This window comes from Tenrec ecaudatus, chromosome X (genome assembly GCF_050624435.1).
Source record: "Tenrec ecaudatus isolate mTenEca1 chromosome X, mTenEca1.hap1, whole genome shotgun sequence".
Taxonomy (NCBI): domain Eukaryota; kingdom Metazoa; phylum Chordata; class Mammalia; order Afrosoricida; family Tenrecidae; genus Tenrec; species Tenrec ecaudatus.
The window spans coordinates 21,280,042-21,352,130 of NC_134548.1; the positions used below are offsets into that span (position 1 = coordinate 21,280,042).

General features: G+C 42.1%; 2 protein-coding genes and 1 non-coding gene across 9 annotated transcripts in view; 2 read left to right on the forward strand and 1 right to left on the reverse strand.

Moving 5' to 3' along the window:
- Nucleotides 1–853: 853 nt before the first annotated feature.
- Nucleotides 854–34,771, reverse strand: KLHL15 (kelch like family member 15). 7 transcript variants are annotated; one of them, XM_075539265.1, is made up of 6 exons: nt 34,653–34,771; nt 33,874–34,070; nt 33,595–33,647; nt 29,253–29,324; nt 19,571–20,282; nt 854–3,582 (listed from the first exon to the last, which is right to left on the reverse strand). In XM_075539265.1, exons 5-6 carry the CDS (start codon nt 20,273–20,275, stop codon nt 2,473–2,475), a joined length of 1,815 nt encoding a protein of 604 aa, XP_075395380.1. In that variant the 5' UTR covers nt 20,276–20,282; nt 29,253–29,324; nt 33,595–33,647; nt 33,874–34,070; nt 34,653–34,771; the 3' UTR covers nt 854–2,472. The 7 variants fall into 7 exon arrangements, with proteins under 7 accessions (XP_075395380.1, XP_075395381.1, XP_075395384.1 ...); XM_075539266.1 differs by lacking the exon at nt 34,653–34,771 and adding an exon at nt 28,186–28,244 and having other exon boundaries at nt 33,874–34,315; XM_075539269.1 differs by lacking the exons at nt 33,595–33,647; nt 34,653–34,771 and adding an exon at nt 28,186–28,244 and having other exon boundaries at nt 33,874–34,315.
- Nucleotides 34,772–63,195: 28,424 nt separating this feature from the next.
- Nucleotides 63,196–63,316, forward strand: LOC142435432 (small nucleolar RNA SNORA61). The gene has a single exon (XR_012781490.1). It is a non-coding gene; the product is annotated as a small nucleolar RNA SNORA61 (small nucleolar RNA).
- A 6,374-nt stretch (nt 63,317–69,690) lies between these two features.
- The window catches only part of EIF2S3 (eukaryotic translation initiation factor 2 subunit gamma), an 18,107-nt gene continuing 15,708 nt past the window's right edge, over nt 69,691–72,089 (forward strand). Inside the window, exons 1-2 of the mRNA XM_075538599.1 lie at nt 69,691–69,844; nt 70,317–70,380. Of these exons, the coding sequence (XP_075394714.1) occupies nt 69,767–69,844; nt 70,317–70,380 (142 nt within the window). The 5' untranslated portion in view covers nt 69,691–69,766. The remainder of the gene's footprint in view (nt 69,845–70,316; nt 70,381–72,089) is intronic.

Below are 72,089 nucleotides of genomic sequence, written 5' to 3' on the forward strand. Positions count from 1 at the left end.
TATAACAAAAATAAATCTCTTTCAACAGTTAAACCATATTTGTGAAGGGGAATGTAAGTTACTCGTGGATTTCAAATAACCTAGATTAGAGCTACGTATAAACAAGAAGCATTTTCTCATACATTCGGGACCTAAGCAAAGAGCAACCATGCTTAAAGCTCAAAAACTGATTACAGCTAACATCAGGTCAGACAAGACTGTACGTGAAGCTGAACCCGGAAGTTAGTTCAAGTTAAGATTTCACAAACATTTACCAAAAGTGAATGTTGACCTTGTTCTTGGGTCTTTAAAATGGAACTCCAAGCATTATCCAACTCTTTGCCCAGATCTGCCTAATGAGGGCTATGAAGCCAGAGTTAAGCAGTAAAGTGAACCCCCACCCAAACGGCCAAGCCTCGGATATGCATACCCTGCCTGACAGCTCTTTCCCGTCCTTTAGGGCAAAAGACATCTACGCAGAAAATCATGAAGATGTTCTTTTCTTGAAAGTAAGATGGCATACATACAAGAACCCAAACCAACTAGGAGAAACAAAACTGTTAACCTAATTCCTAGTTTTCAAACTTGTATGAACACAGCAAACTAACACATTTTGCTTTTAGAAATTAAGAGAACCACTAAATGATGCTTTAAGTTTGTTATACAAAAGAACAGTGACTTGATTTCTAAAAATCAATGTTTTTTGTGTTTTTGCTATTTTTGTATTTTTTTAACCTCTTCTTAAAATAAACATGTATACCTGATTTCTTAAACTCAAACGCCTCCTATTCTGGAGTTTTGAAATCTGGTTTTCTAGTGTGTTTAACTGAATTGAAAATCAAAAGTCTTCACATTTCAATTTTTATGTTCAGTGATGGCAGCAGCAAAACCAAACCAAAAAAAAGAGAGAGAGAAAGATTAGAATTATACAACAGCCACATAGAAGGCATTGCAATATTGCACCAATATCCGAAGGGTTGGCAAGGGTTGCCAGTGTAGGTCTCGTCTGTATCAGATAAGACTCTACTCTTAAGAAAATGGTATCAATTCGAATGATCCACTCCCTGGGTATTCTTTCTTAATTGAATCAACCATATGTATTTTCCCCCCTTGGCATTTAAAGAGGGGAAAGGTGCAGCTAATCCTAAAACCCTCTAACTGCTTTTCAACCTTTCTTTTTTATCCATTTTCAACTTGGGGTTACTATCCTTCATGCTAGTAGCTTTCATTTAAATAAAACAAAAGCTGAGAGCGCACATCTCCACTGCTGCTGTTTGGTATTATTAGACAAGCAAGTAAATATACCCAGTAGGATTCTAACTCTATTACTTACTTCTAAGTGACAACTGAGCACAAACAATTTTATGGTTGCTACCTTCCAGTCAGTAACAGCTGCAGCAGCCTCATTTACCATGTAGAATAGGAGTTGCACTTACATTTAGGGGGTCCTTTAGGCATTTGAGGTACCTAAATTCTCTTTCAAAGTGCTTGCACACTGCAGGGTCAGAACTCTTGTTACATACCACTCCAATTCTCTCTAAAAACAGGGCAACATTAAACAATCTGCAAAGAACATTTTTTAAAAGGAAAAGACAACACATAATACAGAACACTAATGCTTACGTGTGAAAATAAAATATAAAGTGTTTTCATAAGTCCATACATGTGTCAGAATATAAAGGGTTCAAATATGACTGCGTCAGTATGGACTGAAGAAGATAGGCTACTTGGATACGAAATGAGGACTCCAGTTATTGTAACTTTCTAAAAATATTAATACATGAAAAGATGTTACATCAAAAATTCAACAAGTATGGCAAACTGTGTGCGCGAGTGCACTAGCTTAAAAATATAGAATCCTAACCATACATAAAATGGGATGTGCCTTAGATATTTATAAGATGAATGCAAGGATGGATATGCGTTCACTAACACAATGCTGATTAAGAGAAGGCAGCTTAGAAATAGTGTTTTGAATATAAAAAGTTAACTTTGTAGAAAATTTATAATTTTGCATTTTCAGCAAAAAAAGCCATGCAAAAAGGTCGAGTTTTAAACTTTTAGGTAACAAAACAAAAAAGTTTAACAGACTGAAATACACTGAAATAGATGTTCAAAAAGATTTCAGATAGAGCTAGAAACTGAAATCACATCCGGTGACACGTATCAGGTCCCTCTTGCTCTGTCTCCCGGAAGATTCATGAATCCTACCTGTGCTGACATCTTAAGGAGTACAGCTCAACTTCGCCATGAGTGGATCGTCCTAGTCAACTGCTGCTTCAAGAGCTAGCGCTTAGAAGTAACTTATTGCATGAATTTGAGGCCACTAAAAAGAAAGGACGCTAGCACAAAATAAAAACATCTTATGATATTCGACCAATGGCTTCGATAGTAAAACTGGTGAGGTTTTTATGTTTGTGGTGTTGTTGTTGTTGTTACATATCACAAATAAATGCTTTGTTTGTCATCTTCTCAGGGAGGCCACAGATGTCATCAGTTGCAACGTCTAACCTCATCCAGCACGTATTCAGGGAAATGCAGGTTGCACACTTGTAAACCGTCCAGCTTGCAGGGCATTCGAGGGTACTCATCTTCCTTCCATTTATTTTCGTCGGGATCGAAAGTGAGAATGGAATCGCTGTAATGACCATTATAGCAAAGGCCGCCAAGAACCATTATTTGTTTGTCCAGCACAGTCACACCGTGGCCACTTCTCCCGATCGGCATGGAGGCTAAGATGGTCCACTGATCAGTCTCTGGGTTGTAGACTTCTGTAGAAGGGCATCCCTGAGATTCAAAAGAGGCCCTCAAGATCACACATACACCACCAAAGACATACAGCTTGCCGTTGTAAGAGATCATCTTGTGAAAGCATCTCGCGTAATTCATCTTGCTCTTGTTCTCCCAGCAGTTGGTAACCACTTGCGTTCTCCTGGTGCGTTGCTCGATGGTCCCTTCTTTGCTTGGGTCAAACACGCATACTTGTTTCGAGGTGGAAGATGATGTGATCCCACCGGTGATGAACAGCTGGTTATTGAGCACAGTCCCTTCGTGGCCGTACTTGTTGACTGGATAGGGGTCGACAAATTCCCACTTATCATTGGTGATGTCGTATCTCTCTGTTGAATAGAAGGTCTCATCCCTGGTTCTTCCGGCTACTGCATAGATGAATTTTCCAATCACGCCAACTGCAAATTCTGAACGTGGGACAGACATGTCTGCCATCCGTAGCCAACAATTCTGCCTGGGGTCATATCTGAACACTTTCGAAGAAGCGTGGAATTCGCCGTCAGGCCCCAGCTCTTCCCCGCCTAGCAAGAACACAAAGTTATTGACAATGGCAAGGCAGTCCGGTCGCAGGGGTACTTGTGGGCCTTCCAGCTCCCACCAGACTCTTGGCTTCTTTAAGAGTAGTATTTTGCTGTTCACCATGCTGTGTCCAATCATTCCTCGGAATACTGTAGTTTGGGGTTTGGCAGAACGTATGCGACTGGATTTTGTTTCGATCAGAGGCTGCTGATGAACGTTCTGAAAGTAATTCAATGCTTGGTCGACTTCATACCGCAGCTGTCGGGAGTATCTATAAAATTCTGATGTTTTAACCTAAGAATACAAGTAAGAGAATTTAACCAAAAGAAATAGCATAAAGTGCAAACAAAATATCATAGATCACACTAAGCTGACTCGGTGTATTATTCCCGACACTTTACTAAAACCGCTTTTCCTGTTAAGATTACGTATTTAAAAAAACTAACAAAGGCTGTATATTTACATTATAACATATGTGCTTGAGACAGTGTATGTATGTATGGATTGTGAGGAGAGCTGTAAGAACCCCCAATAAAATTATTTCTTAAAAAGAAAAGAAAATTCATCTACCAAAATGAAGTCAGCACCTAGTATAGGTGAGGATCAGGGCTACAGCAGAGGAAACCAGGTCCATAATTTTCGTAACCACAAGTAACACTATAAAAATGACCATGACCAACTAACTGAGAGGAAGCTTAGTAAAAATTTAAATATGTATAATATCCCCAATAAGTTTTTTGACAGAGACACTTAGTCTGACATCCATTCCAACAATAATACTGTACATACTCAAGTATAAGCCAACCCAAATATCAGCCAAGGCACCTAATTTTACCACAAAACCTGCATTAAAAAGGTGCTGAAAACCTTGGCTTATACAAGAGTATGTATGGTAATTCAGTTCGCCAAGTGTAGGCTAAATTGTTCCCGTTTCCCTTTTGCTGCCAGAACTACCAAATCATGATGATTCTATTACCAAGAGCTTATGAAGTGTGGTGGTTACACGACACAATCGGTGTACCTGGTATCTCTATATGGAAGGGCACACCTGAAAAATGTGGTATGGGCACCGGTAAAAATGGAAGAGCTTCCGAAGCCCGTTCGAACATGTTCCTAAGTGTTGTAAGGAGACATACAACAAGCATGAGAAGCGGGCCATTCCCTCACAGAATTTACAACCTATTTGGTGAACTGAAAGCAAATGGAAGTTTACCACTAAGTCAGCAAATCCAGCGGATAGACAATTAGACAAGAAACTGAACAGCCCCAAACAGGAAGTAGGCGACCATACAGAGAAGGCCTGGATAATATCACACTCTGGCAAGGCTAAGATAAGGTGGCCTTCCATTTGGACAGCAGAAACCCAGAAAGAGAACGCCACATAACTCTGGGATGATGTGAAGTAGGGATAGGGTGAAAAAGCGAGGACCTGAAGGGGATTTCAGGATTTAGCCTCTGGCGGCAGACAGGGAGAGAGAGTGGTGCTACCATGAAGATGATCATTTTGGGGGGAAGTTCTCAACGTCAGTGGATGGGAGTTGTCAGTGGGATGGTAAGTTGGAAACCTCTAGGATGGAGCCTGTTGAAAATCTGGGAGGACAGCTTGGGAGAGAGGCAAGTCCAGGCACATACAATTAAGAGCTTTCTTTCCTCCTTTGGATCGCTCTCTTTAATAGACTACTCCTCTAAGTCCCAAAAGGTTTTTTAAACAGAAAGCCCCACAAAATTTGGTTTTTTAACAGCTAAGAGTCAGGAGCTTAACCTGGAATCAGGACACGTTTACTCCAAACTTCATGAAACTTCTAGTTGGCTACAGTACAACCTCCCTATTTCTTCAGAAAAAGTTTTCCACAAGAAACGCAGCATGCTCGGTGAATGAGTCTAGTGCCTCTCAAAGCAGAGCTAGGATAGCTGTTCCATCAGTCACATGAATCACCGAGATGGCACACAACCATTGGGTAATCCAGTAAAATGACAGCCGGGGAAGAGATCCCAGCAAATAATGACTCATGGAGACAAGTCATTTCAACCAAGAGAGGGATATAAGAATAAAGTGGGGGTGGGGTGAAATAAAGTGAAAACCTGATGAAGATCCAGTGGACGTTTCCTGTGTGACATTTACTTCCTTACTTTTGAGCTTCCATCTTTTGTGAGAAACAATGGAATACTAAACAGCCATTAAGGATCCTATTGCTAAATACTTGTTAACATGGAACAAATACTGACATGTTTTTAGAAAACCAACTCTGCATCTTGTGTGAAACCTCATGGCGGTGCGGAGGACAAAGCCTTACACTATTTCCAGGAAAGGTAGATATTAGAAAGGGACACTGGTTGTTCCAGAATACTCTTCAAGATGGACAAGAATGGCACAATTAGACATTTTCATCAAGAGTGCCCTTCAAGAACATGTCTGATCAGAGCACAAGGGAGCAAATGAAGGGGGAGGAAGAATGAAGCACATCCTGGCCCACCCAGCCTGAAGGACGAAATCCCTGCTCAGAATAGACCATATGGCTGATCCCACTATGAGACACTATGTCCCTTGCTGACCCCATGGCCCTACAGGGGACAACACCGGAGACCCGGTGTCAGAATCAGCCTGGTCTGACCCGACCATAAGGAGGTAAAACACTAAGAGAAAAGTGGCAGAGCAGGGGTGGGAGCAGAACAGACAGCTCCCAAAGGAGTGCAAAGGATAGACTTTAGGGCCAGAGCATGGCACCCAATCGACTCGACGGGAGGACACTCCTAGAGGTCAACAAACAGACCTTGATCTATTTACGTTTTTTTAATGGTTAAATGTATATATTTTTGGTGTTGGATTTCTTTGTTGTTATGGTTATGTTCTCTTGTCTTGCTATGCCTTGTTTTTTGTGTATGCATATTATCTCTGTAGGTCTATTTAGATAAGATAGCTGGATGAACAGTCTGGAGGAGAAAACAACAGGACCAATGGTTGGCGGGGGGGGGGGGGGGGGGGAGAGAAGGACATGGGAACAAAGGATTCAAATTAGTGGCAAGGAGGTTGTGAGAGGACTGCTAGGGATTGATCAAGGGCAATGTAACCGAGAAGAATGACTGAAGCCCAAATCAAGGCTGAGCATTAAAGTGGGATAAGAGGAAAGTAAAACTAAGTAGAGGAAAGGACTAGGAGGCAAAGGGTCTTTATAGAGGTCTAAATACAAGCACGTACATATGTAAATACATTTTATATAGGATGATGGGGAAATAGATCTATGTGCATATATTTATAGATTTAGTATCAAGGCAGCAGATGTACATTGAACCTCCACTCACGTACTCCCTCAACACAAGAACACTGTTCTAAATAATCTGGCATTCTGTGATGCTCACCTTCCCGACAGGATCGCTAAAGGCAATATGGGTGCATAAGCAAACGTGGTGAAGAAAGCTGATGGAGCCTGGCTATCAAAAGTTATAGCATCTGGGGTCTTTTAAAGATAAACAAGCGGTCATCTAACTGAGAAGCAACAATGCCCACATGGAAGCACACAAACCTTTGTAGCCAAGAGGTGTTGAAAGGATCAGGTATCAGGCATCGAAGAACAAAAATATTGCAAATGAGGGGCAGTTCAGAGTGGAGACCCAAAGCCCATCTGTAGGCAATTGGACATCCCCTTATGGAAGGGTCGTGGGGAGGAGACCAGCCAGTCAGCCTGCAGTGTAGCAACAATGAAACATACATGTTCCTCAAATTCTTACATGCCCCCCCTCCACTACCATGATCCCAATTCTACCTTACAAATCTGGCTAGACCAGAAGATGTATACAGGTACAGACAGGAACCAGAAACACAGGGAATCCAGGACAGATGATCCCTTCAGGACCAGTGGTGAGTGTGGCAGTACCAGAAGGGTGGAAGGAAGGTGGCGTAGAAAGAGGGAACCTATTACAAGGATCTACATATAACATCCTCCCTGGGGGATGGACAACAGAAGTGGGTGAAGTATAAGACATGACAAAATAATAATTTATAAATTATCAAGGGTTCATGAGGGAACGTGGAGGGAGGGGTGAAAATGAGGATCTGATACCAAGGGCTTAAGTGGAGAACAACTATTTTCAGAATGACGAGGGCAACGAATGTACAAATGTGCTTGACAAAATGGATGTATGGATTGTGATATGAGTTGTATGAGCCCCCAAAAAATGATTTAAAAAAACCTTAAAATCTGATTCATTTAAGAGTTAGTTTGGAACAACATCCAGGGACAACACAACAAGAGTGCCCTTCAAATGAATATGGTGGTGGTGGGGGGGTTGATTTGTTGTTCTAATGACCACGCCACAGGAGATCGACATCGCTGTGGCAAGGGTTGTCTGACCAACAAGGCAGAAGACCACTGTGTATGTGGTCAATAAAAGACAGGAACTTGTAGCAACAGAAAAGCAACATCCGTCTGGGATCACCCCAATCAGTTTGCATATGCTTGTTACTAGGGCTGATCCCTGGAATTGGACCAGCATTTTTACTCTATCTTCTGAGCATTGTATTTATAAGAGAAAACAAGAGTTCTTGCCATTAAAAAAAAAAACCTCTCGAAATCCAGTCTAGTTGATAAGTGAAAATTAGCATCTTTTCATCTCCCAACAGTGTCCCCGGTGGCTGCCTAGTGCGCAGTCCTGTTCTGCTCTATGGGACTCGTAGGAGATAAGCAGCAACAGTCTAGCGATCAATGAGAAACGGAAGCTTCAAATTATATATTTCAATGCCGACTGTGCACAGCCAGTCATCTGAGAGCAACCCAGGTTTGGAAGAAATCGCAACTTGTCCAATCTCCTAATTACACACCACGGCAAGCAGCCTGACCGGGTGATTAAGACTCCGCCTTAAGAAAGTAACTGCCTGCTGCTCACAAACCACAAGGCAATCTTAGGTGTCAGTCTCCTCACCTGGGAGAGAGGGCTTCAGAAAGTTCAGGGAAAGACTAAATTAAAAAGGGAACGGAGGTTTTCCATGAACTTTCTGAAGTCCCTTTGTTCTTACTGGGACAGGAAAAGCACCTACATAACACAACCTTCTGGGATTCTGGGAGGACTCAGGATCATCTTGGGGAGGGCCTGTGTCACGTGTGTGTAGGGGGATGGGTGGGAAGAAGCGTGGGACCGTCGCTGTTATTAGCTATTTTTACTGACTGGGGGATATCTACGCAAACATCACCCTGCTAACATCAATGTGTCTAATGTCTGCGAGGAGAAGGGTAAAGAAAGCAGCCATGTAATTTGGAAATCATGGAAGGGGGATGTGGCACATTATGGCTGGGCAGATTTTGAGTTTTTCAAAGGAAGATTAGGATCAATTCCCAGATGAGAAACAAGGAGGTCTGGAGGCTCACAGAAGCATAATACTATACAGACTGCAAAATTGACAAAGGCCCGATGAGGGGAGACAAGTATCTCAAAAATCTGATAAGGCTGCATAGAAAGCTTTCTGGAACTCAGATGTTAAAAACAACACAACAGATGGCCAACTAGGGAGCATAAAACAAGCATTGCCCAGAGTGAGACAGAGCTATAAGAACACAGCACGCACGGCTTTAGGGCTCAGGGCAATAGGGATTTCCAGGTGCAAGCCCATGAAGGCATGGCACTTTCTAGGTTAAAGGGGAAAGAGCAGCAGAGGAAAAAGTGAAAGGCCCCCCCTTGCCCTACCCTGGATGGTGGGGAGGACCACCTTCCTAGAAAATAGTAGCACATGGTAAAGAGAAGCAGACTCACTCCTGTTTTATTTCCATCCTCAGGGGAAAATATTTTCTTCTTGTCAACTTGAAGATCAAATACATTAGGAAGGAATTTAAATCCAAAATGGCTGCGAAAAGAGGCCCATCTAGCTATTCTAACCCAGTTCAAGTCATTCAATCTCACAGTCACGTCCTGGGATACTCAAAGGCTTGGCAGGTAAGCCTGCTTAATTGCTTTCTTCAATCTTGTGAGGAACAGCCAAGAATGGGAGAGGGCCAGAAACCAGAGACTTCTGAACTACAAACGCGTTCGCTTGCCATTGATCACGGTTTGGTAAAAATAAATGCTAGTTAGTGAGCGCTCTAAGACAAGTGCTAAACGCTAGGAGGCAGCATGGGTCCAACATGTAATGCCAAAAGGCCCCATTTCTGGTTTAGTTTTGGACAATGTTAACAGCACCAGTAGAGTGCAGCGAAGCCATCAACAAAGGTTGACCACAGGGGACTTGGGAGCCACTTTAAATCTCCAATTCTATGTGGCTGCATTTAGGGGTATGGGAAATGGAGTGGCAGGGAGTTCTAGCTTTGTCAGATGCTCAAGGAATCCTGGAACACCAAATGTACAGCTGCAAAGGATTATATCCTCAACAGGAAGGAACATTGTGATATGACAGCCTTCGAAGTTAATACAACTGTGACGTGGGTTAGAGGAGCAGGCTGTTTCTCTCTTCGTCCAGGTGAAACCACAACTAAGCCAGGGCGCTCAGTAAGTCCCAAAAGCCAGGTAATGGGGCCTCAGCTCAAATGAAAAAGTACAAAGTCTCAACCCAAGAGCAAGATGGCAAACGGTTTCGCATGCCAATCCCGGGCAGTGAGGAAGATTACTCAAGGCCTGTCAAGAAAATGGATGTTCACGGCATCATTATTTGAAATCACACAAAAACCGGGAGCAACTCAAATATCTATCAATAAAACATTGGTTGGATAAACTCAGAGAGATACCATATGGAGTCATAAAAAAGAATGAGGTTAATCCATATGCAGTAACACAGATGTTCAAAATGTTAAATGAGAAAACTGCAGTAGAGTATAAATAATTTCTCGAAAAATAAAGTGTTTCCGTCGGCAGTCGATGCAGGGGCGGGGCATCTGTACAGATGTGCCGTATACAGTTAGTTATCAGTGAGCTTTGGGGGGGACTTGCCCTTTTTCAGGCTCTACAAAGTCTGAGGTTTTGATGGCAGGGATCACGGCTCTTTTGTAATCAGTAAAGGGGCAGTGAGCATTCTGCCATTAGAAGTCCTCCAGGCAGGTGACCACCTCTCAGGAGTGCTGGAGCTTGCCAGCAACATTCGGAAGAATAGGCCAGGCTGGCCACAACAAAGTCTTCCACCCTCCAAGTTCCATAACAGAGGTTGTGCCTTTTGAGACACTTGATTCTTTTAAATAAGCTCTCCTAACCCAAGGAATGTAGCTATTTCTCTTTGCCAAGGCTTTACAGTCTACATCAGTTTTGTCCTCTTTCTAGGGCTATTTACTGCTGCATCACCTCTAAGACTAACACAGCACCAGGGAACATGAGTAGTTGCTTCATTCATTTTAGGAAAGAGGGATTGATGCCTCTCTGAGAATCCTGGATAAGGAGATGGGAACTCTGCTTTCAAACAGAGTGGGGCTAAAACTGTCCATGTGAATGGAAATGAGTGAAAGGTGCTAATAACCAAATGTGTGGCTCATCTTTTCAACGAGGAAGCAATTCTCCCATCACTCATTGTTCGTGTAACAGCTTAACTATGTGTGTGTCAGGTCCTCTCCAGAGAGAAATGGAAAGAATGAATTCCTTTTCTTACCCTTTTGGAGGATTAAAAAACCCTGTCTTGTATTAAACCTTGGAAAATAATGTATTTACTACTGCTTTTCTTGCTTTGACATTTGGGGAAAAAGGTTGTGAAAAGCATTTTGTCCTCATTCTGAATGCAAATGCCACTAAGTAGAGCCATCACCTCTTAAAAAAACAGTGGTAAGAACATTTAAATTGGCCTTTAATTCTCTAATCTTCTTTTAGTTTAATGTGACATGCACATGCATGTAGTTAAAAGGGAGAAAAATTGAAAGATGATTCATTTTAAATGAGGTTTCTGTAAATAAAAAGTCGAAGAAATAATAGCTAGCCATTAAGAACTGTGCAAGTATTCCATCTATTAATTTTTTAAAGTTACATGTACTTATTATGCCAAATTGAGAAAGCTCTAAAGTAATGTCACGAGATTAAAATTGGTATTTTCAGAGAATGCCTCTACCTGGTTAAATATCTGGAATTTAAAACAATCCACTATCACCAACTTTGCAGTCTAAAATTATATTAGGCTTTCATGCGGGAAATTATCAGTTTTTAAAAATTACTTTGTAATCACCCTATCTGCATGCTTTTATTAAACCAAAGAAAGAAAATGCTTTTTATAAGCTCACCACTCCAGCAGGGTTGTGGAGAACATTCTCCCCAAGTCTTGGGTCTAATACTAACCCCAAGTCAACTGTGTGACCGACCTTAGACAAGCCTCCCGTTAGGATCATTTCCCGTTTTAGCAAAGGAGTTGTATGAGCAGACACCTTTCTAGCCGCCTTCTGTCCACCAACAGCAAATCAAATTCACAGGACACTGAGTGTAAGGCATCACGTGGGAGAGGCTGGGTCTTGGTTATCAGTTCATCAATCCTTCTCCACCATGATCCAATCTTCTCAAAAAGAAACCTCCAGGAAATAAGAGCATTTAGTGCCATAAGGCTTAACTTAAATGCTGGTTCTAAAACGAATGATCTCTTTGGAAACCAGAGTTGCAGCTGAGATTTCAGCGGTCAGTAAAATGTAGCCCAGTCTTTATTATTATTACACGTTGCACTGTCAAAGCAGCTGGCCTGGTATGAGATGTTTTTATTTGTAAAACAAAGCAAAGAACTAAAACTTTCACTAATTGATGTGGAAAAGAAATCACCACCACCTTAAAAAAAAAGAGCTGGGTACAAAATGCCTTTAATTAATCCCTTTGTCCCGAAAAACTGAGTTAATGACCAGCCTTTGAAAACTCAGCTCATGCTAAGCACAAATCCTTTGGTAATACTATAATCTGTCAAGTACCAAATGGTAAAGATAAATTGTAATAAGGATTTACCCATCCTCTCTTCTTCAAGAAGGCAAAGAGGCTAAAGTATGGGGCGGAACTTCAAAAAGTAAAGTAACCAAGGTAGGAGGCCCCTCAAGACAACATGCTAATGAGTTTCAGCATAATTTGGTTATCCCCTTTATCCCTTCAACTTTTCTAAAAAAGGGAAAGTAATTCCATTCAAAAACCAGTTTGAAAATCAAATTTCCTCTTAATTTCAATGCAATAGCAATAGAGTACTATTAGAAATTGCGAGTGGAGACTTTAAAAGGTAAAGGGGGGGGGTGGCAGACATGATTTTCAAAAAGATTCATGAACATCTACAACTGAGGCCCTGGTAGGGTAATGGGTTACACATTGAGCTGCTTTTTGGCCAGCAGTTTGAAACCACCATTTGCTCTGTGGGAAAAAGATGAGGCTTTCTACTCCCATAAAGGTTTTGACTCAGACACGCAAAGGAGATCCACTCCATCCTATAGGGTCACTATGAGTCAGTTAAGAGCAAACTTTGAGTCGGTTACAGAATTCACAATTTCTAGAGAGAATTTTCCCCTAGTGCTGGAAATCATCTCAATTCTGTAAATATCTTAATTTTTTTATAGGGAGAGCCAAAGGGAGGTCCAATAGAAGGTTTAATCACTTTTGAATGCTCTTTGAGCAATAACCTATAATGTAAGTGGTATCATAGGATACAATAAATTTGAGTTGGGCAAATTAAAAGCCTAAAAATCTCAGTATTTTCCCTGTTCCTTTCCTGCTGCTGACCTGCCCTCCACTTCTGGACTTTTTAGACCTTTCCTACTTTCTGCTCTATCATTTGGTTCCCTCCCCGCTTTTCCAATGGACTGAGGTGCTCTCTAAAGTGTCAGCATAGTCAGTCAGTCTCCTTTCTGCGACTTCCTTTCCTTTTACACCATAGTTAAACTATTTCCCAATTCTCCTACACTCTTATTTTCATCTTTCTTTTTTATAGGAAAGGCAGTGCACACGGCAAGTAGGATTGGATTTTTAAACTCCTTGTTTTCAATGAATTCTCATCTATTCAATATATCCTCTAAGATAGTATCTTACCCAGGGGATGGAGCAGCAGTCAACACCCAAGATTACTGGTACTCTTCAGGAACCTGGGGTGAATGCAAGTCAAAGGCAGAAAATAAGAGCATTCTACATCCATAAGTCAAAGGCAAACACTTCTGAGCAGAAAAACACCTTGGGTGATTTTGAAAGAACTATGCATGTGTTAATTAGTCACCCAAGTTCATGGATGGGGCTGGGAAGAGGCTAATGGGACACCTCCACAAGAAAAGTCACTCAGTGAGCAATGTGTTTTAACTTGAACTATTTTCTATCTTGGGAATATCTGTTCTTTCACTCTAATTATGACCACCTCCCCCCACCAAAAAAATTGGGTTTATCAATAGTTCACTATGAGTTGGAATGAACTCAATAAAGCAAAAAGGTCACAACTCTGAAGTAAATTCCAGAGCATAGAAATCCTACAGAACAGAGTAGAACTGCCCTTGTAGGTTTCCAAAACTGTCAACTCTATGGGAGCAAGAAAGCCTCATCTTTCGCCCTCAGAGTGGCTAGGGGGTTCAAACTGCTGACCTCGTGGGTTAACAGCCCAACTTGGAACCCATTACTACAAGGCTCAGAACATTTAAATAGGGGAGCCCCCACAGCGCATTGGAGTTAGTAGGTAAGGCAATAAGTAAGCATGAGTATACTTAAAGCAGAATACATCTAGATAATCTGCATCCTTAAATAGCCAATGGAAACTCAACTATCAAATTTTAACCATAAAGCTCATTGAACGTTTTTTCTTAAATATGTATAAGGCTTCAAAAGATTTTTATAATTTGAAGATAGTTTACAGAATATAATTTCCAAAGGAATCACTTATATGCTGAGACTTACCTTATGCATACTTATGATATGGAAGATTCCCTGGGTTAAAAAATATTGACATGTCGTTGTACTAAAAGAATCAACATGTGGGTATTTTAATGAATTGAACAATTTTTCCTATAAAAGATCTTTTCCATATCAAAAAATTCAAGTATAATATGCACTTTGCCAAATAGACATTTACTTCAAGAAACGTTTTTTAATAAAGCAGTAATTGTCTTTACAGCTACCTGACCAGAGAGAGCAAAGTTTGAACTATTTAGATCTTCACATCACTGAGATTCAGAATGACAAATGCCACGCCTTACCTCTGCTAACAGATGCAAAGACTATCAGCTCACATAAAAGTACCTGCCAGAGACATCTGTGTAAGTCAGAACCAACATTGTGGTCTAGATGTAAAACTGGGAATCTACTGTCAACAGAATGAATGATAGAAAGTCTTTAAAAACCATGTCAAAAGACAAGATTCTGAAATGTATTTTCGGGTATCTTGGATTATACAGTGAAGACCTCAGAATCACACTTTACAATCTTTGAAAGTTCTCCATATCGATAGTTTTGTTTTGTTTTCTAACATGGTTCCATTTCTCAGGCTACAAGGGCTCCCTTCATGCCAACAGGTGAAAATTGTCACAATTCTTTACCAACTTCCCAATGGCAAAGGCTGGCTGCTTCCTGCACCTCAGGGGGCCTTCTCCCCACTCTAACAGAGACAAGACAAAGCAAGGTCACCTGAGTTCCAGTCTGGATGGTGTCAGTGACTCTGGACTACAACCTTCCACTTTTCTGAGCCCCGTTTTCTACAGGGAGGAACTCAGTGAGCGAATTTAGAAGGCCTGGTCTCTTTGGCGATGATCCCAGACACAGAGTATAGAGTCCCAAAGTTAAGACAGTCTGTCTTCAGTTGGGGAGAAACCCCAGTAACGGACTAAGGGGAAAGATACGGCAAAGAACAAATCCAACGGCTTCAGCCCGGCTAGAAAACATGCTGGAATTGGTGGGGGCCCTTCCTTTCCTTTACAATGCAGCTTAACTGCTCTGATCAAGAACCACAACCTCCATGGCCGCTTTCAAGCTTTGTACAGAAATGTCTTATTTCCCTAAGAGATGTTCCACACTGGTAAGTTACCTTCATAAGCAACTCAAGAGTTAAGTACCTTTAACACTACCTTCATAACATCTCTAAAGGCTGGGACCCCAGGAGCTGGGCTAAACCTTGAAGAAAGGCTGTTTACTTACTATAAGCCCATTCAAAGAGTTTCTGATATCCTGAACTTTTAGAGGACTGCTATACAATAAAAATATAATGAGCCACAAATTGAACCAAAGATGGAATTCTCAATATTCTATCAACCAAAATTTTCAAAAAAGACAAGATGGTTTTACACATTGGCCCATTATCTACTTTACCATGTCGTCAACATAATCATATCCTTTTGGTGACTTTAGTCTAAAATCTCTATTCAGAGTTACCATGTCAAGTGTTCAGTGGCCTAACAAGTGACAACTGTTGTGCACAGTAATGTTTTAGTGTCACAGAGGGACACTTTTACTAAGGGGTCATCTTTCAGTTTTGACACTTTAGCTAGCTTTAACCCCAATAAACTGAAATGGAGGGGCTCTAACTCCCAAAAGGGAAGGAAACTGAATAACTTTTAGCCATGGTTGGGCTATTTACCTGCATAATAATTGAAAAAGGAATCATGGTTGCTAGTTGGGTGAAAGAACTAAGTGGTTTTCCTCTGGCATTAAAATACTTTTCCTCTAACTGTTCCCAACTCCTTAATTGATCTCATAGCAATAAGGCATGGGGAACCGAAGCACTTATTGGTGGCGATCAAAGACTACATACACCTTTAAGCATGGATTACACTTCAGTATAAACTAATATACAACTGGAACCAATAACCCAAGAAAGGATTGAATTGGTCAAGGATTTCATTTGACTTGGTTCCACAATGTCCAAGGAGTAGGAGAAAAAAAATCAAATAATATATTGCCTTGGGGAAATCTGCTGCCCCAAACCAAAGATGTCACTTTGAGGACTAAGATGTGTCTAATCCAAACCATGGTATTTTCAATTGCCTCATATGCACAAGAAAGCTGCACACTGAATAAAAAGACTGAAGAAAAATGAATGCCTTTAAATTATGGTGGTGGCAAAAAATATCGAATATACCATGGACAAAGGTATCCTGGAAGAATTATAGCTAGAATACTTCTTAGAAACAAGGGTGGTGAGATTTCTGTCTCATGTACTTTAAAAATGATTTTATTTGGAGTTTTTAGTTTATCTCATGTACTTTGGACATGTTTTCTTAAGGAGGCCAGTGTCTGAAGATAGACGCTCATATTCGGTAGAGGATCAGTGGGGAAAAAAAGCCTCTCAACGAGACAGTGGCTCCAATGTGGCTCCAATCAGGGGTTCATGTCCAGTGCCGATTGTGAGGATGACACGGAACCAGGCAGTACTCACTTGTTCCGTTGTATACAGGGTCACTATGGAGTGGGAACCAACTGGAGGCACCAAGCAACATTATATTAGGATCTGTGTTAATTTTCCTATGTGGAATGGTATTATAATTAGGCTTTAAGAAAGTACGTATTTAAAGGTGAGGTGTTATGGTGTTTACAAAGGTTCAGCAAAGATAAAAAAAATCTATACAAGCAAACACAGCAAAACGTTACCAGCTTTTGAATCAAAGTGCTAACTACATAGGATTCTATTATACTACTCTTGACTTCTTTTCATGTTTAAACTACCTCAATACAACTGGGGGGAAGGAAAGTGAATTCTAGGTTGAAACAGAGCCAGTAACTAAAAGTGCTGTGTGAACTTTGATTAAATACTGGCTCATAAAAAACAGAAGTTTTTTATAACAATTGAGAAAATGAACTGGGTATAACAGGACATTGAGAATTGTGAATATTCTTAGAGGTACCAATAGAATTATGGTTACATAGGTGAATCCTTTATCTTAGATTAGATGCTTGCTGACATACCTAGGAGGGAACTGTCTTCATGTCTACAACTTTCTGCTAAACAGTTTAAATTTGTAAAATTGATATGCCTAGGTATAACTACCCTGTTTGCTAACTCAAATAAATATGGCCAAATGTTAATAGTTATTAACCCACATGGAAGATGTATGGGTCAGTCTGCTATTCTTTCAGCCTTTCTTCTATACTTACAATATTTCATAAAAGAAATTTAAAAGCTAAAAATAAAGGAGCATTATCTTCACTTTTCGATAACCCAAAAAGCAAACCGACGTCGATTCTCTGAAGCAGGGGCCAGCACTGCACCTAAGCAATGAATGCTAACAGGTCCTTGTTTTGAGACCTGTGGGATGGGGGAAAGGGACCCTATTTTCACGGAGCTCAAAACAATCTCCTGTGAAAGCGTCTAGATTCTGTATAAAGTTTTGGCAATGTGAAGATAATGTACAAGGGGGTCCTCCTTCCAAAAACGCCTGGGAAAATGAAATCCGTAAACATTCTGTCCCCCTACCCCATCTCATAAAAGTGAAGTCTCAAATCTGTCAGATTTAGAAAACTGTTTCCAATGGCCAAACTCTTATTGAGTTTTCCTACGGAATTAACTTAAGGAAGGAAGGCTTGGCAGTATTTATATTTTCCTAAAACTCCCACACAATACCTAGGCATTGGGGAAAAATCCCCTCTGATGATGTATATGCAAAAGGTATGATTTACAAAATTGCTCGAGTATTAGCTTCCAGCCACTGTCACTATCATTATCTAATAATTAGCCTCTACAGGGTCTCTGCAGATCAGCACTTACAAATCATTTGCTGCTATCAATGACCCAGCGTACTGCCCCTTAAGAGGGGAAATGTTATTTTCTAGGCCACAAGTACTTCATTCAGACTGATGATGCAGATGTTTCATTTGTTTTAGTAATGGAGAACACATGCATTTAATGTATAAAGAAAAAACAGGTTTCCCCAGGGAAAGAGACCAATACAAAACAATAGGCGGAGTGGGGGGATGCGGATCAAAAGACAGACACAAATGATTTACAAAGTTGATGTGGGGACGATTATCACTGAACAGTAATTATTAGTTAAGTATTCTTTTGTTTTAATTAGTTCTGCCATTATCAATAGTCAAGAGAATAAAGATAAAAATCCCATGAAATTGAGTTCTCGATTAAAAGCAAGTTCAGGACATTTTTCAGGATTTCAGGGGGAAGCAAACCAAACCAAACCAAAGGAAACCACACCAAACTTGCAAAGCTGCTGAGGGTTGTTCAAAGGCGCAAATTTGTTTTTCAAGTGTTAACTACTCGCCTTTGCAGATCACTCTACCATGAGATCTGGTGGCTAAAGCAGAAGGCTTGTTTAACAGGAAGGGTTGTCACAAAAAGCGTGCTTTCTAGAAAGAAGATGCAAGAAGTAAACAGAGCCCCAGAGGTAACCATGTGATTAAAAACCAATTAAGTCCAGCAATTACTGAAACTGCTTTCTCTCCTTTGGGCAAGAAAAGATCACAAGTGAGACTGTGATATAAAAATGAAATGACTTAGATGCAAAAGAGAGAGAAAAAAGGGCCCAGGCCACTTTGAAGGAAGACCATTTCAAAGAGAGCAAAACTAAGAAAATGGTAGAATGTGCCCAGGGATGTCTCATCCATGTAGATAGAAGGGTTACAGCCCATTTGTTAGAAAGGTCAAAATGCAGCTTTCAGACAGAGAGAACATTTCCGTGCTGATTTCGTATTCGCAGTGAAACGGAAAGGGGGGGGGGGCAGGACAATGTGAGAGGGTAAAGAAAAACACCACTGGTGCCCATTGGTTCTCAAGAGCCATTTTATGTCTCCTTACTGGATTTCAGAGGAAGAATATACGATTAATACGTCACTCAGAAGGATGAAACTCCTTAACTCCAATTGCAGCATGTATTATTTAATTTTTAAGCAGCGAGCTGGCCTAACCCAGTTCAGACTTACCGTATATATCCGTGTATAAGCCGAGTGTTTCAGCACATTTTTTCTGTTAAACAAAACTAAATTATAGTGCTTCAAATGGCACAAGAATGTTTTTTTTAATTAAATACTTGTATTGGGGACTCATATCTCTTAGCATAATCCATACATTCATCCAGCGTTCAGCACATTTTTAATGCAGTTTTTGAGGTAAAATTAAGTGCTTCGCTGATATTCAGGTCAGCTTATACTGGAGTATATACGGTAATTACTCTGTGAAAAGACAGCAAAGCTGAAGCAACTTGTAATACTTCAGATTAGTCTTCGACTTTTAAAGTACATTGAAAATGAAATTGCTTTACTACCTACCTGGTCCAGCTTTCACCCACAAAATGTGCATGAACACCCCTACATTGCACACACTACAACAAAGTAAGCTTCTCATCATGGATAAACTATTTATTCCCTGTATGGCTTTTGACCAGTCTGGGCATCATATCCATAAAGACATTCGGTCCTAACTAAACAATAAGTCCTATCTATTGCTTTCACATGCACTAACCTTCTCAAAAACACTGGATGGGGTCATCAAACAAAACCTGATGTTCTGAATGATGGTATCGGTATGTCTCCAGCGTCTTCTATCATGTCGCAGCCAAGACTGCACAGCCTCGTAGAGCTCTATCTCGGGGAACCTGCTCAGGTGATCATTATCCAGGTATGCCATGAGCTTCTCAAAGCTTAAATAAGACAGGAAGTCGGGCCTAGACATGAGTGGCACAAAGTTGTCTAGAAGGAAGGCATCCAGCTTCTCCCTGACTCCCTCGATGTTTACACCGAAATCATCTAAGAGTCTCATAATTTCGGCACAATTTTCTAAGCAGATTTTCGCTAGTAAGAATGAGCAGCAGAACTTCACCACTTCTATAAGTTGCACATACATGGCAGCCTGCAGGATCTCATGAACAGTATTCATACTCAATTCTATAGTTCCATAGTACATAAATTGCAGGACGTGGCTGAAACCAGTGGCTGTTAGACCTTTTAAGTGAATTTTGTCCTGATCTCGTTCCCTCATATCGGCAGTAAACATGATCCTGAAGTAATCGCTCTGGGTGGCCAGGAGTGCTTTATGGGCCTGGAACTGATGATCTTCGATGACCAGTGTGACATCAAGAAGCAAGCCCTCCTCATACAGTGCTCTGAACCCAGCAGAGACACTGGTGTCATGGATGGAGGAACAGAATCCTTCCACGTCCCCTGCCATGAATCACCTGGAAAAAAAGTAATCCAAGAAAAATGGTGTTAAGCATGTCCATGCATTCTGAAGGCATTAATAACTTATGAGCTTCAGCAATTTTTATAATGATCTCATTTCCACAGCCAAATTCCTGAATGCACAAGCCTTTTGGGAGAAGACAGCACGATGGTTTGCAGACTACTGTTTCTGGCTTCCTTACCTGGGGACAAGTCCATCCAAGCAATGGTAAATGGTGAACTCACACACAGCACATGCCTTTTTCACTGAATGTACACGGTTCATAGAATATACGTCAACATGTCCTCAAAACCAAAACTAGCAACACACAAAGGGTTTCCTGGTTAAAGACTAACTGATGATCCCAAAAGGAAATTAAAAGTTCACTCTTGGTTTGGAAACGCCTAGAAATCTATCTTAAAGAAATAATTGGATAAAAAGGCAGTTATACATACAACACTGTCTTTATAGTCTTATTTACAATAAAAAATTGGAAAGCATTCAAAAACCCAATAGCAGCTTATTCAATATTATACAGTCCTACAATGGATTACTAGAATGATGAAAAATGATTGCAATTACCTACCTAGTCTGACAAAAGGTATTTATTAGATGGCTGTGAGAAAAAGTCAGGTGCCAAACACAGTAAATGTGTTTTTCAAAGTTAAATGTACACACATGTGTTTGTATCAGAAAGAGTCAATATACCAATACAAAGGGTCTTCAAAAAGTTTGTGGAGAACTGGAATTGAGAAATCAATTTTTTCATGAACTTTCCGAAGCTCCCTCATATAGACATCAAAATGATGTCCCTAGGTAACAGGATTTCAGGAAATTTGGAGGCTTTCTCCGTTTACCTGCTTCATTAATCGTATCTTTAAAAACAATGATCACTTGGTATCTATATATTTAAAATGTAAAATGTATTTTTGAAGGTAGAGTCCACATCTGTGCATGGCAACAAAATGAAGCTAATATAGTAGAATCACAATTAGATCTCTTAAGCAAAGCAGAATCATCTAATCCAGTCTATTAACCTGTTTTTGAAGCAAGTTCCCCCTTTTCAAACACCCTCCCCCTTCTTAGGCTCTAAGAGTCCTCACATGGCCTAGAGCTCCCTCCCCAATGGCCCACCCTCCCATTCCCTAATTCCCTCAGCCTTCTCCTCCCTCTGCCCTACAGAGGCTACTTAAACTCCTGTTAGGCAGAACGGTCCTCTACTCCCTTATTTAAATACAATCTCCCTTAAAGGCACAAGACTTTGGCCTCCTACTTTCTCCCCACTCCTCTGAGGAAAAAGCCCTCTTCCAGAGCTTACAGATCTATTTTCTAAGCCTTCTTTTAGCTTTCTATTGCCCTATGAGATAACACATCAACTGTGAAGTCCTTGATGTCTACATAGCCAAGAAAAAGAGGATCAATCATCAACATGTGGTTCTTCCACGAACATCATGTCCTTCCGATCGGAGCCACACATGTCAGCACATGGAAAGTAGCTGATTATTTACAAAAAAGGAAGCAGCATAACAAGAGGCTAGTGGGGCCCCACGGCTCAAATGCTGACCAGGCAAAGCTGGAAAATATCTCCATGGGCCCTGCTAGGCACTCTAGATGAGGAATTCAAAAGGGACAGTTACACGGCCTGCCCCCTTGCCTTCTGGAAGCTATCCTGGTGGAGGCAGAGAACCCGTCCCCGTGTGCCTTTCACCTGGCTTTGGGGCTAGAAAACCAAAAATCATGCTGTCATTGAGTCAACACCTATTCAAAAAAAAGGGGGGGGGGGGGCTTCAGCTACCATACGAATGTTTTGACCGAAGATTCTATAGCAGATTCCTGAACAAGAGGGAAAAACTAAGGGGTCAACATTTCTAATTCTCATCGAAGCCAAGCTTTCTTGGTGCCACTGAGGCTGGACAAACCCCAAATTTACTGACTACCCTGTGAGAAGTGTTAAATCTTCAAACCTTAAACCACATATATCTCCCTGATGTCTCACCACACACTAGCTTAGCTGAATTACCGGTAGTAAAGAATGTCTGCTCTGAGAACTGTGTTCTCTTAGCTCAACTCATGGCCATTGAGTCACTTCTGACTCATGGCGACCCTACAAGACAGGGTAGCACTGCCCCTGTGGGTTTCTGCGACCCCTTCTTTCCAGGAGCAGACAGCCTCATCTTTCTCCCTCAGAACAGCTGGTGGTTTCCAATGGCTGGTCTTGCAGTTAGCAACCTCATGTGGTAACCACATGGCCACTAGGGTTCCCACAATCTACCTAAACGGGACCAAAGTGACAACAACAGCTCCAAAGGGCAGATAGGCAGCTCAGAGGGCTGTACGTTTAAGTGGAGGTGAGAATGCAGTGTCATATATACGTGAACGCAGAGGAACAGCTGAAGGGCTGCACGATCTGCTATGGGGGTTCTTACAGACAAAACAAAGGTGAGAATACTCGCAAAAATGGAAGAATGTCTATCAGTGGCCCTGAACTGTGCGTGTATAAATTGGTGCATTGGTCTAGGTAGGTGAGTGGTGTTGTGTGTGCTTCCACCTGGCACTTAAGCCCACTGCTGTCAATTTGAACTCAGTGACCCTATATAGAACAGAGTAGATCTGCCCTGTGGTTTCCCAAGACTATGAGTCTTTACAGGAGTAGAAATCTTCGTACTCTAATTCTTTACAGGAGTAGACAGCCTCATCTTTCTCCCCCACCAATCATTTTTATACTCCCATGTCCCCACGACACACTACATGGACGAACATCAGGGCTGGGGTGGAGGACAGAGGCCTCATCGTGGCTCCCTCCTTTATGAGCCCTCCCAGCTCATTTGCACATGTCTAAGTGGTGTCCAGCTGTTCATAATACTTTCACTGCTCCAGCTATTTTCAGAAACCTTTTTCTGTCCCATGCCCTTTTCTAAAACTTGACCTTTCACTCAAGAAAAAAAAACACACAACACCAGAAAATAAAACCCTCATCTTTTATGTCTCCTTATCACTTATCAGCTACACCCTTCACAGCTAACTTTGGCATCCTGGCTAAGAGTCTTCTGCTTTAGCTGATCCATTTCCAGGAGACTGCCCTCCAGGGTCAAAGCCCCTGACCACCTCAACGCCCCCCCCCCTTAACTCAATTTCAAAACCCACTCCCCAAACCCTCAGACCTGGTTACAATCTAGAACTGGTCTACACCTGAAACTTTAACTGCATTTCCCCCTCTGGCTTAACCTCCTTCTCTTTCACTTGCTCAATCATCTCCTAACTCCACCACAGTCCCTCTACAGCTAGATTTTCTCGCATATCAGAGGCATTTCTCTCCCCAGGTGTTTTGTTCCCTTACCCCTTTATCTGTCCTCCATACTTATCCTATTATCCTAGAAACTCTGATGACAGTATTGTCAACTTAAAAACCCTTTATTTATACAACTGATGTATGTATATGTATGAACTGTGATAAGAGTTGTATGAGCCCCAATAAATTGTTTAAAAAAAAGAACAAAGAATTCCCGTTATAAATAAAGTCTGTAAAAAATGTCCAAAAAAAACCCCTTTAATCATGGTTAGGCCTTCTGTACCTTTGCGCTTCCATCTAGCCCTCAAACTCAATGCCATCAAATTGAATCCGACTCATGGCGTCTCTACAAGACAGGGTAGAACTGCCCCTGTGGGTTTCCGAGACTAGGAATCTTTACAGTAGAAAGCCTCATCTTTCTCCTGCACCTAGCACTAGGCACTCATTCTTTTTTTACCTCAGTTGTGAAAGCATTTCCTGCTAATGTATACTAAATATACAGGGAGAGCTCGGAATAACAGATATGGACAAATCTCTATGATATTACAACCATTTTTCAAGTATTATCGAGGAACACAGTGAGCCCCATGGTTTGGAACTATGTGTTGGAGTCATTTAGTGACACACTATCTACAGACTAACTCAGCTTAGAAGAGGACAACCCAAGTAGGTGGTGGCAAATATTTAAGCTATAGACTCCCCTGTAGATGGGAATGCTAAAACTCAATCAAAGTTTTGGGTTTGGGTTTTCCCCCTTTCCTGGCCGGGACTTTAGGTAGACCATGAGTTCCGCAGTGAAGAATCTCCTTACTCAAGAGAGGTCATCACTGCCAACCTTCCCCATCTAATTACACAATCATGTGTGCCAGGCACTGCATGCATTTCAGATATCCCTCTAGAGTAGTGGTTCTCAACCTGGGGGTCGAATGACCCTTTCACAGGGGTCACCTAAGACCATTGGAAAACACCTCTTTCCTATGGTTGGGGGTCACCGCAACATGGGGAACTGTCTTAAAGGGTTGAGAACCTGAAGTTGGTTGAGTCTTCAGTGGCAGCGCTACTCTGCCACCCTTCTGACCAGGCGAACAGATCTTATTACTTTCGTTCAGTCTATGATACCATAATATTTAACTTTTGACATACGAGCTTATTTAGTCAACAGTTATGCCAATCAGATCATTTCAAAAAAATTTTTTTTAATTTAAGCAAATTTGTTAAGGACTAAGAAAAAAAAGTCTGAAAGGTTAATACACCAAAATGTTGGAAATAGCTATCTTTGAATGCTACCATTACCCAGTGATTTTACTCCCCCCCCCCTTTCCTTTTGCTAATCTGTTTTCGAATTTATCTGCGATGGGAAAAAAATGCATGACTGAGGGGCATGGGGAGTTCATTGAAAAACATGTCAAGAGCTCCTACTTGCCAAATCCAATGGTTACATCCAAGGCTCCGTTTCTCTGGACTCTGCTGCACCAGGGCACCACTCCCAATTCTCTTCCTAGTCTCCGGCTGCTTACTTATCGATGGCCGGCCAGTGTGTCGTTTCCTTGATTTAGCCCTAGCATTCTGCTCTTCCCTTTTCTTTTCTGCTTAACACTAAAGCTCTCACTAAATTATCTTATCTAGACTCATGATTTTATGACGATTTCCAACCCAAACTCACTGCCATTGAGTTGATTCCTACTCAGAAAACCCTATAAACCAAGGCAAACTGCCCCTGTAAGTTTCCAAGACTGTAAACCCTTTACGAAAGTAGAAATGCTCTTTCTCCTGAAGAATGGCTGGTGGTTCGTAGACCAAAACATAACCCACTAAGCCACCAGACTAAGGCTTATTTCTACCAATACTTTGAAAACTTTTATCAAAGTTTCTCTCCTAGTCTAGTCCTGTATTGCTATTATTAGAAAGTTCTTCTCGATGCCCCACAGGGATGTCAATATTATCATGAATCATAATTCTCCTCTCTGTCATCTAGTTCTCACTTTCATATGCTCCATCCCATCAAGAGGAAATCTAATTTCCTAGGTGTTTCATTCGTTCGATTTGTCCCTAACCTGCCTTTAAGTCCTATTGATTATGGTACACAATATGTTCACTTATCAAAAAGTACACCCAAGATTAAAATTAATACCAAATGTGTTAGTACTCATTAGTCAAACACTCTATACTTTCATTTTGGAAAGGGAGAACAAAAATAGGCTGCCTATAATTTGGGAAATAAGTCTAAAATCTATTGTAGACATGAAAACCCATGCTGAGCAAAATTATTTTACGGATCCGTTCAAGATTAAACTAAACTCAGTCCTGTCCTATTTATCTTGATTATTTTTAAAGGTACCCTTAACAAACTTAAAATTTTCTAAGTGATATTCACAAATACATCCTGGGAATAAAAGGAAGGTCACACCGCATGGTCTTCTAAGTAATCAAGCCTCCTTTTTAAGAGAAGACATCAATAGACTAATTACCAATTTTGAAAACAATTAGAATTTTAAAACACAGCAAATCAAACTGAATCAACAATTTATTCCATTACCTTTCTCAGGGTCATCATGGATACAAATGATCGCTCTGTCAAGATGTACTGGTCACACTTAATGGTGATTAACAGAAGACTGGGTATCAGCATTCGGAGGCTTGCGAGTAGGCTGCTGTTTTGTACTTCATTAATGTTATTTTTACAGTGCCTCAGACATTCTATTTTTCACTTCCTGTCAAACTAACCCTCTCTATTCAAGTTATCAATTTCTTAAAAGCTAATCATCACCTTTATAAAAATTATGACATTTAAAGACAAGTAAAAGAAAGCTTTTTTAAAGGAGATGCTAGACTTAAAAAAAAAAAGTAATTCAGGTTCCAGGTACATCATAAGGCAAGGGGGCCTGGGTTAAGAAGAACTGGTAAATCAAGCCAAAAGACCTTGAAATAAGACAGCACCCAGCTCACTGAGGGAAATTGCAAACAGGCGGAATCTTCTGTCCTTGGTCTCAGGAGGTCAGACTGAGGTGGGAAATAAGAATCAAGACAGCCTTTAATCAAAAATCATGGGTGGGAGCAAAGAAAATAGAGGAAGACAGAGAGAAAGGGAGATAAGCTCTGGCTAAAACTGACACTCATCCAAGAGCAGCTGTGGACACCCACTCCTGCCTGCCCGGGAGTGGAAAGCTGGAGCAGATAAGCAAAAGATATCAAACAGAAAAGATACGGATGTGTACTCCCTAAAGCTTCCTTTGTCTGGGCCTGAGGCCTATGGAGAGAAAACATTCCATTCTACTAATAAATTTCCCCCTTTACGTTGATTTGTTCCCCTCACTTTATAATCATGGGCCCCGATCTAGTTTTAGAACTAAAATATCTGTACTTTACTCAAGTTACTCAATTTTTCTTGGCCTTAGCTTTGCATCTGTAGAACAAGGGCATTAGACATAGATTTTTTTTTTATTCAGTCATAGGATTCTCACTTTCATACTCCGTGCGTAATCAGTAAAGCTTAGAAATACTCCAAACTGTAGCGTTAACGTGTATCTTAAACCGGTTTCATTTGGTGCTACTCATCAATTTTATAAGTGTGACCCCCCCACCACCCTTAACAGTGAACTTTGGAGAGAAGCCCTTCACCCTAGGAACAGGACTTCTAATCCCAGCCCACCCCCTTCTCAGTAAAATCTCACAGGACCTAGACCAATTAATTTCCTAGGTGAAGAAGGAAAGTCCTGAAGGGAACTGACTTTTTATTCAAGGTCATGCAACTAGAGAGTTAAGAATGGAACCTGATTTGCAAAAGAAACAAAAAACCGTGCTGTTGGAAAAGGCAAAGATTTTGAAATCAGAGAGCACTTATGATTACTTACCCCGCCAGTGCGCCTGTCGAAATGCCAGTAACTTCATACCCATGGCTTCTGCCTGTGTGTTAGGAAGACCACTACTACTACTAACCTTGAGTTGTGGTGCTGCTTACATGAATTACCGGAGACTAAATATCTATTCCATAGCAAAAGGCATCCTAACAAGTCCAGTGTTTAGTCATCCAGTTGTTCCTTGTCACCCATGAGCCTAGAGACTAGATGTCCATCCCTCAATAGAATTTTCTAAGAGACCAGGCGATATACTATTAGCTGAAAGACCAAACTTAATTTTTACATGTGTACCCTTTTCATTTTTTTTCTCACTACACTAGTTTTCTAACTTCCCTAATACCCATTTTACACTTACAGGATTCTATGAGAGGAGCATCAGAAAGTTCATGGGCAAACTCCATTATTCATTTCATTTTGTCCACACTGTTGAAGCACCCTTGTGGAGCAACTCTACCTGTGGTCAACGGATGTCACTAGCCATGAGACTGTTGAGCGCTTGAAACTAGTGCATATTGCAAAATAAACACCAGAATTTGATGATTTAGTATGAAAAAAAGATGTGCATTAACTTGTACAAATTTCCCATGCAGAAACAATTTTTAAAATATCGGGTTGGGTGCAAAATGTTAAATTTAATCTTGCCTGTCTCCTTTTACTTTATTTTTAATTCTAGCTACGAGAAAATTTTTAATTACTTAAGTAGCTTGCATTCCATTTCTACTGAACACCGTTGCTCCATTGACATCAATGTTTAAGGCCAATAACCAACCAACCTTAAAAATGTACACATGAAACAAAAGCAACTGGTTCACAATCCATACCCGGGAAGAAGCTACAAAAGGGGAAAAATAAAGACTTAGAATGCATGAGATTTAAATAAAAACATCTAATACAAACATTAAAAAGAAAATAAGAGTGGAAAAGGCAAAAATAATACTGTCTTACACACAAGAATTGTCTAACAATTCGTCATTAAATTGATATTACATCAATTTAAGGAAGAAATCAGTAAGAACTAATCATTGTAAAACTTAATAACTATAAAATCAATAAGGGCTACAAAAATCCTTTCAAGGAGCTTTGAGAAAAGTTATTTACTAACATACAAAATGTTTAGTGTACAGAAACTCCACATCCTCATTTTTTACAATGGATTAGATTGAGGGAAATTGTGGTTTTTAAGCCCGTGTGTGTGTGTGTGCGCGAGTATGTGTGTGTCCATTTATCTCATCATACCTTCAGGATTGATCTCAGGATTTTGTACTCTTAAAACTTATTGGGATCCCATATATATACATATATATATGTAACTACACTTGTCCTTCAGAATGTCCAATGGTAGGTTTTTTTCAAAGGGTAACCAAGCTAAATTAGACTAAATGAAAAAGCATACTTATACTATTAGGCAAGAAATGTCAAATGAGAGTGTCTTATAAACTTGGCACTGACTAAAGAAAAAAGAAAGCATCACCTTTTCTATGTTTATGTTTGATATGTTATGTTCAGTGATCCTCAAAGTGTGATTTATGGACAGCTGGGATCCCAGTTCCCTAAAATGGCTTTGGGGTTCAAAACTAGTTTTGTATTAATGTGGGTTTTTGTTTCTTTGTTTTACAAGTTACTCATCTGGAGCAGAGTGAAGAAAATTAAAATCTCAACGAATCCCTTTGTTTCAAGGACTCATGAGCCACACGAATACCAGCCTGTACTAAGACCAGAACTAGATGGTGCCCAACTATCACTGCGGACCGCTCTTATCAGGATCACATTAGAAGTTCTTGAGCAGACAGAAAGAAAAATGTACACCAAAATGCAAAGTCATAAAAAATACCAGACTTACTGATCAGATGGAGACTGGTGAGACAAACTGCAGATGCCAATGAGAAGTCCACTGTTGCTGTTTTTAATTAAACTGGATACAAAAAAGATTTGCAAAAATGTTTTATAAAACAACGTCACTTTGCTCACTAAAAGTTTCTCATAGTAAACTACTAGATAGGTTAACATGAAATGGGATTAAAGATATTTTTGAGTGAAATTCATCTTGTTCAAGTCTCCCAGTTTTAACCCCCAATTTAGTCAATATAAATAGATAAAACCCACATAAACAAAGTCTTTAGGATCCCAATAATTTTTCGGAGTATGCAGTCCTGAAATCAATTGAATACCCCTGAAAGTGTGAGGAGATAAACATCGACACACCACACACCCACACCCTTACACACCCACCCCTTCTTTTACACACACACACACACACACACACACACACACACACACACACACACACACACACATCCTCCTACCTCCACCCTGGAAGGCTATTGCTGCTATTTATATCACAAAAATTTCTAACAGTTCAAACTCTCTAGTGACCAGTAAAGTAAGAAATCTGAGGATGGGGGGTAAAATGGGGCAGGAAATTAAATGATTCCTTTTCAGTTAGAAGGCTGCCATTCTGATGTGAGGGCAAAAATCTACACCCTAGGAAAAAAAAACAGTTCGAAATGAACTAATTCCCATGTTTACACCACAAAGCAATAATTTAATGCTTTCACATTCCTCCCACAGCTGCTTGGAAATCTATACGAAACTCTCTCAGAGGTTGAGATGTACTGATTTTCAATGGAGAAAAAAAAATATTGTCTCATGCTACTGGATGCTGATCCAGAAAATGCCATACTTGCAAACTAAAGAGAGAGTGTAAATCTTATTAGGGATAAAAATAGAATTAACTTCTAGACTATAAAACGCCTCACAATTTCTGTAGCCTGTGGCAGACAATTTCATTCAACAATCTCAAAGTGGCCGACTTTGACTGTCCTGATGCAAAAGGAAATTGCAACAACAGACTAACTTCATGGGCGGGAAGACTGCATAAATTAATTTTAACTTGTTTGAAACTGGAAATTCTTTCTTGTACACCGAAATATTTGTCAAACTCTGTACCAAATTGCAAATAACCATGTAACTCAAGCCACTAAGAAGACTCTGGACTCTTCCAGCCTCCAGGTTGGCACCTACTGTCCAAGTTACTTCACTGCTTAGGTATGTTTAGCATTTAGTCATCCTATAATACAAGAAGAAATCTTATAAGAAAAAACCCTGCTTCAAGGCAATTTTTTATCTGAAGATTTTTAACTAATTTGATACTACAAGTAGAAATCACCCAAAAGTGCTATCATGGAAAACAGCTTCCCTGGTCTTTATATAGATTGGATCCAGGGCGAATTCTAGGAAAAGCCTCTACTGGGGAATCAAATGCCAAATCCTGTATATCACATCGTAACATGAAATCACAAATATACACTATAATGTCAGCAATTTAGTACCGTAAGAGCTTCTAGAGCTAAACTCAATCTCTTGATGTTTTAGGATAGAGATTTCCTTGGGGAGAGAGAGGATCTCAATAAAATCCCTGGTGCCAAATCATAAAATTCCTGGATCCTATCAGCGACATAGGATAAAAAAATTATCCATTATTTCTCTCACTGATTTCAGCTAGATGAGCTTTAAAATCGGTTTTTTTAAAACCAACAACAGAAACAGAGGCTTGCCTTTTCTCTAAGTTGTTTTTATCCCCATCTCTCTCATCGAATTCTGGAAAGGTCTTCCACTTGTGGACCAACAGCAATACAGCAGTAACCATGGCGGTGACGAACTAAGAACACCTCTACTGTGATTCCGACAAAGGCAATAGCAATCATTCCTATTACCCTTCCCCAGATTTACCCTCCTAACCCACATACATGGGGCCTCCTTGCTATTTTTTAGAAATTAGCTGTCCCCCCATTAAGGTCTGTCCACTTGCTTGTGTCTTCTTGCCTGTGTACCCACTGCCACTCCTTTCAAGTCTGCACTCAAATGCCCCCAACAGCCTCCTCAAAACTACAAAACCCTCCCCACCAGAATCATTGTTACTCACCATCTTCACCCTCTGCTTTATCTTCGCCTGCTCTACCAACTTTGAGATTCAAAGTTTTTATTTCCTTGTCTGTCATATCTCTAGCACTTTCACGATGGTTCTGAACACATAGTAAATGCTTAATATTTGTCGGGTGCCTAGATAAATTTAAGTCCTTACAATTTTCGGTGAGATCCCATTGCTAATTTATTAAAAATAAGGAAGGGCAGCTCCCTGCTATGGAGGTGGGGGCAGCGAGCGGCCCAATTTCAAGAGCTTTCCTGATTAACCACATCCCAAACGTGCCACTCATGGCTCACCATCTTTCATTCTCCATATATTTTTAAAAACACACAAAAACTCCACATCGCTCGATACAGCACTCCAATTTTGAGGAAATAGAGCTTAATAAACTAATTCAATTTCTCCCTCCAACAGCTCAAGATTCACTCTCCTCTCAGTTACCTTTGTGCACCCTCAAAACATTTGTAAGAGGGCAGGGCAAGCTTATTTTGGGTTCTAAGTAGGGGAGAATTTTCAGGGACAAGTGTAAAATGTAAATGTGGGGCTTCGTCTTGTCCACAGAGCAGGGAAAAAATAAATGCTAAAAAATGGACTGAAACATTAAATAACTTTTGCCTTTCTCCTGGAGTCCCCCTCAACTTGCCATGGGGGGGGGGGTGCTGTTTGGTGTGATTCTGAGTGAAGGAAAAGCAAAACGTTCAATTTGGATGCATTTTCCCATTCATCTTTCTGTTGCGCAATACCAGTTTCAAGTGCAGCTGATCCAGGCAGGCGGAAAGGAGGGGGCCTTTTGAGTGAGCAAAGGTGGGACTGGCCCAAAGTCAGCCCAGCTTCCAGATGTCAGTGCCAAGAAAATGCAAACCAGGGGAGGGGGGAGAAAAATCAGACCTGGAAACCACCCATAAAACAGTCAAGACCCCCACTCTTACCTTCAGGACAAGCAACCAGCCCCTGCGCAAGAGCCGCCACATTAAATAAAGTACCCACACGCACTCTAGTGCTCTTCTAAATCTTGCTAGCCTCCCAATAGTCTTCCTTTTTACCAAACACAAAAGCATGCTCTCAAAAGATCAGTGGTCTTAGACTAGAGGATTACACATTTAATAAAACAGCTAACAAGCAGAAAACCATTGATTAACTAAAAATATTTTTAAATGCTTTTCTTTTGCTTTTGCTAACCCCCACCCCACACCTTTTAAAGCCAAACTAAAAAACATTTCTGATGTGCCAAGTACAGAACGATTCCACGCTAATCTGTTCCACATATAGATTACCAGGAACTGGGAATTAAACTCAGTTTTCAAGCCCCAGAAAGGTACTACTTGATCCTCTCCAAGCAGCAATAAGGGGTGCAAACCAACACCCTTTAACTCCTGAAAAGCGGGCCTTGGGATGTACCTATGACACGTTGCATTAGGTTACAACAACAAAAAAAGAGAGTGAGAGAGAATTCCACAAATATTATTCCCAGTCCCTGCCCAGAAGTTGAAATGTTCGAGCCATGTTGAGATTTATTACGAATTCCCAGAAATATGCCTGGCAATTTATAAGCTCTTCCCAAAAAAACAACCTTCAAATCCACAGAGGTATTCAGGCATCCCATTCCCTAGATAGAAAGAGCCCAGAAAATTCAAATAGTCCTCAAAAGCAACTCCTACATCCCAACTTAATCAGATGAAGACAAACGTTAAGAGGCTAAACAAATATCATGAGTAAAGGGGTTGGGGGTGGGAGGCCTGACTGGCCTACCAGGAGGAAAAGCAAAGCCGACAGTCATGTGGAATTGGACTTAAAGAAAACCGTTATATTGAAGCAGTCTGCATTTCTGCGGAGGAAGGCCAAGCAAAGTGATTCCTGGCCATCACAGCCCGGCTTTGCTCTGCCATGCTGATTGTATATAGTTATAACACAGCAATAAGGCGGCAGCAACAGTTAGCCACGCTGGCCAAGGTGTCTTAAACCAAACATCGTGCGTTTTTGTAACACTTTACTGCCCGAGCGGATTCTCACATACATGATCTCATACAGTGCTCACTATCGAGACGTGGATAACACTACTGGCTGGAATTCACCGGCCAGGAAAGCGAAGCTCGGTTCAGGGATTATTATTTTTTTCCCCCTCCCAAGCCGTATCCAGTCATTCGGCTTGCACGTTTTCTGCCTGGCATTTGGCACCATTCGAGTTCAGGCAGAAATAGAATTGTTAAAGGGGAGAAACGGGTTAGGGAAAGGGGGGGGGAGAAAATAATCATGGTACCTGCAGCTGTGTGCTGCAAAAAATGGCTGATTTATGCTTCTTTTTTTTCCGCTCTGAAAAAAAAAGGAAAGAAAAATTGTCCAACAATTTAAGTCAACTCAAAGATAGTCCAGGCACTGGCGTCTACCAAACGGGGGACTCGGGGTCGGGGCCCTCGGGGGCGAGCCCCCCCGAGAGGCTTCAGAAGCCCTGGCCAGCCCGGGCCAGGGGCCGGGGCCACGGCGGTGGCCGACGCGGGGCCCCCTCCCCCCAGGCGCCCAGGCTGGGGCGGGTACGCACCTAAGGGTCCGGTCCAGCCTCTAGTGGACGGCAGTCAGCATCAGGAACAAGCGCGCCGGTGGTGGGCGGGCGAGGCGCCGGGACGGCACTCGGCTGGGCTGGCTCCTTGGACCTCTAGCAGGGGCTGCTCCCGGGCCGGGCCGGGGCGCTCCGGTGGGGAGCGAGTCTGCGCGCCTGCGACCCCCTAGGAACCACTCCTGGGAAAGAAGACAGCGCTGAGTGGAGAGTCGAGACGGGCGGGCTCAGCGTGGGGCGGTGCGGCGTCGGGGCCGGGCCCAACCTCGCCTAGCGGGGAGCCTAGCAGCGCCCAGCGAGGCTCGGGTGAGGGCCGACACGAAGCCGGGGGCAGGGAGAGGGCTAGGGGGCCGCGGGCAGCGGCAGAAGCACCGGCTGTGGCGGCGTCGACGACGGCGTCTCCAGGCTTCTGCCCCGAAGCGCGCCGAGCCTCAGGATCACCCACGCCGGGGGTGGAGGAAGGCGGGAAAGGGGCGGGCAAGGGGCGGGGCTAGAGGGGCCACGAGCCAGGGGCCGCTCCAGGCCGCGCGCCCCCTGCGGGCCAAGGGAGCTGCCCGGGGCCCGCCCAGGGAGGCGGGGCCGGCCGAGGGGGCCCTCCAACCCCCGTGCGCGGGGCCCAAGACGCGGAAGCCAGCCTGGCGGGGGAGGGGAAGGAGTGGGAATGCGCGCGCTGTGGTGCGAGCCAGGAGGCGCCCTCGGTCCCCCGCCCGCGCCGCGAGGGGCCCAGGCGCGGGCTCGCGGGCCGCAGCCCGGGGGGTGTTTACCTTCCCCCTGGTCGAGCGCCAATACCGCCATCTTTCAGCCCAGCGCCCGTTTGCAGCGCGTCACTTCCGGCGCGAAGCCGCGGGAAGGGGGCGGGTAACGGGGGGAGGAAGGCTGTCCAAAGCGAGGGGCTCCCCGAGCCGTCCCGCCCGCCCCGTCCCGCGTGGCAGTCCGCCAAGCTGAGGGGGCCCCAGGGGCAAGCAGCCGGCCCGCTCGGCCTTGGCTGCCAGGGCCCCCGCAGGGTGCGCCTCCTCCCGTGGCCCCGCCGTCGGGGCCGGAGATGCTCCGCGGGGCTCGGCTCCTCATTGCGGAGCCCCTCCGCGGGATCGAGCAGTGGGCCGAGCCACTGCGGAACGCCCGCCCTCGACATCTTGAGGGTTAGGAAGCCCGGAAAATGTCTTTTCGCATCTTAGACACGGTGGGGGTGGGGGTGGGGGAGCCAGGCTACGTGGAGAGAGCTTTTCCATCTCCACCCGTGTTCTAAAAGTGACTACATCTGCGCCAAATGACATCATTTTTTCAAGGCAACTTGCAGAGGGTTGTTGCGTCATGATTCCACTTGATTTATTACACACCAATTACATGTTTCAGGACAGCATTTCCCAGAGGTGGGAAAATTCATCGAAAATGGCCTATCTACACCACGGAGAAATACCAGATCGCAAAAAGCTGTTCTGTTGCATTTGCGGCCAAATACGAATGGCAAGAACATTCAGAGGACAGTGAGGGTTCCCTTTGTTTCTAATAAATCAGCTACAGAATTCTCATAGCTGCTGCTTCAATACATACTTTCGGGGTTTATTTTTAGGAACATATAAGACTTTTTTTTTTAATTAGAAATATCTGCGGAAAAACCAGAGATGACAAAAATACAGCAGTTGGAGGCCAGAAGTTCGACAACAAAGCTTAAATTAGGACATTCCCTGCCCATTGCTGAGCCCCCACAGAAAAACGCAGTGCTCCGCTCCTTCCCCGTCCCGAATGCCACGCTTCCCCGCCATCTTCTTTCAAGACTAATATCCACAAGAACTTCCTGTAAATTGTTGGGCTATCTAGCAAACGAGCAAGCTATGCTTCCCACGAGGCTAAAATAGCACACCTCACTTCTTTTCTTTAGTTTGTTTTTATAAGTAGACGGCTTTATGAAGTAAAACAAGGGGCCGTAGTGGTTCGCAAATAGGGAAATAAAATTCTCTTTGAAAAACTACCTACACACAACTGCCACTGAGCGGATCCTGACTCGTGGCGACCCTGAAGGACGGAGCAGAACTGTTCCAGAGGGTTTCACAGAGGAAACCTTTACACGAGGCCGAAAGCCTCGTCTTTGTGCCTTGGAGCGGCTGGTGGGTTTGAACTGCCAACCTTTCAGTTAGTAGCCCCAGGCCCACGGGGTTCCTTAAACTCTAAACTTCAACCAAAAAAAAACCTGCCAGTCATAACATGAAACTTTAAATTCTATATTCGAACAATAAACTTCAGAGCATTTGAAATTTAACACATTAGTCGTGGCCATTTTAACTTCGGCTGCCATTTTGAATTATGCGTTATGTAAAAATTCCACTGACCTGCAAGAAGAAAGGCTCAGGCTCTCGACACAAGCGGGAACGGAAAAGCACTGGGGGCTGCGCAGCAGGCCTATTTAAAGAGTGAGTGGTGTCACGTGCCATTTTGGCCACGCCCCTTGTACTTTGCCTGTCCATAATCTATATATTTCAAAATGTCTGACAAATGCCTTGATATGGTGCTTTATAGTCAACCTATATTTTATTATGTAGAGACCACCCTCCCAAATAAAGGGACCCTGGCGCTTCAAGCCCACCAGGCACTCCATGGGAAAAAGATACGGCTGTCTGCTCTCTGAAGATTGAGCGTCTGGGAACCCTGGTCGGGTTCGCGAGTCTTTACCCACCCGACGGCAGTGAGGGGTGGTACAATCGTTAAGCGTTGCCTCATCTGCTATTCAGCTCATGGAAATCCTAAATGACAATAAAACTGCCCCCATGCGGTTTTTCTCTTTATTGGGAGGGATGAAGGTGATGGCGGTGGTGGGATGGGTGTATTTCAGAAGGAAAATTTATTTCCAAACACGTATGCTTCTCTCCTGATGGCGTAGTGGTTATGTGTTTAGATTCACAAGGTCAGCGGCTCGAAACCACCAGCCGCTCGGCGGAAGAAAGACAGAGCTTTCTACTCCCATAACGAATGCTAGTCGTCTAGCCATTTCTTGGGGGGAGGGGGATGTTCTAAAATGGACTGTGGTAATGATTGTACAACTATTCTTGGTGTGATTGAACTACTGTATTGTGGGATATGTGGGTTAAGTGCCAATAAAACTTTCAGAAAAAGAATTAGTCTCCGAAACTCACAAGGGCAGTTCTCGCCTGTCCTATAGGGTCATTGTGAATCCGCGACAACTGGATGGCAGGTTGTTTTCTCTATTTAACCGTTGTGAGAAGGGAAAAAGAGGCAGGGGGAAGTAGTTCAGTCAGGTCTTGCTTTGGGGTTCATGGAATTGGGTAAGAAACCGTACTTATATTCTACTACACGCTGGACTATTTCCTCACTGCTCCTGGACTACTTTTTGACTGTTTCTTTTTCATATAAAAAAAGTCACAGTGCAGTGAATAGGCATGGGATTGACTGGGTCCGTGCACGCCTTCTCGCATCTGTGGCCGCACTGATTAGAAAGGTGGGAGAATCTGGGATTGAGAAAGAAAGAGGTGTTGCCTTGGTGGCCGCGCCGTGGAGCTGTGCGTTCACATCAAAGAAGTTGGTCTTTCGAGTAATTCCCCTGTGGTATATCCTTCCGCAGGCTCTCTGCTTTCCCGCTTCAGCCGGCATCCACGAATTCCCATTACAGTTTCGCATGCCTAGGGCCCTCCAGAATCCACCTTTGGGGAAGATTCTGCTGGACGCCCTGTATGCATTTTCCACAATCCTGTCCGGTACCACCAGCATCCTGTGGTGAACTTCAGAGGTGGGGCCATGACTTTGAATTTTAAAGCAATTGTACCTTCCAGTCCCTAATCTCAGCACAAGCTCCTCATCCGTGCTCCCGGGTCACTGGGGGGGGGGGGTGAGAAGAGACACACAGGGTGCGCCAAACTATGTTTATAGGAACAGACCGATCTCCAGATTCTTTCTCCCGGGAAGTGAGTGATGACCGCGTGGTGTCTACGTAGTCAATGTATGTCTTTATTATATAGAGACCATCTTCCCAATAGAAGAACCCTCGGGTTCAAGCTCACCACTGCCTGCGGGAGGAAGATGAGGCTGTTTGCTCCCTAAAGATTTACAGTCTAGGGAGGAGCGGTGAGGGAGGGGAAAAATAAGAGGACCTGATGCAAAGGGCATAAGTGGAGAGCAAATGCTTTGAAAATGATTAGGGCAAAGAATGTACATATGGGATGTGCTTTATACAATGGATGTATGTATATGTATGGATTGTGGTAAGAGTTGTATGAGCCCCTAATAAAATGTAACAAAAAGGATAAAAATATTATTTTCAGTCTAAGGGGAAAAAAATACAGTCTCAGAAACCTTTTACAGGGCTCCTTTGGGTTAGCAGCTGTGTGCGTAACCATTGTGCCACCAGGGTCCCCTCTTCGTGTTTAACAGTCTTGCAAACCCGAATGTCCTATTCAAAAAATGCTGTCTTTGGGAAACTAATGAAGTTCAGATGCAATCTCATCCTTTCTGAAACCTCTTTTGCCAATTGCCTTAAGGGCAGTGCATTTCTCTATGGCAGCTCAGAGGTTTCGGGCATCTTATGGGATTCCAGGCTACCTCAGTGCCTTAGGGTCACTGGCACCCCCAAATCAGAAACCTTCTGCCCAATACAATCCATCTTCCAATAGGATGGGGACCATCTTTCCGAGTCTCCAAGGTGTATTCTGAGGGCCCTCAACTTTCCCAGTCTTTCAAGTTCACTGTTTTAACACAAAATAGACCAGTTTGAGCCCTTCCATTCCCTGGTTGATGGGAAAGTGGTGCCTTGAGGAACGTTGGGGGATTCCTTGCTGACTTTTGTACCCACTGGTCACCTCTCGGAATTGCTCCTCTTGGCTTTTCTCCTCTGCCCTCTGGTCTGTCACCACCTTTCCATATTTCTCCATCTCTCCTGTCTGCTTTTTTCTTCCACTCACAAGCCTACTCTTCCTCCAGTTCCCTAGGCAATGTCAAAACCTAACCCCTCTCACAAGGAAATTTCAACACAGAAAAGCAAACAACTCGTCAAACAGGTCACAGCTTCTGAAAAAGGCAACACGGGGATGTTCTCACCCATCTCTAAGTCACACCTGTAGTCATACTGCTGGGAACCCCTTTTTAATTTTCTTTATTCTGCTGTTGAGATTCCACCCAGCAGAATATTCACTGAGTGAATATTTTCTATAACAGTTACATTGATTACTCTCTTCCTGTTGTTTAACCATTTTACCTTCCTGTTTTAAACTGTTCCTCCCCCTAAATTCCTTCCTGAGTTGTCAGTTTTCTCTCTGCATGTGTGTGGGGTGTACAAACTCCCTGCCATCAATTCCATTCTGACTCACAGCTACCCGATAGGACAGAGTGAAACTGCCCATTTGGGTTGCCAAGAATTTAAATCTTTAGGGGAGCAGGCAGCCTTATCTTATAGATAGGTTTTAAAAGAGTATAATCCTTAAGGCAGATGTCAACTACATTCTTGCTTGTTTTTAAGAGGACTTCAGGAGATATTTGTGCTTTAGGATTTAAAGATTGTCTCAAGGCAATAAATCCAGGGCCTTGTCCTGCCTCCATGGCTCCGGAAAGTCTAGTGTCCCTGGGAAGTTGAAATTCCATTCTGCACATCACTCCTTTGGATTAGGATCCTTCCATAGAATCTTACATCAAAGTGTGGGAACTTCTCCTTGAACACATCAAGTACTTTACAAATCTCTCTTGCCCAATTTCAAGAGCCCCAAACCCATCCCTTGGGCCCAATACCAAGAAGGCACAGAAATGAAAGAAGAAAAATAAAAAACACACACACGCACACGCACACAAACCTATAAGTGTAGTATACATTTCACAAACCGGAATGGTCCCAAAGTACCTTCGTGGTCTTTTTATTTTACTAACAGGTGAAAAGCTCTCCCAGGAAAACAAATTGATCATTTATATCTACATTGCAAATATCTGCTGGCAGTTAGAATTGCTGCTTAGCTCCTGCTGCTGCCCATAAAACGCACTGCCATTGATTCCAGTCTGACTCTGAGTGACCCTATAGAGCTGACTAGATCTGTCCCCTTTGGGTTGCCAAGGCTGGAACTCTTTATGGGAGGAGAAAGCCTCATCTTTCCAGCAGAGAGGCTGGTGGTTTTGAACTGCTTGCTTTGCAGTTAGCAGCCCAATGAGTGATCCACTATGCAACCAGGGCTTCTTGCCATTCACTAAAAGTTCAAAAACAGTCAGGTTTGATTCCAGAGTCTGCCTTCATATTTTTCTTATAGGTGTGTGGGGGGGGTTGCTATGTGAGCAAGCACAAAGGAGAGCCATGTAAACCAGGCTGTTTTACTGAATCATTTGAAAGTTGGAGATGGAATCCAAGTTAGCAATTCACTTGTCTGGGGGGTAGCTCATGGGGGTAGGTAAGCAAGCACAATGGAGAGGAGCCTAGCCACACAATTTTGCTGAGTCATTTGAACCATTGGAAATAGCATGAATTATCAATCCCCTTTTCTGTGAGGTAGCTCCCTACAATGGTTAAAAAAAAATAGAAATGTAAATGTTTCCGAAAGAGAGGAGAGGAAAAGTCACCTCACAACGTGTTCCAGCCCTAGGGACGAAAGCAAGGCATCTGTTTGATTCCGGTTTGCTTCAACTTAGGGCGCCAGGGGAGGAGAAGATGCAAAAGCTCCAGAGAGCCTGTGGCAAGCAGTTCACGGGTCACTCCTTCCCTCATTGCCTCTGGGCCTGCGCTATTCCACTGTACCCTGTTATTATGCTGATTGACGTCATCAATACTACTCATGCTGAATTCCATAAATTTCTTATTTTGAATCTATTTTACTGATTTACTTATTCATTCCATAAGAATTTCTGAGTGCCTAGACCATATCAAGGCCTGTTCTAAGCTCTGGGGGTCTAGAAGTCAATGAGCAAAACATAAAACTCTTGTTCCCTTGTAAAGATTCAATTCGAGTAGGGGTAGTCAGGCAATAAACAAAATACAACAGAGCAGTACACAGGCTGTTATAATATGCCAAAGGATTAGAAGTATAGGGAAGGGAAGGGGGCGGTTTCCAATGATAACTGGAATAACCAGTGTTGAAGGTATCATTTTAGCCTGGACTTGAGAGAGATAAGGGATCAGACTGTGTAAAGCAGGGGTGGGAAATGTCCAGCCCTTAGGACATATATGGCCCAAGAAATCACAGCTAACAGTCATCACATTAGGGGTGAGTTAATGAAATGGTTGGCCAGTATGTCCTGGGAATGATGTTATAAATAGCCAGCCGGTCCTTAGTGGAAAATCCAAATCCCACCTGGTGTAAAAGACGAGTTTAGTCTTTGCGAAGAGAAACAAAATGATTTAATACTTAGGCTGACTAACAAGTTAAAGTAACAAGAAAACCACCACAACTAAAGGACACATCCCTATTACTTTAATATAGACCTGAAGGCAAATCATCTGGGTTATTCATTTTTACTACAGACTGAATTTCAAATAAAACATAGCCTTAGAAAAGACAAAAGGTACGCAGGCTGCTGTGCTAATAATAGAAGGCAAAATAATGTACAGGGGTAGAAGAAGGTCGATAGGTTAGGAGGCTATTATAAAAATCCCGATAAGGAAAACAAAACAAAACAAAGTCCAGATGAGAGAAGATGATGAACAGTGTGGAAATGATGAGAAGTGGCCAGAAAGGAAATCATCTGAAGGTAGCACAAATAGGATTTCCTGTAGAGTGGTGTGAGGAGAGGAGTCAAAGGTAACACCAAGGCTTCTGGTCTGAGCAACTGGAAGGACGGAGTTTTCATTCCAGAGATTAGGACGACTGCAAGAAGAAACTATGCCTATTCGAAAGATTTCAGAGCTTAGAGAGTAAGAGGGATGAGTCCCAAATTCATTCTAAAACAGCTAACAGAACTCTGATACCAAAGCTAGGCAAAATTCCATGAAAAAAGAAAATTACAGACCAGTATCTCATGAAAAATAGATGCAAAATTCCCCAACAAAAATTTTGCCAATAGACTTCAACAGCATATAACAAATGATACTGCATGAACATGTTGGATTCATACCAGATAAGCAACTCCTTATACACTGCAAATGCCTTTTTTAAAAAAACAACGTAAACAGCAGTTATACACAGGTCCCGATTAATAGAATACACAGTAATAAAACTGACGTCTGAGGGAAGAGACAAGACGCCTTCGTGGCACAGTGAGTTACATACTGGGCTACTAATCATAAGGTCAGCAGTTTGAACCCATCAGCCACTCCATGAAAAAAAGGTGAAACTTTCTGTTCCCAACCTCTAACCTCAAAAAACTTACACAAAACTACAACACTACAGTAAGGAAAAATACAAGGAATCCAATTTTTAAATGGACAGTATGCATGAATAGACAGTTTACCACAGATAACATCCAGGCAGTCAATCATCATGTGAATAAATGCTAGTGATCAGTAGTTATGAGAGAAATGTAAATTAAAACAATGAGATCCCATCTGACACCAGCACTGATAGTAAAATTTAAATTTGTAAAAAGCATAAAATAAAAACGCTGGAAAGGACATAGATTGGAATCCTCATCCACTGCTGGTGGGATGGCAGAATTATACTACCTGTCTAGGCCTGGTTGACTAGAGAAACAAATCCATCATACATGTGTAAGCAAGAGCTTTCTATCACGAAGTAGTTATATATCAAGAAACATCCCAGCCCAGTCCAACTCAAGTCCATAAGTCCGATACTAATCCGTAAATCCCTCTTTAGACTCACGCAGCCACCTGCAGTGTTATACAATGCAGGACGACCACAGGCCGGTGGTGCAGTTGTGTGGAGCTAAAGCAGCAGTTCTCAACCTGTGGGTCACGACCCCTTTGGGGGTCGAACGACCCTTTCACAGGGCTCGCCCAATTCATCACAGTGGCAAAATGACAGTTATGAAGTAGCAACAAAAGTAATTTTATGGTTGGGGGTCACCACAACATGAGGAACTGTATTAAAGGGTCGGGGCATTAGAAAGGTTGAGAACTACTGATTTAAAGTCAATGGAAACATGGCAAAGCTTCTGCAGCTCTCAAGGAGACCAGCAAGTAGGAGAGTAGAGGTGTGGGGGGTGGTTTCTCAGGCCCTCTTTATGAGAAGGCCACACCCACAAGGAGCACCATTAGTGTGACCTGAGTGCCAAGATGGATGCCACCCCTACACTTTTCCAAATCTTCAGGTTGACATAAATTATGTAACTACCACACACCTCAAGACATGGACAAATTTGGAAGATGTGTTCAGCAAAGGTAGTGAATCTCATAAAGACAAATACTATAGGAGATTACCGTTACAAAAGAAAAAAAACAAGAATAATGGTTTTCACAGTAAAAAAGAAAGACTTTGAAGGCTACTGGGAAGTAGGGGGATAGGACATGAGGGAGGGGAAAACAGATTTACAACCTTGGAAAACTACAAGAACAGTTCTACTAAGCCCTATAGTGTCGCTTTGAGTTGGAAGTAACTAGATGGCAGAGAATTTGATGGGAACCGATAGTATTGAAGGAAGAAGTCCAAGCTACACAGAAGACATTTGGTTTTTTTAGTGGGAAGAGACAGTGGAGAAACTCAGTACCATAAGCTAAAACAAGGTCTGCGATGGTCAGACCATGAATTGGTAATATGCAAATTCAAGTTGAATCTGAAGAAAACAGAATAAGAGCTCAAATATGACTTTGAATAGCTCTCACCTGAATTTAGAAACAATCTCAAGAACAGATTTGGCATATTGAACATTAAGGAGCAAAGACTAAATAAGTTGTGAGATGATATCAAGGACATCATACTTGAATAAAACAAAAAGAAAAGATCAAAGTGGATATCAGAAGAAAATTAAACTTGCTTTTGAACAGAGAGTAGCTAAAGCAACTAGAATAAATGATGAAGAAGAACAGAAGATTTCAAAAGGCAGCTAAAGAAGACAAAGTCAAGCATTAAAATGAAACGTAAACACAACAGGAGTTACAAAGGTAGACTGCAGCATTTCTCAAGCTGAAAGAATTGAAGAAATAATCCAAGCCTCCAATTGTGATATTAAAGAATTTTAACAGTTCAAAACCACCAGCCACTCCATGGGAGAAAGATGAGGCTTTCTAGCATAAAGATGTCCAGTCTCAGAAATCCACAGGGGCAGCTCTACTCTGTCCTATTGGGTTGCTGTGAGTTGGAGTCAATGTAATGGCGGTGAGTTTGATTTCTTTCTTTTTCCTTTTCTTTCTTTCTTTTTTTTTTTTTTCGAGAAGGCCACACCCAGTGGCCACCCCCCCAGTGAGTTACGGATAAAATATAGAATGACGCAGAAAACATCAAAAGAAGATGAGGTCATCCTAGTCTACTAGCAGACAGTTAACACCAGGTGATAAGAACAAACCAGAAGGGAAAACCAGCTAGCCTCCAGGCTTCTGAGCAAAATAACTATCTTTTTTTTATATGAAAATGGAAGGCATACACACAATCAATCTAACAAAAAGGATTGGTCAATGTTCAACCATTTCAAGAGGTAGGGTATGATCAAGAACCAATAGTACTGAAGTAAGAAGTCTAAGCTGCACTGAAGGTATGAGCCAAAAACAAGGCTCCAGGAATTGGCAGCAACAACTGAAATATTTCATCAAGCTCATGAGCCATTGGAAGCCCTCACTAACCTATGTCAAGAAATTTGGGAGACACTGACTGGGAGATATCCATGTTTGTGCCCATTCCAAAGAAAGTGACTCAACAGAATGCCAAAATTATTAAACAATAGCACTAATATCACAAAAAATAAGCCCACCACCATCTGATTGATTCTGACTCATAGCAACTGTAAATAGGTTGTTTTTTGGGGAGGATGCCCTCATCTTTCTCCCATGGTCAGGCTTGTGGATTGAATTATCGACTTTCTGGTTAACAGTCCAAAGCTTGTCTGATACCATCACTAGGGCTCCTTGTATTAATATCACGTACAAGTAAAATTTTATTGAAGTTCAACTAAAAACTATTTCAGTAATACATCAACAGGGAGTGGCCAGAAATTCAAGCAGGATTCGGAAGGGGACATGAAATGAGGAGTATCTAAAAAAGATGATGACAACATATGTACAGATGTGTTTGACAAAATGGACTGAGATGAGTGCAGTAAAATCCCCCAATAAAATAAAATTTTAATTTTAAAAAAGAAGAAATGAGGGATCATCATTGCTGACATCAGACTTATCTTGGCTGAAAGCAGAGAATACCACAAAGATGTTTCCTTATTCAATTGTGTGGATCATTAAAATAATCTATGGACACGCTTATAAAGCTTGGGAATTCCAAAACACTTAATTGTGCTCATGCAGAACCTGTATATAGACCAAGAGGCAATCACTGAAATAGAATAAAGGGATATTGAGTGGTTTAAAATCAGGAAAAGTGTGTGTCAGAGTTGTATCCTTTCACAATACATTTCCGTCTATGCGCTAAGCAAATAATCTGGGAGGCTGGACTATGAGGGGGTACGCCCCTGAAAAAATGGAATTTTTCTCCTCAAAGCCATGTATTTAAATTTTTTTTCAAAGCAAGCTTATCATCTTCAAAGTATTCTCCATTACACTTAACACATTTGTCCAATCTGCGCTTCCATTCTTGGAGACATTTTTCAAACTCATCTGTTTGGATGGCTGACAGCACTTCCCCTTTTTTATTTCTTCACCTCTTCTACACCGTCAAATCACTGTGCTTTCATGTCCCTCTTCATTCACAGAAACAAAAATTAGTCACATCAATCGAGGTCAGGTAAGTAAGGTGTGTGGGGCAAGAGAGGAATACTGTGTGTTGCCCAAAACTGGTGCGCTGAGATGGCTGCGTGAGCAGGGGCATTGTTGTCGTAGCAAAACCAGTCCCCCATCTGCCACAAATCAGGCCTTTTTTATCGCACACTGCTACACAATCGTTTCAGAACCTCTCAAAAGAAAGCTTGATTAACAGTCTGACCTGGTGAAACAAACTCCAAATGCACTACAAGTGGGCATTTTCGTTCATTATGGAAGTAGACAGACATCCAGAACGTGGTGTGTCATCAATCGACATTTCACCTTTTCTGAAATGACAAACTTCTTATACACTTGAGTTTTTCCCACAGTGCTGTCCTTGATAAACTGTGTTCAATATCACAACCGTTTCTGTAGCATTTTTCTTGAACAGGAAAACAAAATTTCACAGCCGCACACTGTTCTCTTGAATTGGCCGTCACAAAAAAATGAGGTTCGAGCAAAACAGCTTTTATGAAAAAATTCACTGTGACCAGAGAGAACTTTCCCAGGAGACCCCACTGGGTGAACTCACTCAGAATGAGTTGCTTGATGCTCATCTAGTGGGAAGAATGTGTACCATGAAAGCTCTGCTCCACCCAAGGCAATTCCATTTGGGGGGGTGCCCCCAGTACCCCCTTGTAAATGAAGAATAATAGTACCCATAACTTCAGTGATCTCTTCATGAGGATGAGTATCAAGCAGAGCTGTCATAAGGACTAATTGTTCTTAGACCGGGGTTAGAATTAAGTGCAAGCCCCAAATCCATTCATATAGCTATGGTTTCTATGTGCCTCCGGTTCACCTTAAAGACAGCAATGTCATTTATGTTATAGAATAGTATCAATCTTCCTCCAGGGAATAAGGTAATTCTATTGATAAAGTCATTAGGGTTGTCAATGGTACAGAATTCAAAACACTGTTGAGACAAGGATATTATAGCAGTATAGGCCAGCTATCAATTATAATACATACATTTTTTTACTTGTACAGAAGATTAAACTCTTAAGTGACTTGACACTATTTACACAAACAATAGGAGTCCATGGTAGGGCAAACCTTTCCATTATAATCATTCATAACAGCAGAACCACATCTACCAGATTAATTAATAAATATCATAATAAATCAAGGAGGGCATTTAAATAGCAAGTATAGGTTCATCCCTAGCCAGCATTCACCAACACCCATTTCTGATTTTTTAAAAAACCTCTCAGGAAAACAGGAATAGAAGGGAAATGAACATAACTAAAGGCATCTATAGGAAACCAAGAATCAACAATATTGGAATCAGATATTGTGTGAGGCCAGGTTGACTAGAGAAACAAAGCCAGTGACACTGATATGAGAGAGCTTTCTATCAAGAAGTAATTGTATGTCAAGAAAACATCCCAGCTCAGTCTTAACTCAAGTCCATAAGTCTAACACGAGTCTTTAAGTCCCACTTCAGACTCATGCCATCACATACGAAGTTGCAGTGATAAATGAAATATAAAACCCTAAAACTATAAAGATCATAGTAAAAAAATAGGAACAATATTATTGGCCCTGATTGATAGATGGAATAAATAGAATACAAAATGTAACTTTAAAATACAGAAGATGAACTAGATAAATGGGGCCTCCTAAAAATTAAAGCACTTCATGTTCTAAAAGAGTAAAAAGAAAACCTACATATTGGGGATTTTTTCCAACAATACATTAAACAAGGAGCCAATCTTTAAAATTTATAGGAAACTTCAGCATCTCAATAAAATCAAACAAATAAACAATAGGATTTTAAAATAGGAAAAGAGAATGCACAGATACTTCACCAAAGAAGACATTCAGGTGACCAAGAAGTGCTTGAAAAGATGCTCATAATCATTAGGCAGTCTCATTGCCATCGGGTCTATTCTGATTCATAAAGTCCTAACAGGACAGAACAGAATTGTTCCAAGAGGTTCCCAAAGCTGTGCTCTTTCTGGTGGCTGTGGGGTTTAAACCACTGGCATTTCAGTTAGCAGCAAAGATCTTAACCACTGTACCACCACCAGGGTTCCTACATTATCCATTAGAGGGATGAAAATCAAAACAGCAATGGGGTATCATCTCAACCCAGCATTAATAGCAAAGTTGAAAGAAAACGACCCCAAACTGGCTACGGCGTAGAGAAACAGGAACCCTCATACATTGCTGTTGGAACGAGAGTGCCTTTGAGTGGACTCTGACTCAGCTCTCCTGTGTACAACAGCACAGAATACTTCCTGTCCTGGACCGTCTTCACAATTTTTGCTGTGCCTTAGCCCACTGTTGTAGCCATTGTAGCAGTCCATCTTGTTGAGGGTTTCCTCCCACCCACCTGCCCACCTTTTTGGGTGGGGAGGGCTTCAAACTTGAGAACCTCATCTTCTGGCATTATATCTGACAATGTTCTGGTTGGCTATTCATAAGGTTTTCGGTGGCTAATCCCTCAGAAGAGGAGAGATAGCCGTGTCCTTCTTCCTTGTCTGTCTTAGTCTGGAAGCTGTGCTGAAACTTGTTCACTGTGAGTGTCCCTGCTGGTATTGGACACAGTAGTGGCATAGCTTCCAGCATGACAGCTACATATAAGCCACCACAGTATGACAAACTGACAGATAAATGGTGGATCTAATATAGATACATATGAGAACAGCCTGACATGAAGAGATATGCACACCTATGTTCATGACAGCAAGCACATATAAATCACATAAAAGCCCATTAATGGATGAACAAACTAGAGTAAGAAAATCAAGGCTATTGAGTAGGTTCTGACTCATAGAGGCCCTATACGACAGAGCAGAAATGTCCTCTGGGGTTCTGAGGTTATAAATCCTTAAGAAGAGAGAGAGCCTCATTTTGCCTCCCTTGGAGCAGCCAGTGGATTCAAACTGATGACCTTGTGGTTCGCAGCCCAAAGCATAACCTACGATATCACCAGGATTCCTAAAGCAATACGCCAAAACTCACTGCCATGTAGTCAATGCTGACTCATAATGACCCTATATGACAGGGTAGAACTGTCCTTGTGCATTTCTAAGACTGTAACTGTTTACAGTAGAAAGCCCCCTCTTTCTCCCGAGGAGGAGCTGGTGCTTTCGAACTGCACACCTTTTGGATCACAGCTTAACATGTAACCCCTGTACCACCAGTGCTCCTAAAGAAATACTACATAATATTGTTTTGAAAAACTGCAAAATACTTCATACATGGATGAACACTGAGGCCACGATAGGAGTACAAAGTACTTCATCACAAAGGGACAAATGTTGTATGAGACCACTGATATAAAAAGCCCAAGTAAAGGTTTACACACACAAAAAAGGTTCTTTAATGGTCACCAAGGATGGGAGGAAGAGGGAAGAAAAATCACTAACTGGAGAACCGACATGTATTAACCTAGGCAGTACGCAATGAAGGGGGGGGGTCAGATGTAATCAGTCAATATGGCCCTGACAGCTATAGTCCCTTATGTGATGTGTCAAAAGTCTAGCTTCTATGCCTGTGGTTCCATCCCATTTTAGAGGGAATTCTCTCCTAGGCCACTAGACAGGGTCATAGTGGGAACTTTTCTTAGTCCCCGCCTGACTAGAGGGTGTGAACAAAGGCATCACCCTTTGTTTCCTTGGGGATACAGTTTACTAAAAGACAAACAATTCAACGACATTCCTCTGTGTGTAAGAGCCATCTCAGGGCACCCAGAGAGAATTCTCAGGACTATGAAGGGGGAAGAGCTATGAGGGGAGCATGCTGGAAATCTGTGTCGAAGTCGCAGAAGCTAAGACAAGAGGCACTAGAAGCTGTGGCATGGAAACCATACAACAGAGTGTGTTAGTCGGGGTTGACTAGAGCAACAAATGCATAGACACGCCTATGTGTATAAGAGAGAGCTTTGCATACAAAAGCAACTGTATATTGAGAAAATATCCTAACCTAGTCCAGATCAAGTTCATAATCCAATATTAACCCATATGTCCGATACCAATCTATAAATTCCTCTTCAGCAACAAATGTACAAATGTGCTTGACAGAGTGGATGGGTGTATGGATTGTGATGAGTGTACGAGCCTCCAATAAAATTATTTTTTTTAATTCCTCTTCAGACTCATGCAACACATGCAATGACACCAAATGCAGGAAGATCACAGGCCCGTGGGTGGAAAGTCTTGTGGATCCAGTGGTGGTATAAGCATCTCAGAGTTGGCAGGGGTCTCCCCATGGCTCCTTCAGCTCCAGGGCTCTGGCTCCTGTGTCTTGTCAACAGGAATGTCTCCCAGGGAGTGTCTGTGTGTCCCGCCTTCCGCAAGCTATTTTTCTCTGTAATGCCACCAAAATGAGATCATTAAGCTGCAACCTGATCGACAGGCTAAACTCCACCCCTTTTTCACTCTTAAATCTTACGTTGACATCAGATAATGTAACTACCACAGAGAGCAAAGGAGCCAGGCTGAGACCAGAGACTGAGGCAAGGAGCCCATGAAACAGAACAGAGGAGCAGTGCCAAGGCCATTGGGCAGTGAGGCACAGTGACAGGTGGGCTTCTGGGCTCACAGAGACCAGAAGCCAAGGGACCACATGGCTGAGAGGCTGAAGAACAGAGAGAAACTTGGCTGAAACGACATGCTGCTGTGGACCAATAAATGTATCCTTCAGGTTGTATGATCCTGATTTATGGTAACTTGTTAACATCCCTAATAAACCTCCACAGATGGGAGCTTTATCTGTGAATTCTGTGTGGCCATTGCAAAGGATTATTAAACGCGGCAGAAAAGTAATGTCGTGGGAGGAGTGGTTTGTAAAGAACGATGGAAGGTGGAGACAAGTCTGACCTTTGCCTTGTTTGCGGCAATTGGCCTTGGGAGGTGGATTCTCCTTCTCCCTTGTGTAGTCAAAGGAGGTCAGACATGGACCACTGCACTGTTTACTCAGGGAGGTCAGTGTAACACAACAATGGCACAGAAGATGGCTGGCCCAACTATGAGACATGATGCCCCTCAGTGACTAAGGGCGATACAGGGGACAGCACCGGAGACACAGTGTGGGAATTGTACCTGACCTGATCCGACCACACCGAGGCAAAGCACTGGGGGAGTGCAGCGGAACAGCAAGGGAATGGAGTGGCAAGGTCCCCAGGGAATGCTGAAAGTGGACTTTGGGGCCAGGGCGTGGTGACCCAACAGACTGGACTGGAAAACGCTCCTAAGGGCCAGCAAATGATCCTTGAACTAACTACAAGCTTTTCTTTTGTGAAATATTTTGTTTTGTTCTTTGTCAGTGGTTTGTTTTTGTTGTTTTGTTGTCTGGTTGTATACTGTTGCTTTGTTTTCCTCTGTCTTGTTTTCCTGCATGTTATTGTCTCCACAGGTCTGTCTGAATAGGACAGGCTGGATGAACTATCTGGAGGAAAAACAACGGGACCGACAGTTCCAGGGGGACTTGGGGTGAGGAAGTGGTGTTAACAAACACAGGGACAAGGGAACAACATGGGACTCAAAACGGTAGTGAGGGGGGAGTGGCAGGCCTGGTGGGGAATGATCAAGGGTAAGGTTGCGTAGAGAAGAGGTATAGCTGTAGCCCAGGTGGGGACGGAGCATGGTAGTGGGGCAGGAAGAAAGTCAAGGGAGATGGAGGAAGGAACTGGGAGTCAAGGGGCATTTATGGAGGTCTAGACAAAGACATGTACATGCAAATATATATATGAGGATGGGGAAATAGATCTATGTGTCTACATTTATAGGTTTAGTATTAAGGTGGCGGAAGGACCCTGGGCCTCTACTCAAGCACTCCCTCAATGCACGAATACTTTCTTTTATTAAATTTGCACTCTATGATGTTCACTCTCCCGACACAAGTGCTGAAGCCAAAGCGGGTGAACAAGTAAATGTGGTGAAGAAAGCTGATGGTGCCCGGCTATCAAAAGAGATAGTGACTGGGGTCTTAAAGGCTTGAAGATAAACAAGCGGCCATCTAGCTCAGAAGCAACAAAGCCCACATGGAAGAACACACCAGCCTGTGTGCTCGCGTGGTCCCGAAGGGATCAGTTATCAGGCATCAAAGAACAAAAAATCATAGCATTGGCTGCACACCTCCATGATACGATCGCCGAAGACAAACGGGTGCATAAGCAAATGTGGTGAAGAAAGTGATGGTGCCCGGCTATCGAAAGAGATAGTGTCTGGGGTCTTAAAGACTTGAAGGTGAATAAGCGGCCATCTAGCTCAGAAGCAATAAAGCCTACATGGAGGAAGCACACCAGCCGGTGCGATCACGAGGTGCCAAAGGGACCAGGTATAAGGCATCATGAAAAAAAAAAGAATGTATATATATATATGTGTGTGTGTGTGTGTGTGTGTGTGTGTGTGTGTGTGTGTGTATACACCATAGTGAATGAAGGGGGAAAAGCAGAGTGGAGACTTGAGCCGCAAGTGTCGACCACAGAAGAATTCCTCATAGAGGGGTTTAGGAGAGGAGATGGGTCAGTCAGGGTGCGATGTAGTACCGATGAAAAACACAGCTTTCACCCAGATCCTTGATGCTTCCTCCCCGCAACTACCATGATCCGAATTCTACCTTGCAGGACTGGATAGGGCAGAGGTTGTTCACTGGTGCATATGGGAACTGGAGGCACAGGGAATCCAGGGTAGACGATACCTTTAGGACCAGGGGTGTGAGGGGCGATGCTGGGAGAGTGGAGGGTGAGTGGGTTGGAAAGGGGGAACTGATTACAAGGATCCACATGTGACCACCTCCCTGGGAGATGGACGGCAGAGAAGGGGGGCGAGGGAGACTCCGGATAGGGCAAGATATGACAAAATAACAATCTGTGGATTATCAAGGGCTCAGGAGGGAGGGGGGAGCGGGGAGAGAGGGAAAAAAAAGAGGACCTGATGCAGAAGGCTTAAGTGGAGAGCAAATGCTTTGAGAGTGATTAGGGCAAAGAATGTACGGATGTGCTTTATACAATTGATGTATGTATATGTGTGGATTGTGATTAAGAATTGTATGAGCCCCTAATAAAATGTAAAAAAAGAAAATGATTAGGGCAAAGAACGTACGGATGTGCTTTATACAATTGATGTATGTATATGTATGGATTGTGATAAGAGTTGTATGAGCCCCTAATAAAATGTTTTTTTTAAAAAGGCACAGAAGACACTGGGATGGACACAAAATTAAAAGACAAATCGATCGCAAAGATGGACACATAACCACACACCCCTCCAGTAGGAAGAAAAATAGAAACCATGGAGGAAGGGAGACAGGGGACGGTGTGAGACATGAAAATAACAATCATTTATAACCTATCAAGGGACCTCAATGGTGGGGGAGGTGAGGGAGAGAAAAAAAGAGGAGCTGATACCAAGGGCTCAATAGAAAATAAATGGCTAGAAAAGAATGATGGCAACATCTGTACAAATATGCCCGATACAATTGAAGTATGGATTATGATGAGAGTTGTAAGAGCCCCCGCCCGATAAAATGATCTTTGAATCAAGAAGATTAAAAGAAACTGGAAAAATTATCATGTACACAATCTTGCAATAACAGTGTTGCAGTTGGTTGTCATCAGGTCGGTTCCAACTCATCATGACCCTCCGTACAACAGAAGGGAACACTGTCTGGTCCGGTGCCGTCCTCGCCGTCCTTCGTGTGCTCAATGCCATGGGGGTGGCCCCTCTCTGGCTGTACGTGGAGTACCTTCCAATGTGAGGGAGCCAGCTTCTGACACTGTCTCAGAAAGGCTCCCCTGCTTTTCAGGGACCAAGGCTTTCAGAAGTGGATTGCCAGATCCCCCCACCTCAATCTCACTTCGTCTGGAAACTACTGTAATCTCTCCACCATAGGTGACCCTGCTGGTAGTTGGAATACCGGTGGCATAGCTTCCGGCATCACAGCAATATGCAAGTCCCCACAGGATGACCCATTTACAGATGAGTGGCAGTCATAAAGCATAGAACAACAGTAGTAGCAGCAAACAGTTTATGAGTGGATATCTAGGTACACATGAGCCTTGGTGGCATAGTGGCTACTGGTTGGGCTGCTAACTGCAAGGTCAGAAATTCAAAACCACCAGTCCCACTGAGGGAACAAGACAGGGATATTTACTCCTGTAAAGAGTTACAGTCTTAGAAACTCATAGGGGCAGGTCTATGCTGTCCTATATGGTCACTATGGGTAAGCATCAACTCTCTGGCAGTGAGCATATAGGTACATATGAAAGCTGAACAGGAATAGCATGGAGTATACCCACAAGCGTGTGTGTGTTTGTGTGTGTGTGTTTGACAGAGGTTATTTCTATACACATAGTTGTTCATGCTACAAATACAAGGGAGATTCAAAACGTTCAAGGAAAAGTGGAGTTGAAAATCACTCATGAACCTAGGTGCAAAAATTCTTAACAAAATCCTAGTCAATAGAATCCAACACTATATCAAAACAATAGCACATCATCATAAGCAGGATTCATATAAACAATCAATATATCATATAAATTAACAAAGCAAAAGTACTACATGAGCACATCAATTGATCCTGAAAAAGTATTTGACAACATCCAACATTCATTTCTGATAAAACTATTCAACAAAATAAGAATCAAAGGGAAACATCAATGTAATAAAGGTCATCTATGCAAAGCCAATCTCAAATCTCACTTAATGGAGAGGAACTGATAGTAGTCCACCTGTGAACTGGAACAAGTCACCACTCTGATTTAACATTATGCTGGAAGTATTAGCCAGAGTTTCTGGGCAACAAAGGGAAATGGAAGACATCCAAATTGGTAAAGAAGGAGTAAAAATCTATTTGAATATGATATAACTCTGTATGCAGAAAATCCCAAAGACTCAATAAGAAAATTGTTGGAAATAATCGAAAAATTACTAATGTGGCAGAATACTAGATTGTGTCAGCTGGATTCCTGTATACTAACAAAAAGAGCTCTGAAAAGGAAATCAAGAAAATAGTACCATTTATAAGAGCCATCTATAACATAGGTTCCCAACCTTGTTTGGCCTACAACTCCTTTTTCAGAAAAACATTCCTCAAGGCCCACTGGGAAGTAAAAGCTTTTATACTATAGTCCATAATTCAGGATAAAGTATAGGTACCTGCTTTTGCAGACCCCCCTGGATCATTCCAGTGCCCCCCCAAGGGTAGTATCATCCACTTTGGAAAACAGTGATCTATAAAATAAAATACTTAGGAATAAATCTAGTCAGAGAACCAAAAGACTTGTACAAAGAAAACTATAAAACATTACTACATGAGGGGTGACAGAGGACGATGTACGATATGAAACAGTCTATAACCTATAGGTTCATGAGGGAGGTCAGGCAGGGGGGAGGGGGGGAATGGGGAGCTGATATTGGGGGCTCATGTGGGAGGAGAATGCTTTGAAAATTATGGTGGCACATGTGCAGGCGTGTTTGACACGCTGGATGAACATATGGATTGTGATAAGAGATGTAAAAGCCCCCAATAAAATGATTTTTCCCAATAAAATGATTAAATAAAACAAAAACATTCCTACAAGAAGCCAAAAGAAATCCATATAAATGGAAAAATATACCATGCTCATGAATAATCAGAATTGACATGGTCAAAATGCCAATACTACCCAAAGCTATCTAGAAATTAACCTCAATCCCAATCAAGATCCCATCATTCTTTAAAGAGATGAAAAAACTAATCACCAACTTTACATGGAAAGGGAAGAGACCAAGAGACCAGCACTACTAAAGAAGAACAAAGTGGAAGGTGTTTCACTTCCCAATCTTAAAACCTGCTACACAGCCGTAATAGTCAAAACAGCTTGATATTGGTACAATTATTGACACACAGGCAAATGGGACAGGATTGAGAGCCTGAAGTAAATCTGTCTGAGATGAACTCAATGAACACGGCCCTTCTGGCCATGATTCCCCATGTGGTGTATTAAACTGTTGGGTCTGTGCCTGTGGCTATGATTCCACTTTTGAGGAAGGTCTTTGTTACAGGATTAAGGTGGGGTGAAGTCCTGACTTTATTAGAGAATATGAACCAAATCACACCCTTTGTTTCCTTGGGGACATCTTACAACAGAATAAAGTCCTTTACTAGAGTGTAGAACTTAAGACAATATCCTTCATTTTACTTGGGGGTGAAGTCAACTAAGAGACAAAGTCACACCTCCATAGAGGCCATTCCTCCGTGTATAAGAGTCATCTGGATGAAACACAACTTTCTGCTAGTTCTTTAATGCTTCCTCCTTCTCACTCTGATGATCCCAATTCTACCTCACAAATCCGCCTAGAGCAGAGGATGTACACTGGTACAGATAAGAACTGGAAACACAGGGAATCCAGAACAGATAAACCCCTCTGGACTAACAATGAGAGTAGCCATACCAGGAGGGGAAGGAGAAGGTCTACATATAATCCCCTCTCTGGGGGACAGACAACAGAAAAGTGGGTGAAGGGAGAGGTTGGACAGTGTACGACATGACAAATTAATAATTTATCAATTATCAAGGGTCATGGGTGGAAGGGAGAGGGAAAATGAGAAGCCGATACCAAGGGCTCAAGTAGAAAGCAAATGTTTTGAGAATGATGATGGCAACAAATGTACAAATGTGCTTGACACAATGGATGAATGAATGGATTGTGATAAGAGTTGAATGAGCCGCCAATAAAATGATTTTTTTTTAAAGAGTCATCTGGAACACCGCGAGAAGCCCCAGAACCACTGGATGAATATATCCAGTTGCCAGGGCCTGTCGAGAGTAGATGCACTAGAGACTGTGGTCATGGAGGCTATAGGGCAAAGCAAGAGAAACAGTAAGATTATGGGACGGCAAGGTAGAGCGACAAGCTGACTTCCAAGCCTGTGGGGACAAAAGCCAAGAGATCGCTTGACTGAGAGGCCAAGAACCAGACAGAGACTTGGCTGCTAGCTTCAAAGAGGTGTTCCTGTGGACTAATGATTGGATCCTTGCTGTTTGCTGATCTTGACTTGTGGTAACCTATTAACTTCCCTAACAAACTCCCTTAAATGGAGTATGGTCTGTGAGTTCTGTGCGGCCACTGCAGTGAATGATCGAACCCAGCACAGAAGCAGAGTGGTGTGGGAAGAACGGTTGGTGTCGGAGAACAAGACGGACGGATCTTGGAGTCATGTCTGACCCCGGTTTCATGACCATAGGGAAACCAGAGATCAGATATGGCCACCCCTTGCCATTGACTGCCCCATCCACCTACAGACAACTAGTTTTTGACGAACAACCAAAACACATCAGATGTGGAGGGGAGTTTCTTCAACAAATAGTGCTGGCAAACTTGGGTCCCCATTTGCTCACTCCATATACAAAGATTAGCTCAACAAGTAGAAAGCAAATGTTTTGAGAATGATGAGGGCAATAAATGTACAAATGTGCTTGAAAAAAAAGATGTATTCTATAATGAGGGCAACAAATGTACAAATGTGCTTGACACAATGGGTAGATGGATGGATTATGAGAAGAGTTATATGAGCCCCAATAAAATGATTAAAAAATGTAAACTAACAGTTCAAGAAGACATCTGGTTGTATTAAGTTATCTTCCCAACTTGCCTTAATAAAAGGTTAAAATGTTAAAAAAAAAAAGATGAGCTTAAGATGGATTAAAAACCTAAATGTAAAAAAAAAACAAAAACCTAAATGTAAAATCTCAAACGATAACCATTATCAATGAAAATAAATATAAGGGCAACCTTACGGGTCCTGTTATATGGCGTAAACACAATATTGATCACAACAGAAAACATATACACAGAGAAGATAAAATAAGTGACTGGGACTTCCTAAAACGTAGACACTTAGATACATAAAAAGATTTCACTGAAAGAGTAAAACAAGAACCAAAAGGCTGAGGAGTGAGGGGTGGGAATTGAATCTATATATTTTCAAAAATCTATAGAAAACTCCAACACCACAATAAGAAAAAGACAAATAATCTAACCTAATCAAAAATGGGCAGAAGATATGAGCAGACAGTTCACCAAAGAAGACATTTAGACAGCCAACAAAGATGAAAAATGCTCCAATCATTAACCATTTGAGAGTCGCAAATGGAATACCACCCCAGCCCACCATGGATAGCAAAGTTCAAAAATCCAGAAACCTACAAATACTGGAGAGGGACTCGAACCCTCATACACTGCTGGTGGGCTGTAAAATGGTTTAGCTCCTGTGTGGAGTGGCATGGCATGTCCTCAAAAACTTGGAAACAGTAATACCACATGACCCAGCAATCCCTCTACTTTTTATAAATTCTTAAAAAGTTTAAGTGCTGTAGCATGAATAGATGTATGCACAGCCAGGTCCTATAGGGTCACTGTGCGTCGGAATCAACTCATCAATGGCAGTGAGGAAGCAAAACCCCCAGGAAGCATGGTTACACAGTGGGTTCTACATTGCACTGCTAACTACAAGGTTCATAGTTCGAACCCACCAACTGCTCCTCAGGAGTAAGATGAGGCTGCCAGCTTCTGTAAAGTGTTAAGGTTTCAGAAACCCAAAGGGGCTGTTCTACTTCTGTTGTTGTGAGTCAAAATGGGCTCAATGACAGTGAGTTAGTAGAAGCCTTGAGAATATGGTCCTTGGACACCCGTCAAACCTGGAACAGAACCCACCCCAGGGATGATCTTGAGCCTACAGAGTGAGCAATAACACCTCCACAAAGCACTCCTCAGGACAACCAACCATATGAAACCAAATGGGTAGAATTTACAAAAAAAAAAAAAATTAAGGTCAGCAGGTAGGAAGGGGCAGGAAAGAACCAGGGCAGAAGCGGGACGAGAGTTGTTACATTGAGGGGATTGTGATGAATTATCAGGAAAGAAAATGTGTGTATAACTTGTTGAATGGGAAACTACTGTACTCTGTAAACTTTAGGAGCAGGTTTGAAGGGCTGGAAGAAAACAGAAAAGATGCAAGGACTTGACCCTAAGACGTGCCAATGTTAGGGAGTAGGGGAGAACATAAGGGACGAGGAAACCAGGAAAATAAAGGGTACAAACTGTAAGATGATGAAAGAAGTGAATTGTAATTTGCTATACATACACAATCAATAAAAAGACACAATGCATTTTTAATGGACAATATTTGCTTTGGAATAGAGTGTGGGCAATACCCCCTTGTAAATGAAAATCATTTGTTAAAAAGAACAAATGCCCTCTCCCTCCAAAAGTTAATTTATTTTGTTCTTTATGAACCAGCTTCACTTTTGAGTAACACTGTTTCAGAAGCTTTGAGGTGCATGCCACGGGAGCAGGAGGTATTCATGAGGGGGCGGAGTATAACTAGAGCAAAGACTGGGCCCCTGAGACATGCCAGAGTTAAGGAGTCACCCGGCAGAAGATAGAAAACTGATCAAGGACACAGGCAAAGAGTTGCCCAGAAGACGAGAGTCCAACAAAGAGGGCAGTGTGCTAGAAGAGATTGTAAATTGCTAAATCTCCCAATAAGATGAACTTCATGTCTCCACTTTAATAGAATATGCTTATTTCGAATCACCGGGTAGACAATGCCCCTTTGTAAGTGAAAATGTGAAAATGAACAAATCCAAATACAATATTAATCATTTTTATGCTCTTTACGAGCCAATGAAAAGTACCACTATACTTGAGACGCTGTAAAATACAAGCCACATATTCATAAGCACTGCATTTCAGTCGAAGTGCACAGGAACATACACGCATTCCAAGTGGGAGTGCCAAGTGGTGGTGAGTGGCAGCAATGAAGAGTGGCTATATGGCCGTTGGAGCGATGAAATTCGTGGAAAAACAATGGGGAGGGTGAAATGCCCAAGAATTGCTGTTACGAGAAGCATACCTTTAGGGTTTGGGGACTGTGATTCCGGATGAACTCAATTTAAGGACTGCTTATTGTTTCCAAATAACTCTATAAAAACAATCCATATGGAATTCTTAAAAACCAACCAAGCTACAAAACCCAAAAAAGGCATCTTGCTTAGCAATGTTCACTGCAGCATTAGTCACAATAGTTAAAAGGTAGAAATAACGCAAGTTGCCAGCAATAGAACGACTGGATCAACATTATGTGGCCTGCACCTATGGCAGAACGTGATTCGAACACAAAAGGAAATGAGTTCTAAGATCTGCTATGTCAAAAATTCAACCAAAAAAAAGAAAAACACTGCTAACATATTATACTTCTCTTTTGTTGTGCATATTTTTATCAAAGAGGGGGGAGAGGAGTAAACCAGATGCTAGAGTACTATATTTTGACCAATATGTATTTTGGGGGAAATTCCTGTATTTTTGTTTGTTTTTCAAAGATGGGGAACTGTCACTAAAAGGAATAAAATCTGGCAGGAGAAACCCATGAATATTTCACCTTCTCTATTTTGCTTTGGGCTGAGAGAAGCAAAACACATTTTGCTCATAGATTTATCTTCCCCCATCTTATCACATGTGCTGCAGATTATAGAGAACAAATTATGGTAAATCTCTTGCCCTTTGCATTGGAAACAAACTAAATATGTTAAACCTCTCTACCCCATCTCCCCTTAAAAGGATCCCATTACGCTAAGGGAAAGAAGCCAAGTATAAAAAGATAACTATGATATGATCCCACTTATATGAAATGTCTAGAATAGGCTAAATCGCAGAGAAAGTAGACTGATTAGGGGTATCAGGCATGGGGCCAGAACTCCAAAACTCAGTGCCGTCCAGTCAATTCTGACTCATAGCAACCCTCTAGGACAGAGTAGAACTTGCCCTATGGGTTTTGCAGGCTGTACATCTTTATGAGAACAGAATGCCTGATCTTTCTCTCGTGGAGTACCCAGTGAATTAGAACTGGTGATCTCATGATTAGCAGCTCTGTGCCACCAGGACTCCAAGGATTGTGGAGGTGGGTGGAAAATTATTGCCTAGAGCATAGCTTCCCAAATTTACTTGGCCTACTGCTCCCTTTTCAGAAAAAAAGAACACAAAACTCGGTGTCACTCAGGCAAGTAAAACTTTTGTACTACAGCCTGTAATCCAGGATAAAGTATAGGTATCTGCTCTTGCAGCCCCGCTGGATTCTTTCAAGGATCCCTGGTGGCCTAGTAGGTTCCCTTTTGGGCTGCTAACCAACAAGTTCAACAGTTTGAAACCAGCAACTGCTCCGTGGGAGAAAGATGAGACTTTCTAGTCTCATTAAGAGTTTATAGTCTCATGATCGACATATAACCATACTCTCCCATACCCCTGGGGGTGGGTGGGCGAACAACAGAAACATGGGTGAAGAAGGGAGACAGTAGACAGTGGAAGATATGAAAATAAAAATAATTTATAATTTATCAAGGGCTCACAGGGTGGGAGGGTGGGGAAAGAGGGAAAAAAGGAACTGATACCAAGGGATCAAATAGAAAAAATTGTTTTGAAAATGACGATGGCAACCTATGTACAAATGAGCTTGATAAAATTGTATGAATTGTTATAAGAGCTGTAGGAGTACCCAATAAAATGATGACAAATTCAAAAAAAAAAAAGTTTATAGTCTCTATAAAGAAATTATAACCCTGATACCTAAACCAAGCAAAGTCATTACCCGAATTGGAAACTAAAGACAAATATCCCTTTAGACTGTAGACACTAAAACTTTCAACAAAATTCTAGTCAACAGAATTTAACAAAATATAAAATAAAATAAATCATGATCAAATGCGATTCATATCAGGTATACAAAATCCAAGTTCACTGACATTGAGTCAATTCTGACTCATACGAGGATGGTACAATATTAGAAAAATCAATCAATGTAATCCACAACATAAACAAAAAAGAAAAAACCATATGATTGCACCAATTTAAGCAGAAAAGGCATTTGATAAAATGTAACATCCATTCTTGATTTAAAAACACTTAATGAAATAGGAATCGAAGGAAAATTTCTCAACATAATAAAGGCCATATATGCAAAACCAATGGCTACCATATCACTTAATCAACAGAAATTGAAAACATCACCCGCCCCGCTTCAAACAGGACCAGACAGTGTTGCCTTTTATTACCCCTCATACTTAATAATAGTCCTGGAAGTATTCTCCAGAGATATAAGACATTAAAAATATATTAAAGGCATCTAACTTAGCACAGAAAAAGCAAAACTCTTTATTTGCAGGTAATACGATCCTATACTATAGAAACCCAAAGATTAAATTTAAAATTTTCCAAAACTAATTGAAAAATTAGGGAATGTATTGTTATAAAACCAACATTTCAAGATCAGCAAGCGGTCATCTAGCAGACAATCAACAAAGCCCACATGGAAGAAGCACACAAGCCTGTAAGATCACAAGGTGTCGAAGGGATCAGGTATCAGACATCAAAGAACAAAAAAATTATATCATTGTGAATGAGGGGGAGTGCAGAGTGGAGACCCAAAATCCATCTGTAGGCAACTGGACATCCTCTTACAGAAGCATCTCAGAAAGGAGATGAGCCAGTCAGGGTGCAATATAGCAATGATGAAACATACAACTTTCCTCTAGTTCTTTAAGGCTTTCTCACCCCACCCCCCCCGCCACCGCCGGCTATCATGATTCCAATTTTACCTTACAAATCTGTCTAGATCAGAGGATGTACACTGGTACAGAGAGGAAGTGGAAACACAGGGAATTGAAGACAGATGATCCCCTCAGGACTAACGATGAGAGTATTTGAGAGTAGCAGCAATACGAGGTGAAGGGAAAATGGGGTGGAAAGGGGAAACTGATCACAACGATCTACATATAACCTCCTCCCTGGGGGACGGACAACAGAAAAGGGGGTGAAGGGAGACATCGGACAGTGTAAGACATGACAAAATAATAATCATTTATAAATTATCAAGGGTTCATGAGGGAACGGGGGTGGGGAGCGAGGGGAAAAATGAGGAACTATATAGATTATCATGAGTTGTGCAAGCCCCCAATAAAATGATTTTTAAAAGAAAAAGAAGACCAACATATCAAAATCAATTGGATTCTTATATTAAAGAACAAGATTATAAAAAGGAAATTATAATAACATCATTTTCAATAACGACCCAAAAGAAAAATATTTAGGAATAAACCATACTAGAGAAACAAAAAATGTATACAAAGAAAATTATAAAACATTTCTACAAAAGAGAGAGAGAGAGAGAGAAACTTAAATAGGAGAATGTCCCATGCTCATGACTAGGAAGACTTAATATAGTGAAAATGCCAATATTATCAAAAGCACGTTATAAATGTAATGCAATTTCAATCGATGACCCAGCGCAATGCTTTGGAGAAATGGGAGAATGAATTACCAACTTGATATGGAGAGGACTGGAAAGTGAGGAGGGAGGCTGGGTGGGAGAAGCAAAAAGAACTGCATAGGGGGAATTTCCTGTTTGGAGATGGACTGTGCAACTCCATGAAGTATGGTTTTTTTTAATGTGCTATATCCCACAAATAAAAGGGAAAATAATAATACAAATTACTAAAACTTAAGTTAAAACTAGAGAGGGAGAGAAGAAGGGTCACAGCCTTTAAAACCCTCCAGATTCCTTACCCATCAGACCCAAACACTGGTCCAAGTGGTTATAAAAGGAGGAAAAGTAAAATTAAAATTGAGTTAAAGTCTTTGTTGACCCACAAACTGGTATCACACACAAAAAATTAGGGTCTCAGAAATGCACACAAGGCAGTTGTACCCTGTTCTATAGAGTCACTGAATCAGTAGTGACTCATGGCACTAAGTTTGGGTTTTAGATTGTTCTGGAGTCCCCCAGGGGCTTAGAAGGTAAGAGAGTTTTTGTTTGGGCTGATGAAAAAAGTTTTGGGAAGGAACAGTGGCAATGAATGTTTAACAGTGTGAACAGAATGAATGCCATGAGCTTGTACACTTAAGAAATGTTTCGAATGGTAAATGTCATGTTATACATTTTGTACTAAAATGTGTAAAGGTCTTGGCAAGAAAAGAGAGAGTGTGCGTGTGGAGGGGGGAGCTATGTAGAAGACAATTTACAAGCCAAAATCTAAAATTTCTTACATAGGTCACTTATTAAAATAGAAATAGAAGGGAAATTTCTCTGTGGTAGCAATCTTCCAAAAATATAAACACACCTCTTAGATGTCCAAAAGAAAAAGAACAACGACTGAAGGGTGAAGAAGTTGGAGACACACAGAGCATGACAGGGAGCTCACAGAAACCAGCATTTAAATGTCCTTTCACCAAGAAGCCCCAAGTTTAATTAAAGCCATACGCACAACGTATTAATAGTGAAAGGGAACTCAGAAAGCAGTGAGTCAGCCACTGTACGGTTTAATTAACAAAGCTCTGACCCTACTCTCCCTTGCTGGGCTGATTTTGAGAAAAACCCCCTTTCCATTTAGCTTGCTTAAGTGTTCCAAATTCAGAAAGATTAGGTGGCCTGCAGAAAGAGAGAAAGGCCACAAAAGTCCCCTAGCACGTTCAGTAAATAAAAGAAAAGCTGCCAACAAAGACGTAAATGAAATATTGTCTTGTGTCATCTTAAAAAAAACACATAATACAAACTAAATATGGGCCCCCAAAAAGGTCCCTTCAACATATGGGAAGATGCTAAACTTCCATAGATAAAGGGAGAACTGCCAATTACGAACCGTTGAGAGTTTGACAGAAACTCTAAAGGCTGATAAACTACTGTCATGGTTGGCCAAATCCAAACTAAGCTCACGGTCATCGAGTCGATTCCAACTCATAGTGACCACTTACCCGTGTGAGTGTTCGAGACTGTAAATTGGAGCAGAAAGCCTCGTCTTTTTCCCATGAAGTGCACTGGTAGCTTTGAACCACAAACCTTATGGTTAGCGGCCCAACATGTAACCCACTACGCCACCAGGGCTCCTTGGGTTATATTTTCCAAACACCAAACTCACTGCCACGAAGTCATGCCAACTCAGAGTGACCCTATAGGTAAACTGTCCCCATGAGTTTCTGAGATTGTAACTCTTCACAGGAGTAGAAAGCTTCCTTCCTGTCTCCCATAGGAAGGCTGGTGGCTTCACAATGCTGCCCTTGCAGTTTGCAGTCCAATGTGCAACTACGCCACCACGCCTTACAGGGATGTAAAGATTGGCATACAGCCTCTGAGGGTCACTCAAGGGAGCCTTGGTGGCATACTGGTGACACAGTGGGTTGTTAACCACAAGATCAGCAGTTCAAAATCGCCAGCTGCTCCGTGGGAGACAAGGCAGGCTTTCTACTCCAGTCCGGGAAGCCCAAGGGCCGCTCTACTCTCTCCTTTGTGTTCACTAGGCATTGGAATGGATGCAACAGCAGTGAGCTGGGAGTTTGGGAGACTCGCTGTGAGTCAGATGTCACTCGATTGATGGCGTAGGCCTGGTTTGGTAGCAATGGACACTAATCATGGAAGCAATTCCGACTCAGCAACACTACAGGGTAGAGAACTGACCCAGAGGGTTTCCTAGGCTGCCATCTTTACTGCGGTAGACTGCCACGTCTTCCTCCCCCGCAAGCAGAGCAGTGGTGAATTCGAACCACTGACCTTATTGTTTGCAGCCAAGAACGCAACCACGATGCCACCAGAGCTTCTTTTCTCACCAGAGAACTCGTAGTTAACAAACTGCACTCAAAGCGCTAAGTGGATATACCTTCTCCTAGAAGGAGCCCTGGTGACCTAGTGGGTTACACGTGTTGGGCTGCTAACCACAACATTTGTGGTTCGAAGCTACCAGCTGCTGGGTGGCAGAAGGATGAAGCTATGTGCTCTGGGAAAATTCCGTGATCATTTCATTTTTCCACAAACTTTTTGAAGCTGCCTGGTATACATAACAACAATCAAATCCCCACCCACCCACCCACCCAAGTAACTGCATAACTACCTTGAAAGAAATGTCTTTGTAAATATAGGGCAGGCTTGCCTTACGTGAATCAGTTCTGGTCTCCTAAGATTTGGATGGGTGTAGGGCTAACGGGAAGCAGGACTGTTTTTTCCCATGTAAACATCTGGGCCCAGGCCTGGCCAAATGAAGGGCGAAACTTCAAGCTGTCCAGTAACTTGAGAGCAGCGGCAGCACCGCCCTGATGAGTGAGGTCAAATGCATAAGCATAGAGTGAGGCCGTATGGCACTCTGGGATCAAATAAGGTGATTCTGCCCACATTGTGTACATATTCAGGACAAACCCAATCAAAAGGCCACACAAGCTCTTTTTGATAAGCTGCTCCTAAAATTTATATGGAAATGCAAAGGTCCTATAAAAACTAAAATGCTTTTGAAAAAGAACAAAACTAACTAACTACAAAACAATAGTGTGGTATTAGCCTATTGGTCAATGGAACAGAATTCAGAGCCCAGAAATAAACCCTCAAGTACAAGGACAACTGATATTGATAAGGGTACGCAGACAATTGGGGTTGAGGGCAAATAATTTCTCCAAAAATTGATATTGGAACAATTGGCAACCCCCACCCCCACCAAAAGCCATGAATTTAAACAAACATCTCACATTATACATAAAAATTCATTTACTCAAAACAAATTACAAACCTAAGTGTAAGCGCTAAAACTATACACAAATTAGAAGAAAACAGAGGAGTAAATGTTTGCGACCTTGGGTAAAGCAAAATGTTCTTAAGAGACAACAACAAAAGCATAATTCATAAAATAAAATAGTATTGGAGTCCATCTAAATGGAAAACTTTTGCTCTTCAAAAGATACTTACAAAAGTTAAAAGACAAGCAACAGACTGGGAGAAAACATTAAAAAATTATATAACTTGATAAAGGATTTCTATCCAGGATATATAAAGACCTCTTGCAACGCAATAAGAAAATAATTTAATTTTAAATGGGCAAAAATTGGAAAGTGGATTAATACAGATGTAGTTAGGTTATAAGTTAACACCTTATGGCCCATTTAAAATTTTATTCTGTTGTTTTCTGCTTTCTTTTCTATTGAAGTTTTTCTGTGTTATTGTTGTTGCTTTGTATATTTGTGCTTATTTATATGAAATCTAGAACAAATAATTCTATAGAGACAGTAACTGGATGAATAGTTTCTTGGGGTTATGGCAGGGAAACAAAGGGAAATGGAGATAATTAGTACAAGAATGAAGAAAATGTCCTCAAATGGACTGTGGAGATGACTGCACCCCTTTTTAATATGCTTAAACCATTGCATTTTATGATAGGTGAATTATGTATCAATACAGCTTAAAATAGTGTAAAAGATTTGAGCATACATGTTACAAAGCGATATGAATGACTGATAAGTCCATCAGTCATTAAACCAAAATCAAACTCACTGCCATCAAATCCATTTTGACTCACAGTAAGCCTATAGGACAGAGTAGAACTACCCCTCTGGGTTTCCATGGCTATAAACTTTTACTAGAAAAGAAGGTCTCATCTTCCTTCTGAGGAACAGCTGGTGGGTTTGAACTGGTGACTCTGTGGTTAGCAACCCAGGGCTCCTTTCATTAGTCATTAGAGAACTGAAAATTGAAATGGTACCTACTATAGCAGCTAAAATAAAAATGTCAGATAAGTTCTCATATTGTAGGTGCAGCCATTTAGGAAAACAGTGGTGATTTTTCAAACTGTTAAACTTAAGATTTACCAGAAACCAAGATCTAAATCAAACCCACCATTGAGTTGATTCCCAACTCATAGCAACCCTATAGGGACAGGGCATCAGGATTGAGGAAGTATTGTGGAAGGATATAATCCTGCTGCATACCTTGTATCCTCTTCCACCATACTTATTCAGTCTGTGTTCTGAACAAATCATCTGAGAAGCTGGACTCTATGAACAAGACTGTGGCATCAGGTTTGGGGGAAGACTTTCTAACCACCTGAGACCTGCAGAGGACCCAACCTTGCCTGCTCAAAGTGCAGATGTCTTGAAGCATTTGTTGATGAAGATCAAAGATTGTAACCTTTAATATGATTTATAGCTCAATATAAAGAAAATCCAAACCGTCTCAATTAGACCAAATAACTAACATCATGATCAATGGAGAAAATGTAGTCCAGGATGTTATCTTGCTTGGATTCACAATCAATGCTCAAGGAAACAGCAGTCAAGAGATCAAAGAATGTATGCCGTTGGGTAAATCTGTTGTACAAAACCTCTTTTTACAGTGTTGAAAAGCAAGTATGTTACTTTGAGGACTATGGAGTGCCTGACCCAAGTCGTCGAATTTCAATTGCTTCATATACATGTGAAAGTTGGACACAGGAAGAAGTACAGCCAGAAAACTTTTTAGAGGCAAGGATGGCAAGACGTCATCTCATGCACTTTGGACATGTTATTAGGAGAGACCATTCCCTGGAAAAGGACATCATGCTTGGTCAAATGGGACAGAGAAAAAGAAGACGACTCCTGCTTAGATGAATTGCTACAGTGGCTGCAACAATGAGCTCAAACCTAATGATTGTCAGGGGGAGGGAGGGGTGCAGGATCAGAGAGTGTCTTCTGCTGTAAGTAGGGTCACGAAGAGTCAAAAACAAATCCACAGCAACAGAACAGCATCATCTCACCGTTGTATGGATTAAAGACGGCAGAGTTAATATTTTGCCAAGAAGGTGTCAATAATTGTTCATTCCCATTTGCATTACTTTGTGATTTTTCACTAAAAAACAAATTTTCAGACAGTAATGCATATCATTGAATTATGACCTGCTTTTTATCAGTGGGCTTTGTTTTACTGAGATGTCATTCCCATACCATAAAGTCCTCCTTCAAAAGTATGTAATTCAGTGGTTGTTAGTATAGTCACAAAGTTATGCAACTATCACTACTGATTCCAGAACATTCCCATCACCTCAGGGGCTTCCTTAACTCTTCGGCATAATTATTTCAAAGCCAAGATAAATAGGAAATAAATACCTCCTCGCAAGTACAATATTATACAGCTTCCACTATCGCTTGAACCAGTGAACACACTCATCTACCTATTTTAAGTAAACTGTCGGACCTAAAGCTTATGTGCTACAAAACATAAAACTTCATTTAAAGCACGTCGGCCTGCAAGACTGGCAGCTGAAACCCATCAGCGCTGAGGGAGAAAAAGGAGTCACAGAAACCCTATCTATAGAGGGTCCCTGAGTCGGAACTGACTGCTGGCAGTGGGTTTTTAAGCACTCAGTAGACACAGAACAATCTAAATTTAAGTACCTCTTCTATCTATTTCCAGTTAGAAATAAGGACCTCTTTATGATGGGAAAAAATTAAAGCATAGAAACGCACGCATAGAAAAAACACTCAAATTATTTTTTAACACGCGAGAGGAAAAAGGGTTTAAGAAAGTCTCTTTATTGATATTCCTTCCACTAAAGAAGTCGGTTTTTTTGGACCTGCATTAAAAAAACGCAAACTTACTTTGGGCGTTCTTATGACACCTAGATTGCTCCCCTACGCTAAATCCATCCGGAGTGCAGTCTAGTGCCACCAAGGACCGCCTCTCCGGCTCTGGACACCTCCCTCTGGGAACAAGTTAGGAACTTTGCTTTGGCTATATCGCTGCGCCCCAGCCCTTCCTCAAACTTCCACGCGAGGGCGCCCGCCCCACCGCCCGCCCAGGGACGCGCGGCACTGTAAGAGTGGCTGGCTCGGCACGAGGCTTCCTTCCGGCCATTTGCTCCGCCGCTGGCGGCGCGGATCCCGAGCCGACTTCGCCTTATTAAATGATCGGAGTCAATAAATCAGGATCGCCTCTCTTTTGTCTAGGTTCACATCACACGTAGGGCTCTCAAATTCCGGGAAACTCTTTTGGCCACCCTTACCGGAAACGGAAATGACTTCTCCCTTGCCACCGCGCGGTTCGGGTTGCATCACCCATTTCTCAGAGGGTCCTTTTCTGGAGCTGTCCTCAGGATTGCCTGCACAAATAGCCAACAGGTCTACGAATCTGAAACTATTAATAGTGCCTTCTGGGAAGCCTACCGGCGCTGAAGGAGTCTATGTGGAGGAAAGACCAAGGTGCCAAGCCTCGGTTACACATGTCCTCCTCCCTCCCCGGCTTGGGCACTGCGCTGACCTCCCGCTTCCATTGCCCCGCCCCCTACTAGGGAGCTTGCACGCTGTCAGGCGGCAGGAGGCCCAACTTCCTTCCTCTATGAGCAAGATGGCGGGGAACGAGGCTGGAGTCACTCTGGGGCAGCCGCATCTTTCTCGGCAGGATCTCACCACCTTGGTAAGGTACCTCTGTGGAGGGCGCACAGTGAACTTGAGTGATGGTGGCCATGCCTCCTAACAGAGATTGGGACAAGGCAGTGCCGGGATGTCGGGAGCCGGCGTGACTATTTGAGCTTCGACTCCGGAGCTCATGCTGCCACTAGCTCCGACCATTTGGCAAGTTCCATGTGAGTGTGTATGCTTGTGGGACTCCGAATTCCTCAAGCATCCGACTAGAAAGTCACAGTGTGGAATGCCACTACGACCAGAAAGGCCTAGGAAGGGAGTGTCTGTCCTTGCTGTTGCAGTTTGCAACGTTGGGGGCCTCGGGCCTCTGGATCACCTAGGGAGTGGAGGTGTGGTGATCAGAGGGCAAAACTATATAGGAAACACACTGTAGAAGTAACACGGTGTGAGCAAACGTTGAGTTGAAAGAACAGCCCTGCTTTGACTTTTGAGTGGTGGTTTCAAAGAAAAATGTTTCCTTGTAGGATGTTACCAAATTGACACCACTGTCGCATGAAGTCATCAGCAGACAAGCCACCATCAATATAGGTAAGAAACATCTGGAGTCGTGAATCGCTGGATCACCAAACCGGAGGTTTTAATTTCTTGGGGTTTGATAGCATTTTATGCTTTAGAAGACATTGTGACTAAGCACGCATTTCTTGGGGAGCACAACTCAAAATTCAACTGCCATTGTGCACATACTTATTTATAGCGACCCTCTTGGACAGAGTGTACAACTACCCCTCCCTTTAGGTTGGTTTCCCAGGCTAAATCCTTATGCCTACAGAAGCCTCATTTTGCTCCTTGGGAGCATCTGTTGTTAGCAGCCCAACCATAACCAATGCCACTAGGGTCCTTGGGAAACAGAATGCTGCAAATAGCTACTTTACAGACTAGGTGAGAAGGAAATATGTAGGCGTAAAAAATGTAACATGAGGCATGATAGAGTCACACGTTACAGAAGTTTAAAGAAGAGTTGGAAATGTGGCTCTACTTGCTACACAGGGTTCTTGCAAGAGTTTGTGAAAATCTCATTTGATAGATGAGCTATTATTAGGGGGACACCTCCCTTTAATTGGCACCCTTAGAACTTTACAGAAGTTATATTGACTGTAAATTTTAGATATTTCAGAGTCTGTGCAAACATCGCAGTAAAGCCTAGTTAAAAGTTAGACTCTACCATGAGTCCTTTAAAAAGCTATAAAATAAAACTGCGCTTCACAGCATGGCTGTAATCAAACGTGGTGGGTTTTAATACTTTTCTTGGCCTTTTTGGTTCTATTGGGGTTCAGAATACCTATACCTCTAGAAATGCTGGAACATTAATGTACAAAATCTTATGTGCAAGTGTTCATTTCAAATTACAGCAGTCTTTTCTGTAACAACATGCTGAACAATGCTTACACTGCATGTGTTTTATTTTCTAGAAGCTTCGGATATATCTATAGACATATTGTGTGTGTATGTCTGTAGTAGCAGCTGAGAATATGCATAACTCAGTGATGCCTGCATTGTTCAAGTTGTGCGATCACTCTTTCCTGAACTGCTCCTCCCTCCCTTCACATGACACCATTGTCCTCTAAGGTTCCTATCTAATCTTTTGATCACATTGATCCAATATAGATAGCTCCTAAAAGCAAATAGTGCTCAAGGCAGACATTTTTTTCTTAGTGAGGCTACTTTGTTGAGACTGCTGGGGATAAATTTGGTTTAAAGATCTCAAGGTCGTAATTTCAGTCAAAAGTCTAGAGTCCGTGAGAATTTGAAGCTCTGTATTGGCAGTTTTCCTTCTTGACCAGCATCCTATTGAATCTTCTATCAAACTAACTGGTAATGGTGGCTGGTTACCATCTAGTTCTTCAGGTCTCATGGCAAAGGAGGCAGTTGTTCACAAAGGCAACTATCCACACCTTCGATATCTTTTTCTTATTTCTGACTCCTTCCTCTTTAGTTCCAGGAGAATAGGAAGCAAGTTTTATGCCTTGGATAGCTGCTTACACTATGCAATGAATGAACACATTATTAAGCCAGTTAACAGGGTCTCCCATGAAACCATGGCCCTAAGCCTCCAACCAAGGAACCAAATCCCATGAGGTTTTTGGTTATACATAATCAGCCTCTGCAACTTTTTTTGTCATTGGAACTATATCATGCTACTTGCCAATTCAACTTTTTACAGGTGTGCAGTTACAATTATTACAGTATTCCCCTGAATAACTGTTTTTTCACCAGTTAACCCCCTTCGACCCCTGCTC

What these genes read in the sequence shown, in the direction of transcription:
- KLHL15 (XM_075539265.1), bottom strand. Translation starts at nt 20,275, where the DNA reads ATGGCAGGGGACGTGGAAGGATTCTGTTCCTCCATCCATGACACCAGT. An exon ending in CATCCAGTGTTTTTGAGAAG is followed by an intron (nt 3,583 to 19,570) that starts GTTAGTGCATGT and finishes TTGTATTCTTAG; the next exon opens with GTTAAAACATCAGAATTTTA.